Raw genomic sequence first — 59428 nt, forward strand, 5'->3', positions numbered from 1 at the left:
TTATTTCTTTATTTATTTTTATATTATGAAAAAAGTATGTGATTCGAGTTTGAGATTACAATGACCTCAAACGAGTGATCGGTTGTTGAAACTATCAAAATTAATTATTGTTTCTAAAACTGTAACAGTTTGGAATCAAGTTGAATCTTTAAAAAATTATTAATTCATTTCTCAATCTCAGATGTAATAACTGAAGTTGGGGGGTGGGTTGCGAATTAACTACTGATTCATAAAAACTAAGTACAAAGCATAAATAAATCAATAGAGAAAGATTTCGATCCAAATGAGTGTTTCACCCAATCGAAAAAGAGAATTAGTTACACATCAAGTATGTAGAAAAATATAAACCAAAAAGAAAGGAAAAGAAGAAAGATGACTTAGACTAAGAGAGTAATAAAATATGGAATTGGTTCATGCCCCTTTTATAGCACAAAAAACATCATCTCTCTTGCCTTCCAACTTGCAGTCTGGAAAATGAAACATATCGCAGTAACAAATTTTTTCAAATTGCCTACTTTTGTGCAAATAGGCTCGAGCACTCAATAAGGCAGGCATGATCACTCCTTATTAAGTGTTCAAGTCTATCTTTATCCCCTGTTCTCTTTATCACTTTTCGAGTACAATTGCACTAATTTGCCTTTCTATTCATCAAACTTGTCATAATAACTCTTACGTTCGAAATATATACTTCAAAAATCTATGTAATAAAATCATTTTAAAATTCTCAAAATAGACATGTATAGGCGCGTTAAATTATTTCTTATCAACGAGCAAACGTTATGTTTTTTGGGAGGTCTCCAACTTAAATGCACCAACTTTTAAGTAAGTCGGATGCGAGATTGAGGAGAAAATATATAGAATATTATGCGAATAAATAGTGTACATAGTGTTATCGATTATTTTACATGGCTCTATATATATATAGCCAAGAGTATTCGTTTTTGTACGAATATACATGTCATGATCTTAATATTTTTTTCAAGAGTAGAGTGATCGATAGCGACGATCCAAAGTCAGATCTGGTGTGATTCGACAACACAAAAAGAAAATACGGGAACTTTGAACCTATTTAAAATCCTATGAAGGTATTTTTAACATTTTTAAAACCCTTTCTTTTAGTCCCCATCCGTATTAAAAAATTTATATTATTATGTGAACTCAATAATACAAAAAGAACTAATGAAACTAAGGCTAATTATCAATTATAATAGTTGGATTTAATATATATATATATGTATATATTACTATAACAAACATAAATTTTAACAAATGGCCTATTTTTGTCTCCTACTTACCACAAATATTTCTTTTTTAGTAATTAATTGTCTTTGGTATAATTGAAACCAATATTGGTGAAGTATTGACAGGGGACCTAACTTTCCCGACTTTTTAACACTAGCTACACTGAGTAATTTTTTAAAATATTTGTGCATTATATGGTACACCTTATCCCTCATTTCACATAACTTTATGATTTTAACATTAATTTGTACAATTTGATTAGATGTTGAAATCTTGGTTCCATAACTTTATTTTAAAAAACTTCAAACAATTTCAAATCGCCAAACTACTATTTGTGTCAAGTGCTCAAAACTCAATAAGAAAAATATTGAATAAATCTCAATTATAACCCTCTAATTTTTAAATTAGTGGGTAAGTATGAAAATAACTCGAATACTAATAAATACTGCAAACAAAAATATTCTTAACATCTTAAGCTATTTATATATCATTTATGAAGTTATGAACATACTTAAATGTCGCCCACACACCACCGGGCGTACTACTCTACAACTTCAAATTCTTTTAAATACAAATTGAATTTTCTATTGTAAACTCTGTTTGATCTTTTATTCTATTTAATATATACACATAACGTGTATAAAAATGAAATCATGTATTTTCTCCAAAATTATTATTGCTTAAAACTATAGATATGTTATAATTAAGAATGAAAATAAATAATCAAATAAATCTCATTGCTTCAACCATGCCATTTTATATTTGTTATAATTTGAATTAATTGCTTATTTTATTAAACTTGAATTGTTTTTTAAAGAAATAATACATTAACTTCACATTTTGCCAAGAGTATGAAAACAAGATGTGAACCAAAAAATATATTGCATTACTCAACTTATCGTCCCATTTTGGTAAAAAGAACAAGACGTGATATGTTTAGAAGCGAGGGAGTTACTTTCTCAATGGACTTTCAAATAGAACATAAAAATATCATGACTATAAAGATAAATTACAACAAACTCTTTTGAAATTTGATATAGCTACAAATATCTTCTAATTATTATAGAAATTACCCGTACCCTTTAGTTTTGATGGTCATCTCTAGTACATTTTTATTTATTTTTTGTATTGAACAGACCAAAATGCCATTGTGAACTATAAATTATATTTTTATTTTTTTAAAATTACTTATTATGGACTAAGTGGATAACTTTATAATTTTTAAAACTTTCCATTCATTTCGTTAGATTTTTTTTTAAATCTTTAATTTATTTTTAAAATATACAATAAGAGCAAAGTTGAAAATCAAATGATGCATAATTTCATCTGGATTATTTGTCATTGTTCCAATAAAAAAAATATTTATAATTATACCAAATTTAAAAAAAAATATTATAATTTACGTCAAATATAATTATAAAATTTATTTTCATCTATGGTATTTCAATTCAACTCCAAAATGATTTGTACCTTTTCAATTCACTATAAATGAGTCCGTTGGGGCCGCGGGCGGCGGGAACAGAACAGTCTATGATAGATACAGTAATCCTCGGCAAGTCTTCCTCGTCAAAGGTGCTCGTCTGAAGCAAAGCAAAGTGCGCTCTGATTTCTCAATAAACTACCCATAAAGTGATTGATATTCACACAAACACACACACACACAATCTCACTGTAGCAGCAAAAGCGTCCCATTTTCTTCACAACATCCAAACAATTACTCACACACTAAAAAGCAAAGCAAACACCAAAAAGCGCTCATCAGCAATCAGACAGCAGATGAAGATTTTTCAATTCTCAGAACCCACATTCTTTTCTTCCTCCCAGAGAAACCAAAAGGAAAAAGAAGGGGGGAAAAAATAAAGATTTGCCCCACTTCTTCATCAAAGTATCTTCCTTATGTATCTTTATCTTTATATATACATATATATATAGTCTGATAACGATGTTCATTTACGCTTTCCCAAGTGAAACTCTGCTGGGAAACCTTCGGAAGGAAAAGGGTTTTGGTGGTTGTGGCGATTTTTTGTGTTTCAGGGAAACAAGAAAAGGAGGAAAGATCAGGGTGTGGTGTGGCTGTAGTGGAAGGAGAGTGGTGTTAGCATGGCGAGTTCGAGTGGGACCAAGGATGGAGTGGGCCCACCAAGATCGTTGTCGAGGAGGATGACGAGGGCGCCGACAATGTTGGACCCAGCCGACGACAGCGCCGCCGTGGACAGTGAGCTGGTGCCATCGTCGTTGGCTTCCATTGCTCCCATCCTCCGTGTGGCCAATGAAGTTGAGAAGGAAAACCCGCGGGTTGCTTATTTATGTAAGATACAGTGCTGTTAGTGTTTATTGATCATGCATGAACTCTGTTTTCATGCTTTCATTTTCACTTTTTTGCTTTGAATGAAGTGTGGTTTGATATTTTTGATTTGTAGTTTTTGGTTGAACAAGAAATAGTCATGATTTGTCGAATAGTTTGAACCTTCTCTGCTGTTAGATGCATTGGTTCTTTGTGGTTACATGATATCATTTAGAGGTCTTTATTGATCTCTTTCGTCAAAGAAGCATGCCACTAAGACTTTTGGCATGGACACTTAAGTTTGTCGACAGTTACATGATTGTGAAACTTTGTTTGTTTGAGTAAATGAAAAGTATTATTTCAAAGTATGGATTGATATTATCTTTTGTTCTTCACTTTTGACATGGAGGAAGTGTTTGGTTGATTCCCTACTGGTTCTTTATCAGATAAAAAAAAGATGATCATTGATTTAGGAACACACACCATGTTAGAGAGTTTACCGTCCAGTAGAGAAAGCCTTCTTTTGGGGATGTACAATTTACGAACAATATTAAATATTTTCTGTTGTATATATACTTTGACGATGATTTCAGGCTTCCATTGGTGCAAATTGTCAAGAATTGCTCAGCCCCTAATGGAACTCATAATTCCTTCTGAAATAATTCCAGCATCATCGAGACATTGATAATCAATAATGAATATGATCTCTCATCATATTCACAAAGAGTAGCGTTCTGTCTCCAAGGCATTATCCCATAAATCCAATGCAGTATGTCATATCAAATGCTAGTGGTGAAAGGAAATTCGGAGAGGATAATCCTCCTCAGAGTTGCATTTGGTTCACACTTATATCCAGAACTCTCCATTGTTGGAATCCCCATAGACAGTAAAATATGAACATTGAAGATCAGGGTTAGCAAAATGAATCAAGATATACATTCCATGCGGATGCCACTTGAAACTTTTTAGGCAGTTGGGATCCAATTGAATATGTCTTCAGAATTCAGACAGACATTAGGCATTAAACAAGCAGGGTAGTATTTCAAGCTCCATAACCTTGGTTTTATCATACCTAAGTCATTTTTACTCTCTCCATTAATCATATTCTCCCTCAACTTTGAATATATCAACTCATATCAGGTTTAAGTGCATAAGAAGGCTGCATGTGTGCAATTTATGGTCTTTAGTATTTGATTTTTATACAAGATTTTTGATCAACTATCGTCATTTCAACAAACCCTGTAATAAGAGATGGTTTCTTGTTACCATGCTTAAGAGTTAACTAGTTCTTCATGTCTTTTTATTTCTTAATTCCTGGATTAGGTCGCTTCCACGCATTTGAGAAAGCGCATCGGATGGATCCGACATCAAGTGGACGGGGTGTTCGGCAGTTTAAGACGTATTTACTACACAGACTTGAAAGGGTAGACCTGACAATGTTGAATTTAGTTTTATATTCATTTTATCAATGTATTTATTTTGCAGGAAATATGATCCTGATATTTTGGTATTTAGCCCTTTGCTTTGTGGACCACTTTATGTTTTGATTCCTAATATTTTATGTCTTCCTACTCTGTGCTTGTCTCTGAATTATTGCTAGATTTGGTATTTTCACTGGTTGGCTATGATGGAAGTTAGATTAACTCATAGATACACTGTGGACTAGCACTTGTTATAAGTAATTTAGTGGGCATCTGCTAAGATCCATTGTTTAGTTTAAGAACACAAAGCCATACGTAAGGACATTTAGAGAAGATTCCAAGTATATATTTTTAGATGGTGGAATAATGGTGAGAAGAAAACACTTCAGAAAAGGATAAAAGTTTGGCCATTACAAACCAGAATCGTTGCAAATGCAACCCCTGTCAAGTTCCGTATCTTCATAAGTACAGATCAGAAGTAGAAAGTCATCCTCCAATTTTTACAATACAAGTTGATGGTTGTTTCAAAAGATTATTTAGATTGTCCCAGTCAAAAAGGTCGAATTTTCATAGACAAATTAGTATATATCATCATCAATTGGCATGCAAGAATACTCTCTTGAATTCTAGTTAAGTGCTGTGAGTACAAACACGTACCAGTTGTATTTTTCAATCTTCTTTTCAGTTGCTTTTGTAAGTGCATAGTAATAAACAAGTTCTGCTAAGACCATGAAACTAATCTAGTCTCTTCCAGGTAAGAAATCTCATATAATTTTTTAGATATCTACAGCACTAAAAGATTGACAGAGACTCAATACTATGCTCTATGTGAAAATTTAACATAATCGATCTATTTTTTTCCCCTCCAATTATTTCAGCACATGAACCGTACTTTATAATTTATATGGTTGTGGAAATTTACTTCTAATGATGGATGACAAAGATAACAATGACTTACTAATAAGCAACATCAATCTATGTTAGACTTAACACAACCCATAATGGAGTAGTTTTTTGTAAATATCTTGCGTGTTTCTTTGATTGCTTAACTTTTAGATTCATTCATCAAATTTAATGGTTACAGGAAGAAGAAGAAACCAAACCCATTCTTGCAAAAAATGATCCTAGAGAAATCCAGAAATATTATCAGATGTTCTATGAGAAAAACATCAGAGAGGGGCAATATACCAAAAAACCGTGAGGCTATATCTTGAGCTAATGTCATTCTTTTCAAAAGTTTTGGAGTATTTCACTTTACTTTTTATCTCACCTTAATGTATTTTTTATTCTCATCTAAAGGGAGGAGATGGCTAAGATCTATCAGATTGCAACTGTGTTGTATGATGTGCTGAGGACGGTAGTACCTTCATCAAAAGTAGATGATGAGGTTTGAATTAAGTCGCCTCTGTGGTACTTTCAATTTTATATTGGTGGTCCACTTGGAACCTGGGAAAATTAATTGAGTTCCATTAATTTGCTAAATGCAGACGCAAAGATATGCCAAAGATGTTGAGGAGAAAAAGGAACAATATGAGCATTACAACATTCTCCCCTTATATGCCATTGGTGTTAAACCAGCAATCATGGAACTCCCTGAGGTTATTTATGAAGATGTTATCTGAACTTTTGGTCTTGCTGACTCCTATAGATGAATATGTGATTCGCAATTATTGTATGTAATGTGTCTTATAGTGCATTTCCTTCATTCATGATCAGATAAAAGCAGCACTTCGAGCTATTCGTAATGTAGATAATCTTCCCTCATTTCATATGCCTGAAGGAAAGGAGAGACCAGTTAATGATATTCTTGAATGGCTAGCTTTGCGCTTTGGTTTCCAGGTAGACTTTAATACTCCTAAAGGCTACAATGTATTGTGAAGCATTACTCTTTAACTTTATTCTAGGGATTTCGAAGTCTTTCTCCAATCACATAGCGAAAATAACTTTGGCACTGTCAACTATCTGATTGTGATGAGGCTAGGGATCTGACTTGAATCCTTGAAGTTAGTAGTAGTTTCAACTCTATGGTGCTATCTTCTTGAATAAGTGTTGTCCTATAGAGGAGGCACCATGACCACAGACTACAACAGGGAAGATTCTGAATTGGTATATTTGTGACATCATATAACACATTAGTTTATCAGGAGAATGTTTACCTGATTTGAGAAGTTGGTAGTACTTATCTAATGAAAATGGGCTTAAGCATTTTAAATTAGTTAATAATATTTAATTTGTTGTTCAGGCTAGAGCCTTAACTTGAGTTGTTACACCTTTCATCCATCTTATTTAGTTTTGTTTTCTTTAAATTTTATACATCTTAGATTTCCTATTTTGGATATTCTTCTAAAGAACATTGTAGTATCGAACTTTCTCTCTCTAAAATATTCTTAAGGAATAATATTCTACATGGGCACACACTGATAATTCTGATATTATCAACTCTATGCCCACTATCGCAACCAACATACTGAATAGCTTTTATTGCCTACCTTGACACTTATGCACCATCAATGCTTTTATTTCTTCCTTTACGTACCTTTATTTTTCTGTAGAAACAAGGTAATTTATTATATATATGCTACTAATTTGATATTCCATAGCTTTGCTGAAATTGGACTCTAGATTTTAAACATTGTTGAAATGGATAGTTGAATAGAGCTGCTTTTTGAATGGGATAACTTGGCACCTTTTATATATGTGTGTGTATATATATAATATTCTTCTTGCACACCCCTATGTAACAATGCTTTTGCAAATATTTCTTTTTTGAATATCTTGTTAGACTTATGTGTATTGCACTTCTCATCACTAGTGCAAATTGGTGAAGAAGTGTATTTGGACTATTGATATATGTAGCTGAATATGGTACTTGAGGGCTACATAGTACTGCCTGCTAAGAATTTCGATCGATCTCTTTGGTCACTGCGGGTGCCAAGTTGGGTTGGTCCAAGAAGTAATCTTTAGGCCAAAGCATTAGAAGATTTCCACCCTTTCTGGCTCCATTTGGTAGGATGGAAGTGTGTGGTCTCCTAGAAGGAAGTATGCAAGGAAATGAAGGGAGCTTAATCTCCTTGTAAATATAACAGATGCTGGGAGTTAGGAAGTGCAATAATCATCTTGACTTATATCACAAATCTGTTAAGCTTTGGAGGAAGAGGACTACTTCATGAAACGGTCTGAAATAACTAAGAAAATGAACCTGCAATTTTGAAGTGGTAAAGTATATCAATTATTTTAGCATTCCTTCTTTGTGAAATACATACTGAAATCTATTCGAAACTCTTTTCTGGCACCTCTTGTGATGCTGTTAATTGAGCCAATTTACTGACCATATTGCAGCTTTTATTTTCTATTTTTTTCCCTCTCTTATTACTTTTGTTTCTTAAGACTGTTCACCTTCTTATTAGTTTTTGCTTCTTAAATTGGCCTCACTTCGCTGACTACGTACTTTTGTTTTTGTATTGGTTGTTGAAGAAAGGAAATGTAGCGAATCAGCGGGAGCACTTGATTTTGCTTCTTGCTAATATGGATGTAAGGAAAAAGAATCTTCAGGAGTATGAGCATGTAAGAGTTTCATTTAATTCCTTATTAGCAATAATCAAAGATAAATGGAACACGTGTAAAAACCTTAGGTTATGCTCACCCCTTCTTCCAAGAGCCACTTATTTCTCGTTTTCCTTATGAATGAATTATGTTGATGATAAATGTCACTGCAGTTGGATAGCAATACTGTTCAGAAACTGATGGACAAAATTTTCAAAAATTATCAGTCATGGTGTAAATACTTGCATTGTACACCAAATCTGGAGTAAGTTGGCTGCTTTATGGCTATATTCTGGTTCATGTTAGTGCATCTTATAACCATTTGATAATCATATATATGTTCCTTCATTGTCGGCTTCCAGGTGTCCATGGGGTGATAGGAGGCAACAGTCGCAGCTTCTTTACATTGCACTTTATCTCCTTATATGGGGTGAAGCTTCAAACATTCGATTTATGCCAGAGTGCCTATGCTATATTTTTCACCATGTGTGTTCCCTTCTCTAACTATTATATTTCCTAGATATTTTCCTTAATATGACAATTATATTATCCTTGATATATAATTACTGGTGTAACTAGTGCTAAGAAAATTTTCTTTTCTTTTTGCTTGTTTGATTGAGAGTATATTGTACTTATTAAGTTGCTGCCACTCAGTCTAAATCTGCAAATATATGTCCTTGGAAAAGGAATTCACTTTTCATGTCAGAGAGCATGTAGTGAGAGTGTGAACTTATGCTTCTCAATGCGGCGGTGATTCCATTCAGTACTTTATGCATTATATGTATTTGATAACAGGTTTACTGGTTTAGATTTGAGTTTGTTGATAGCTGCTTTCAGCTTGCAGTCTCTCCTGGCTTAAAACTTCTATGGATTCGTAGAAAGTGATGCATTTTTTACAATAATGGAATAAAGTCATGATTTTATGCTTATATGATGTTTAATTCTTGTTCTTGATAGTCAGTTAAAATAGTTACGTCTATCTTCACTTTATTTCTGTGTCCTTTGTGCAAAAGTAATGTTTTCTCTTTTCCAAATACAAGATGGCAAATGAGATGTATGGAACTTTGTTTGGGAATGTCCAATATGTTACTGGAGGTACATATCAAACAGAACCACGAGAGGAATCCTTTCTGAAGGATGTTGTGACACCAATTTATGAGGTTATGCAAAAGGTAAGTCATATCATTCCACTTTTGGTTGTTTAATTTGTTCTTGATTTCTAATTTAGTCATCTTTATCCTTAAAGGAAGCCAGAAGAAACAAAAGCGGGAAAGCAAGCCATTCCGCATGGAGAAACTATGATGATCTTAATGAATACTTTTGGTAATTCAATCGATTATCAGAACCTGTCTTATCTTCTTGCTGTTGTCCTTCTTATGAATAATTTTATCTATTTTCTTTTCTTGACTTTCCCTTTTCTTCATTCTCAGGAATGAGAAGTGTTTTAAGTTGGGGTGGCCTATGGATCGGAAAGCTGATTTTTTCGTGCATTCAGATGTCATAAAGCCAGCAAATAAGGTAACTAGCAGTCATTTACATGCAATCAATGTGCAAATAGACAAGCTTTCTTATTCCTTAACTTTTTTTTTTTCTCGGCAGTGTATTCAACAAATCTCTAGTCATATCCTATCCTATACTAACTTAGGATTGACTTTTGTTTTTCTTAACAACTACACTCAAATGGTAAACCATATAGAAGAGGAAAACATAATAAGTAAGCTGGTTTCTAAGCGTTCTATATGGAGGAAGTAGTTTGAAAATAAGGTCCTGTTAGATGTATTCTGATGCATGTTATGTTATGGTAAGAGCTGTTATTGAAACAAAATCTTGTGACAGTTTATTAACTGATTAATATATCTATAATGTTCTATCAAGTGTTTCATTCAATCTATGAAAATACATAATTTCATGATTGAAATTATGGTAGTGCATTTAATTGTCCATTGTTTTCGCTTCATTTTACCAAGGAAGTATCGTTATGAGATGAACAGGGATGTTATGTGCATCCTTGTATTCTTCTCTAAGTATTAGGCATATTGGACATTAGAATTACCATTCTGATTTTTTTTTATTGGTTAAAAGGAATGATCTATTATTTATTTGGCTAACGAGGCCAACAAACAATTAGTTTTTGAAAAACGTATACAAGGAATACTAAATGATGGAATCAATTGAGAAATTCCTTTCTCTCGTCAGAGTATGCTTGGAATGGATTTCACTGAAATTATGTCAGCAATTAGAGTTTCATGACTCACTAAGAATTTTCTCATGCTATTGCCATTTCCATGGAATTGCTCTTTATGTATAAGGAACGGTGACAGGGGTAATACTTGAGAGTGTTTTGAGGTACCATATATAACAATTGTTACTTCACATGAACAAAGGTCCAGAGATCTTGATCACTGTGAAGTGTTGTTGAAGTTATTAAGTGATATCTTTTCCCAATGTTGGACTAATACCACCGTAACTATACTGGATGAGCCATTTCAGATTTCTGATGAAAGCGGTGCTTCACTTGTAAATAGAATAGTCTGTGTATCAGATTTTGATAGTCTTTCATGTTTTCACCAGTTCTTTTTCTAAGTTCAACAAATATTGGTACTAATTCACATGAGTTCACAGGGAAACAACCAGGCCGTAGGAAACAGAAAACCAAAGACAAATTTCGTCGAAGTGCGTACGTTTTTGCACCTTTATAGGGATTTCGACAGAATGTGGATCTTTTTTATATTGGCTCTCCAGGTACTCTAAATTGCTAATATATTTTTCTTATTTTCCCTTATATAGTATTTTCCTTAAATCACTTGAACTCTTCTCTCTCGGTTTATGTTCATCATCATTTAATTTTCTGACTAATAATTAGTGTTGAAGTACATAGAGAACAATTGGTGAAGAAAATCTCAGAAAGAACACAAAACATAGAGATACGGGATTTAGATGCTCAAATTCAAAATGGTAATGAACTTTTCCGCTGTAGGTATAAGGACTTGTACCAAATAATTTAATTCTGAACACATGAACTTAAACACCATAATTATACTTATATCTATATCCATACTCTTAAGTGTTTTTGCTTATTGACAAATAACATTAGTTACTGAAAACAAAATTCTATTAGAAATTGAAACAATTTCGCAAAAAGAAATTGTTTACATTCCTAATTTGTATAAAATACGCAGACATTATCCAACAATGTCCCAGCTACAAGATTGGAGTAGGTAAATAACATTTCAACAAGATTTTAGATTAATGTTGTATATGTAGGCTGGCGATAGAGTAATTGCAAGTATATAATTATATTTATAGATTACTAAAGTGAATAGGTTTGGGAGTGAATTATAATGCATAGTAAATAGAAAATGGCAAATGTGTTGAAAATTTCGAAAATAAAAATATACTGATTAAGAAAGTACTGAAAAATGAAATTAATTCGATCGGAATAATGCCACAAAAATAACCCTGATAAAAAGAATCCGCATTAGAAACTTGCAAATGAAAAATCACCATTCTATTATACAAAAAGGAAAAAGGAAAAAGAAAAATTACATTTGCTATTAAATTAAAATTGCCTATCGAAATTCAAAACGACTGAAATCTATTACCAATATACTTTATTTATCATTTTGACAAATCTTTGTGTATAAACATTCTTCCATGACATTGCTTTTTAATATGATATCATAGAGGTTGAAAAAAGAGACAAAGAACTTCCATGGACACCATAAGCAAATAATGATAAATAAAAGAAAGAAAAGAGACAATGCTAAGCCCAAAGATTATGCATCCGTAAGGAGAGGACTGTGAGATATCCAAATTATTTCATCTAGCAACTGTTGATATTGAATTATCTTTTCCGGTCAGCAGGAGTAACAACTTGCATTTTCTGCATCTGTATCATCTCAAGGAAAATCAAATTGATTTAACTCACCTGTTTCATAGGAAGCCAATCTACAAACAAGTTATTAAGTCTGTTATACATATGCATCATGTATTGAAAAGAAAACTTCCGCAATAGAGAAATGTTCCAGAAGACAAAGTCAAACTCTGGAAGCTGCACTAAATGAAGAAGAGCAAGAGATAGAAATTTTGAACCTTGGTGATGGTAACTGTCAAAACTACTGAACGATGATGTTGCTTCACTCTAAGTATGCCAAGAATTGTCATCATATGAATACAAATGCATTTCAAGGAACAATTACAGAGAAAATGAATTTCTCAGGTTGGCAATGTGTGCCTGAGAGGAAAAGATAGGTGGGACATAATCACAAAGAGAAGGAATTTGTTTCTTTCAAACTGGGATATGTTAAGACCATCTATTTGGACCTAGAACACTATTTTGCGCCTCTAGTACAATGCTGCTTCCACATGCTAGAACTATGTTCTTATGTATTATACTTAGGCTTAGAGTTGTGATGACTGGATTTTTAGTTTGTCATGGTTTACAAATAGAAAAAAGTATGAGCTCAGCATGCAAAGGACCTGAGTTGGTGTCTGGAGGTTGTACCTAGGTGTTCGTATGGAGATTTTTGCATTTTAGTAGAGGAGTTTTGGTAGCAAGAGGGTTGGCTATGACATTAAGAGAAACACATGTAATTTTCTAGTATTGTCTTTAATGGTGAGCATGAGCTTTCTAGACCAACCCGCTAAAGCTTGTATTTGTTTGATCTATCTTGCCTTCTATGGTTTCTTAATTCAGTTACTCTTTATCTTTCAGGCTATGATAATCATTGCATGGCATCAACGTGTGTACCCAAATGTTCCTTTTGATGACGATTTAGTTCGAAGTGTATTGAGCATCTTCATCACAGCTGCCATTTTGAATTTTTGCCGAGGTACTTAAGTAGCTTTTCATCATGCCTCTCTCTCTGCCCCCTTTGCCTGTCGTACCATTTTCAGTTTAGTAGCAGTCCTGTTAAATGAGTTATCTCCACCTCCTCCATATCAGCTGTACAGATTCATACTATTTCTCCCACCTTTCTGCAGCTTTCTTGGATATAGTTCTAAGTTTTAATGCCTGGAGGAGCCTGAAGTTTGGCCAGATACTCCGGTATCTCCTGAAATTTGCAGCTGCTGCATTTTGGCTTGTAGTCATGCCAGTGACATATTCCAGATCTTTTCAGAATCCAAGTGGGATATTGAGATTCTTCAATAGTTTGGGGGCAGATTGGCAGACACAATCATTGTATAATTACTTAGTTGCAATTTATTTGGTACCTAATGTATTAGCTGCCCTGCTATTTCTGTTCCCTTTCCTGCGGAGAACCATGGAACGTTCAAATTGGCGTATTATAACCATTCTAATGTGGTGGGCTCAGGTACGTCCATGTAATTTGTGTTCCTGATGAATATGATCTTGTATTTAACGGATTAATGTGTCCTTGAATTCCAGCCAAAGTTGTATGTTGGAAGAGGAATGCATGAAGATATGTTCTCCCTTCTAAAGTAAGATAGAAGATGTTCTTTTTTAGCCCTATACAGACATTCATGTCTCGAGTGTGCATGTTGTTCTGTAAATATGGTGTTAGTTTCCTTCCTGTTGCCTCTTCGCTTCTTGTTTCTTTGGCACTCCTTATATTTTGTTTTTTCAGTTCCAGTTCATTTTAAAAATATTAGTGCATATATGCAATTGTGTGCATTTGAACAAATCGTTCTTATATTTGGTATCTAGTCAGTGCTGGCACTCCCAGTTTTACCTCCCCTTGACAGCAATCTTATTTTTCACTCAGGTACACACTCTTTTGGCTTACTCTGCTAATAAGCAAGCTAGCATTCAGCTATTATGTTGAGGTAATCTTTTCTGATCAATGACAACTTGTTTTTAATGGTAGGAACTTTGAGCAAGGCAATCGATGTATATGTTGTAACTATTCATCTATCTAAACTGTTGACAGCTATTATGTGCAAGCTTTCTTCTTCAAACTATAGGATTCTAGACAATTTATTCCCCTCAGTTTTTCTGGACATTTCTTTATAACTACGGAAATTATGTTTTGCATTATTTTGTGAAGACATACTTGTAAATGGAAAGAATAAATAGTAAAAGCTACTGATTGTTAGTTTGAGGATGAAAGAGATGAAGTGTGTTACAAGTATAAAAGGATCTGAGTACAGTTATAGAATACTGTATCTATTTGCCAGAACTATCCTCCATTGTAACCTTCATGTATAGATGAACTAATGGAGGAGATGACCCAGGATTTAAATTGTTATGTATGTTCTTTGATTTTTTGTTTTCTTTTTTTGTATTGAAGAATTCAGATACCAATTCTTATCAGGTTGCTTCTATGATGCATCACACTTTTTCTTGCTTTTGGATAATTTCTTCATCCAGATTAGGTTTACATGCATCTAAAGCTTGGGAAGAGAACTTTTGAACCAAAATCGATAGGTGAACAGCAGGATGATATATGTATAGTTCATCTAATAGAATAAAAAGCATTCGGCATGTCCCTGAGTCCAGGCATGGTAATGGACAATGTCAAATAAAGTTTTCTCCGTCCAAATAAAGTTAAAAAAATTCCATAGAGGTGCATAAATAAAACTTCCAAATATGTATCTTGACAGTCATATTGAGTGGCAAAATCATCTGAAATGCTGGGTAGCATGAATTAGTATAATGAGATCTATACTCAAAAGTTACACAATATAGGTGGTTCTATACACCGGATTAACATTGTGTTTTATGGTATTAAAACTATGAATACAGCAAGATACTCTATTATCAAAATTCTATGTTCTGTTTGCCTAATATATCTGGACGAGCCTTAGAAAGGGTAAAACAACAAATATTTGAACAGTAGTATTATATTCTTCATCTTTCCACTTGCCAAGATATTTATTCTTTTGTCTGACTCATTTTTGTCTTGATTAGATATTACCATTAATTGACCCAACAAGGTCAATCATGAGTCTCACTGTCAGTGGCTATGATTGGCATGAACTCTTTCCACAAGGTAACATCTTCTTCACGATAACAATTTATGCTGAGTCTTACTTTAAGGTTGTGACCTAATCAGTGCACATGGCTTGATGCAGTTCCCCATAACATTCCTCTTGTTATTGCTATATGGAGTCCAATTGTGCTGGTATGTAAACATAATACAAATCAGTATGAAACTTTCTACTATAATCTCTCCTCGACTCCTATTAAAATATTTAATTGCATTTAGGTCTATTTCATGGATACACAAATATGGTATGCTATCTTCTCAACTGTTGTTGGTGGGATCTATGGAGCATTCAGCCACCTTGGAGAGGTCAGTGTTTCTTTTACTGTCATATGGTCGGATAAGTTCATAAACTTTTGTGGCGTCACCATAAAATTTTTCCTTGATATTTTCTGTCCCATTTTCATGATTATAGATAAGAACGCTTGGCATGTTAAGGGCGAGATTTGAATCTGTTCCTTCAGCTTTCAGTAAGCGTCTTGTTCCATATTCCAAAGATGAAAACAGACGGCATCAGCGGGTAATACACTTGTTCTTCTTTCTGATCATTTTGGCCCTCTGGAATATATTTAATAGGAGTGAGATATCTCATGGAAATTTTAGTGATTACTAAAAATATGTTATAAGTCTTATTGACTATGAGTTATAAGCATTTAGATGCCGGCTTCTTTTCTGACCTGAAACTGCCATGGCAGGATGATACATTGGAAAGAATAAACATTGCAAAGTTCTCTCAGATGTGGAATGAGTTCATATTGTCTATGAGAAATGAAGATCTAATAAACCATTGGTAATGGTTCCTCTGAGATCTGAAAGAAATGACACTATTATTTGCCTGTATATTGACATGATTTAAACAGATGGATTGATGCTTATGTATCATTGATTTTCCAGGGAGAAAAATCTGCTTCTTGTGCCATATTCATCAGGTGATGTCTCTGTTGTCCAGTGGCCTCCTTTCTTACTCGCTAGTAAGGTAAAATATGTCTAGTTCGTACTTCTTGGATTTTCGCATGTGTTCCACTATGGGCTTATTATCTTATACTTGATATTAGATTCCAATAGCATTGGATATGGCAAAAGATTTCAAGGAGAGGGATGACGCTGATCTATTCAGGAAAATTAAGAATGATGATTTCATGCATTTTGCTATAATTGAATGCTATGAGACACTGAGAGATGTGCTACTGGGCCTTCTGTTAGATGATGGGGACAAGAAGTAAGGCATATTATTAGTAGCTTTCCTTTCTATTACAATTCTGATCACCTGGAAATTATGTTTGTTTTCTGCCTTTTTAGAATTATTTGGCAAATATGCTATGAAGTGGAGAACAGCATCCAGCAACGAAGATTCTTGAGGGATTTTAAGATGAGTGGGCTGCCTCTGTTAAGTGATAAATTAGACAAATTTCTTAACCTTCTCGTGAGTACTATCTTTTGATGCTAGTTGACGAATTAAGTTCATTTGCTAATACATTCTAGTGAATTAATGCCTCTCTATCAAGTGATATATGGATTATTTTTATATCCGCAGATGGCTGATTACGAGGATGCTCAGTTATATCGATCTCAGATCATAAACAAACTTCAGGATATTATAGAGATTATTATTCAAGATGTAATGACTAATGGCCATGAGTATGTCTCCAAGAAAATTTATGTTGGCAGCTGTTGTTAATTGTTATTCTGGCATGTTCTGATTAGATTTCCTTCTTTCTTAGGGTTTTGGAAAAAACCCATACATTCCATCAAGATGACAAAAGAGAGCAGAAGTTTGAAAGGGTAAACATTGATCTCTCACAAAGCAGGTCCTGGATGGAAAAGGTACTGGGGACTTGGGATTTTGTTAGATTTTACAGGTCTTCTCTGCCTTCATTTTATATTAGTTTCCCCTCTTTCTTGTGTTTTCTTACTTTTCTATGTTACATTCTATTATACAGGTTGTCCGGCTTCATTTGCTTTTGACTGTAAAAGAATCAGCAATCAATGTGCCCACAAATTTAGAAGCTCGTCGGCGCATTACTTTCTTTGCAAACTCTTTGTTTATGACCATGCCTAGTGCTCCCAAAGTTCGGAACATGATTTCCTTTAGGTAAGTCTCATCTCAAAATCCTCACAATCACTTGAATGCTGACTCATATTTCTCTTAATTTCATTATTGTTGTTGCGCATGTAACATATGGGGTAAATCCAAAATAAAAAAAAAGATCCAAATAAAGAAACATTTGGGGTTGCTTATTACTGAGTAAATGTTTGTATTCAGATGACAGGGAATAGAAAAGAATATTTATACACATGAAAAAGAAAGACATTCTTGAAGTAAGTGATCAAAAAAGGGAGGGAGATCATTAGCAGGGCATTGGGAAGTAATGGGACTTTTATGCCTGTCTTTGAGAAGCAAAATGGATTATAATAACCCACTATTCCTCTCAACAGATGCCCTTAGAGATTGTAATTGCCGTACTCTGTCTCAGGATTTACCATCTGAATATTGCTAAATCTCATAAATTCTCCTCAATGTCATCAAACAACAAAAGCTTATATAGTACAAGGAAGCAACATAAAGTAATGAAGATGAGGAAAAGAAATTAACACTTGTGTATGTGGTTCAGCTCGAAAGTCCACAGGTGAAGATGATGCATCCACTAGAATCTTGAGATTAAGAAGATTTATTGTAGTCTTGCCTAGATACTTACGGTGCTGGAACTCTTTTAATGTTTAAACTTTCTCACAAAGAGTCACTGGGATTAAGTCTCTGCTTTGCCAACTTTATACCATGCTCCTGTTTAGAACTCCGTAGACTTAAATTGATCAGGATCTTAATTTGGGCAAACTAAAAGAAATTTCAACACACAAGATGTTGTTATTTCTACTTATTGCTGTAAGGAATTGGTTCTCTTCTTTTTAGGATTAGACAATAGCACATAAGGAATGTATTATAAGATAAGATTACAGAAAATATTATTGATTGAATAAGGTGGAACCCTGGATTATATTTGTAGATGAAAGTTGAGAACAAATTCATGCAGACAATAAAACCCAAGTGCGGAATATATTAGTGCCAAAGGCCGACACAAATGACAAAGAGCCTGCTTTCTTTTTGCCATTTTTACATTGTTAACCTAGTTGCCCACTTATTTCTTCCTTTATATTATTGTTGTTTTTTCATGTATCTGATCTCAAGATGGAATTATTCTATGCATCCATAGGCTAGAGTCATAATTTGGGTATTAATCTTGAGCGATAGTGCTGTCAATGTTCTTTTAAATTATCATTTCTGATAACATGTTAGTATATCTGTTTGTTTTCTTTTTTTTTTTTTTAGATGACCTTTTCAATATCTCTTGATTTCCTGTTTCACTGTGTTACATCAGTGTCAATTGTTTTGGCTCTCTAACAATTAAGACATAATTATTGTTTTGGCTCTCTATCAAATCTAGTTGAAATAATACAATGTTTTATTATGTTCAGTGTTTTGACACCATACTATAGAGAACCCGTTCTTTATTCAACGGAGGAGCTTAACAAAGAAAATGAGGATGGTATCACAACCCTATTCTATCTTCAGAAGATATATCCTGGTGAGTTTAAAATTCTTTGTTTCTGTACCGTAACTCTTGCCAGATATTGACCTCTACAACTTTATTATCCATCACAAAGATGAATGGAAAAATTACGAAGAGCGGATCCGAGATCCCAAACTCGGTTATGCTAACAAAGATCGGTCAGAATTAGATCGCCAATGGGTGTCTTACAGGGGTCAGACACTTGCTCGGACAGGTCAGATACAGGCAATTTATTAAATGATATATGTTTTTCTGTGGCCTTTGTTTTTATGGTTTCTTGCTGAACCACCAGTGAGAGGCATGATGTACTACCGGGAGACTTTGGAACTCCAATGCTTTTTGGATTTTGCTGATGATAATGGTTGGTAGCTATCTCCCAATCACATTTTTGATATTTCTGCACTTTTTCTAGTCTGTTTCTGCTATTAGTTAAATCTTTATTTTCTGGTATGGAGCCATTTATTAATTAAACCTTCATGTTTTGCATGCAGCTATATTTGGTGGATATCGTGCTATTGACATAAATCATAGAGACTACAGAACTCTCAAGGAACAGGCACAAGCGCTAGCAGATCTGAAGTTCACTTATGTTGTGTCCTGTCAGCTTTATGGTGCTCAGAAGAAGTCTAGTGATGCGCAAGACAGGAGTTGTTATGTTAATATTCTGAATCTTATGTTGACGTAAGTTCCAATGTGAAGAGTAAAACTCTTAATCTTATAGATTGATCTGGTTTGTTGACAAATTTTAAATTTCAATGTATCTTCAAGGTATCCATCTCTACGTGTTGCTTATATCGATGAAAGGGAGGAGACAGTTAATGGAAAAGCCGAGAAGGTTTATTATTCTGTTTTGGTCAAGGGAGGGGAGAAGTTGGATGAGGTATGAGAATAACCATAATGGAAGTGCAGCAAACAGATCTTTGGCTGTAACATTTCTGCAGAAAATCTATTGCATTTGATTTGATTGAGCTTTCTTTTACTTGCTATGATCATTGCTGCTTAACTACTGATGGTTATATATGGAAATGACAGGAAATATATCGTATCAAGCTTCCAGGTCCTCCAACAGAAATTGGTGAAGGGAAACCTGAGAATCAAAATCATGCTATCATTTTCACCCGTGGAGAAGCCTTGCAAACCATCGACATGAATCAGGTTGGTAACCTCTCTTTATTTGTCTGTATACGGTTTGCCTGCACCTTGGGTTTTTGCAAAGAAAGTACTAAGGGATGGTTCCTTCATTTGTTTTTGAACAAAAATAGGAAGGAAATCCTTGTGCAAATACAATAGTGGGAGTTACTTTCTATGTATATATAATTTCAACCTTTTTCATGCGAAACTACTTTCAGAAAGAGATACCTCAACTAACTTATTCTGTTCGAAAGGAAAATGTTTTGGAATTCAAAATTCAGCTATTTTGTTTTCTTTACCCACTTTCACTTCCCAAGATCCTGAAAAAATATCTCCACCATGGCTTGTGGTAATAAAGGGGTAACTCAAGTGGGGGAACCCTTTTCTTCAGTTTTATTGAACTAACTTCCCGTCTCGTCCTTGTGAACTTTCTCCTTCTCCCAGCATTCCTCCTCTGCCATTCCACGAAACAAGTAAGGAAAGAAAGGAGGATCATCCCCACTTCACTAAACATTAACCTATCACTGATTATTTTGCCGCAGGATAATTATTTTGAGGAAGCTTTCAAGATGCGCAATGTCTTGGAGGAATTTTTAAAAACTCATCATGGACAACGAACACCAACAATATTGGGACTAAGGGAGCACATTTTCACAGGAAGGTTTGAACTTTGATTTTGGGGCGCTAAAGTATATTAGTTTATACAGAGTAATGTATTTTACAAACTATTTTGCTTATGCTTACATATTTCCATTGGTCACAGTGTTTCTTCACTTGCTTGGTTCATGTCCAATCAAGAAACTAGTTTTGTGACAATTGGACAAAGAATTTTGGCAAATCCTTTAAGGTAAATGTGTTTCCTCTTACGGCCAACTACATAGTGTGCTCAGTTATTTGGTCAAACAGGTGTTGTATTATTATTCTTAAATTTGATGCTGCCATTGATTTTCAGATTTTGTAATAAACCTTTAATGCTCCTAAAGATTTGGCTTGAGTATATAAAAGTTCAAAAAACTTGATAATCAATATATGCAACTGAGGCTTATTGGATCAGTCATTTAGTTTCTAATCTAACCCTTGTTTTCATTCACATTAATTTAAGGGACAATTATATCGCCCTCCCCTAAAGTTTGGTGTAATTACGCGTAAACTTGTTGTTTGGGAAATTACGTATAGTGCCAGTGGCATATGTTTCCACTTACAAATATATTCGTCCGTTAGTCAAAATTTATTGAATTTGCTCATATTAGCGAAAAAATTGAATGAAAATCCATATTTATCTCTAATTGACTTATTGCTGGTCAAACAAGTTTTTTTTTACCAAAACACATATACCTTCTCACATGCATTAGCATGTGAAGATGTATAAGAGTACTTTGGTCAGAAAACTTTTTATCTGCATTGCAATAAGTTACTAACAACTCAAAAATTCAACCGGAGATAAATATGAGCTTTTATTCTATTTTTTGCTAAAATCAGCAAATTCAATGAATTGTGACTAACGGAGGGACCATTTGTAGATGGAATTGTAAGGGGTACTAGATGTGAATTTCCAATCCACAAGGGGCCTACGTATAATTACACCAAACCTCATGGGAAGACTGTGTATCCCTTAATTGTCATAGAGGTTGTGAAATTTGTTATGGTTACCTTTAACCATAAATTTGAGATAAATACTAGAGGCTGTTTGCGGATATTTATTCAAATTTCTATAATCAACTTGAATTCATATACAGATACTCTGCATTTGACAAGCTTCTTTTCATTGTATTTGTTTCTCTTCTCTGAATGTATTGGTCCTCCGTCGTGTCATTTGTTATGCAATGCGAATGTACTGGTGTGGCAGCATATTCTTTAGCTCTCAAGTATTTGCTTGCCATTCAAAACTTCAATACCCATTAATTGAAATTGTCTGGAGATGTGTTATCAGAGTTAATCTTGGTAGTCTGCATTTTTTCTCTGTAAGAATGATCATCTCATAATGACTATAGTGAGATTCATTTGAAGCTTCTCTATTACTAGTAATGTTTTACCTATTTTAAATTTTCTTCTATCAAATTCAGTGGTTGGTAATCCACATGCCATGGGTAGATAGCTTGAGCAAATTGATATTGCGCTATTCTGGTGTCAGCATGCTCCGTTTTTCAAATCATCACTTTCTCTCTGCAGGGTAAGGTTCCACTACGGCCATCCTGATATTTTTGATAGACTCTTTCATTTGACAAGAGGGGGTATAAGCAAAGCTTCAAAAACAATCAACTTGAGTGAAGACATCTTTTCTGGTATGTCTATTCAAAGCATTTTTCAAATGACACAATATCGTCTTTGATAACGTGTGGAGCTTTACTTAGTTACTACCTTCAGGTTACAATTCAACACTACGAGGGGGCTACGTAACACATCATGAATATATCCAAGTAGGCAAGGGAAGAGATGTTGGTATGAATCAGATATCTCTCTTTGAGGCAAAGGTTGCAAATGGCAATGGAGAACAGACGCTTAGCCGAGATGTCTATCGACTTGGACGTCGATTTGATTTCTACAGAATGTTGTCCTTCTACTTCACCACGGTTGGCTTTTACTTCAGTAGCATGGTATGTGCATTTACTAAAATGTCTGAAAGTCTTTTCTCAAAATGATACACATGACACAGTTTTATTATGTGGCTTCTATATGTATGTATCTGTATCTGTATCTGCTTTTGCTTCAGTAGCATTCTATGTGAGAATAGTATTATGTCTGATCTTCGTTTCTCAAACTGATACATATTTTTCCTGTTAACCATTGGTGAATATATATGTATATATGCTTAATTAAGCTTTTATGTTCAATTATTGAAAAGGTTAATTTCTGTCTTTGCTTTTATATGGAAGATTAGATATGGCCCTGACCAGGCTTAGTTGAGCTAAGTGGTGCATGCAAAATGTATCTCTCTATACTGGATGTTGATTGAGAATTTCTTTCAGGTTACTGTGCTTACTGTATACGTGTTCTTGTATGGACGACTATACATGGTCTTGAGTGGGTTGGAAAGACGAATTCTTGACGATCCATCTATCCGTCAGAGTAGAGCTCTTGAGGAAGCTTTGGCTACCCAGTCATTCTTTCAACTAGGCTTCTTACTTGTGCTACCCATGGTGATGGAGATTGGCCTCGAAAGAGGATTCCGCAGTGCTATCGGTGATTTTATTGTTATGCAGCTCCAATTGGCATCTGTGTTCTTTACATTTCAGCTGGGAACGAAAGCCCATTACTATGGTAGAACAATATTACACGGAGGTTCCAAATACCGAGCTACAGGTCGTGGTTTTGTTGTTTTTCATGCCAAGTTTGCCGATAATTACAGAATGTATTCTCGTAGTCATTTTGTAAAAGGGTTAGAGCTTTTCATGCTGTTGATTGTTTATGAGGTCTACGGCCACTCCTACCGTAGTTCGTCACTCTACTTCTTCATTACTTTTTCAATGTGGTTCCTCGTCGCTTCCTGGTTATTTGCTCCTTTTGTTTTCAATCCATCTGGATTCGAGTGGCAAAAAACAGTGGATGATTGGTCGGACTGGAAGAGGTGGATGGGGAACCGTGGCGGCATTGGGATTGCACATGATAAAAGTTGGGAATCCTGGTGGAATGAAGAACAGGAACACTTGAAACATACAAATGTAAGGGGTAGAGTGCTGGAAATTATCCTTGCATTTCGCTTTTTCATCTACCAATATGGGATTGTCTATCAACTTAAGATATCACATGGCCACAAAGAAATCCTGGTAAAGACTAATTCAACCTTCTCCGTCTTCATTTCTTTGCCTATTTTGGCTTCTCTTATTCGCTAATCGTTCCACTTGGAATCATCTTCCTAGGTTTACGGACTGTCTTGGTTTGTTATGGCAACCGTACTTCTCGTTTTAAAGGTATGTCCTTGTTTTGAAGTTCGACAAGATCTCCTATTAACTCAATTCGGTTGTCATCTAATTCACTTCTTTCAAATTCTCCTTTAATAGATTGAACTGTGCTAACCTACTATTCAAGATTCTTCTATTTGGATTGAGTTCCACCGTTTCTGATATATAACACATTTTCCCAACAGATGGTGTCGATGGGAAGACGAAAATTCGGTACCGACTTTCAGCTTATGTTCAGGATTCTAAAAGCACTGTTGTTCCTCGGATTTGTATCAGTCATGACGGTACTGTTTGTTGTCGGTGGTCTTGCTGTTAGTGATCTATTTGCTGCTATCTTGGCCTTCATGCCCACCGGATGGGCCCTTATTCTGGTAAAGTACATTTATTTCCACATTACGATTGCTATATATCAATTAACCTCGCCCCCGACATTATTTATGCAATCGTGCGTTCTCGTGACTACACAATGGCCCTGTTATGTATTGTTTGGCATATACCTTTTATGGTGATAAATAATTTATAATACACCTTCCTGGTTTTTTCAATATGTTGATGGTGATAATTATTCACTCGACTTCTACTCCCAAACACAGATTGCACAAGCATGCAGACCTTGTTTGAAGGGTATCGGAATCTGGGATTCAGTGATGGAGTTGTCAAGAGCGTACGAAGCCATAATGGGACTCATTGTGTTCATGCCCATTGTCGTGTTATCTTGGTTCCCGTTCGTCTCAGAATTCCAAACCCGACTGCTCTTTAACCAGGCATTCAGTAGGGGGCTCCAGATTTTCCAGAAATTCACAGTTGTCACCGCCCCAAAAGACCGATCGATGTTTAGGTGAAAATAGTAGATAGTCACACAATATTTATAGCAGATTGGCAAGATTTTTGGTTTTGTACATGCAGTTCACTTCTTCTATGTGTATGCCGGGAGGCCGGAGCTCTGTAGCGTTAAAACCGGCAGCAGCTGGAGCTCTTTTTACACACGGAATGATTCTCTTAACAAAATTAGTACATGATTAGGCTGCTTTTTGCCTTGCTTGTTTTCACTATTCCATGTTCGAAATTTTGCCTGAACCACGTTCGGTAAAAAACTCAAGCTTTATACGAAGCTGAGTGTATTACATTTGTCGTGTAGGGGTTAATTATACTAACACTAGTTTTTATGGTACGTCATTTCTATTTATATATAATAAATAATTATTTATGTTTTAACATATACTATAAATAAAAATAGAATATATTAATTAGGTAATAAGTTAATATAAAACTTGGGAAGTTGAATAAGTTAGTTATCCTATTAATTGAAGTGTATTTTTGAAATCATAAAAAATTAATGCAACGGTGTTGAAACCGTCATTTTGTGTTTATAATAGTATAGATCTAGTACATAAAAATAATATTTTATAAATTCAAATAATGATTTAAAAGTTTATGTTCTATAAGGAACATATATTTTAAAAGTTTTAATATTTTAAAGTCTAAAATATGCACATACAAATTTATAAAAAAAAAAATTTTGTCTCAAGTTTATAAAATTAGGCAATAATATTTCTAGAAAAAATATATACATATTTTCTAATTTTTTTAAAAGATTTCAACTTGGTCTAGTCGGTTTAACTTGTTAAATTCGAATTAAGTGCCCAGTCTAAAAATATGGTAGTGAAATCATGTGTTGGGTTTTTGATAAACTTAGACGGTTGAATTTTAACTACTGAAGATCAATAACTAACTATAATAAGAATATAAAGAATAATTTCTTAAAAAAATTAAAATAGTTAACAATAACTAACGAAAAGGGGAAGTGCATTATTTTAAAAAATAAAAGGAATTTGCCTATAAAATTATATAGGTATTTTTTTCCTTATAAATTTAATATAGGGGATCTTTTACTTATAAAATTGATACAGAGGATTTTTAGCTAAAAAAATAAAATAGAGAGTTTTACGCAGTTTATCGTTGGGCTAATTGTTTTAAATAATTATACGTACATATAAATTATAATTTTTTTATTAGAAACACTTTTTTAAATAAAGACTAGCATTTGCGTTTGGTGTTAAAACAAATACATTTCATATTGAATTAATTATTATAGCATAATTAGTTGAATATAACTATATTAATAATCAATATAATTATATTGTTTTTATTTTATTTTTAGCTATAGGATCCCTAACCATTGAATTTTCACCGTAGTCCCATATCTACCAACCAAACAGGATTATAAACTTTCTTGGGGTTGTACCATTACTGCTCTTGGTACGGATTTCTAGTGCTACAAGCAGCGAAGTTGGAGAACAACGGCAGACAGAGCTACCTCCCACACTGACACCATGGCTTCTCCGGCCATGTCCAGATCTCCGCTCCAGCGCCTTTCCACTTTCAAAAACACAGCCACCGCCACCCCAACCACAGCCACTCCACCTCCTCTCTCCCCTGTCCCATCTCACTTAGATAGCTTTTCTTCCGACCCAATCTTCTCTGCCTTTCTGTCCCCTGACTTCAACCCGACACAGTTCTCCTCCGCCGCCCTCTCCTCAGGATCCGCCGCCTCAAGAATTGAAAAACTCCAGGAGGGCTTGCGCCTCCTCGACACCCAGCTCCGCCACGAGGTCCTCTCCCGCCACCAGGAACTCCTCCACCAGCTCTCATCCGTTAAAGCCGCAGAATCTTCCCTCTCCTCTCTCCGCTCCTCCATTTCCTCTCTCCAGTCCGCAGTCCGTCATGCCCGCTCCGAGCTCTCCGATCCCCATCGTGTTATTTCCGCACATACCCACCAGCTTAACAACCTTCACTCCACTTCCTTATTACTTCAGAATACTCTCCGAACTCTCCGCCTCATCCACAAGCTAAGAAACCTTGTGGATTCACAGCCTGATGCTTCAAAATGGGATCTTTCCAAGGCAGCCCAGCTGCATTATGAGATTCTGATTCTTTATAACGAGTCCCATTTATCGGGAATTGATGTAGTGGACGCTGAATTGAAATGGGTTATTGAGATCGGCTCCAAAATAAGAGAGGAGGGGATGAAGGTATTGGAAAAGGGTCTTGAGAGTCTGAATCAACCGGAGGTGGGATTGGGTTTGCAAGTGTTCTATAACATGGGCGAGTTAAGGGGAACAGTGGATGGGTTGGTGAACAAGTATAAGCAAATGGGGGTGAAGAGTGTGAGTAATGCACTGGATATGAAGGCAATTTCAGGTGGGGGGTATGGTGGTGGAGGTCCAGGAGGGGTGCAGAGACATGGGACACCACAGATTGGTGGTGGGGCAAAGGCAAGGGAGGCTCTTTGGCAGAGGATGAGTGGTTGTATGGACCAATTACATTCAATAGTGCTTGCGGTTTGGCACTTGCAGAGGGTGTTGTCGAAGAAAAGGGATCCATTCACGCATGTGCTACTGTTGGATGAGGTCATGCAGGTAAGTGAAGTCAGTAACTTTATTTTTATTCTTGATTAACAAAAGAGTTCTTACATATGTATTTGCTCTTGTTATTTGAGTGATTTCTTGTGCTCATTTATTTGATACTGACGAGTTTTAACTTTAAAATTGATGTTATCCACCTCTACTTGATAATAGTGTTATCTTGGGGAGAGAAAAACGTTGGTGTGACAATGTTTATAGAAGGTTTCTTAGCTCCAGCCAAGATAAACCTTTTTACGATCTCTGAATCAATTTTGTACCTTTTAGGACTCTAGATTCTGTATATTTATGTTTCCTTTTTGGATCAAAATGAACAAAATTTTTCATGAAGGATTATGTAATGACTTTTTGATGGGAATGGAGATTGGACTCTGAACAGAGAGTGTTGTACATTATTGTTTTAGTTTACTTTTCAAAAGTTAACCTATACTGTCTAAATATTCTTTTGGTTTGTTTAAAAGGAACTTTTGAGTTTAAATATTCTCTTGGGGGATGGACTAATGAGTATTAGCATACTGTTTACTCCGGATAACTAGCTGTTGTTACCTATGAGCAATGTTTTTTGATACTATGCAAAATGTGGTTAGTAGAATGCTCTGTAGCTACAGAATGACTTAATTTTTAGTAGATCAAGAACCCTTTTGTGCTGTGGATAGATATCTAGTGAAGTATATTTGGTGAATATGATTAGAGATTTTCCATTAATTTATGTTTAATTCAGCATAATAATACTTGCGGTGTGGAATATGTAAATAAACATATCTGTTTGGAGATTAAACTCATTACACGACAATGTTGATCCTCTGTGAACATTAGAATGTTATTCCTATATTGCAGTGTGTAAACGTTGAACTTTGCATGTGCACATTACAGGTTAAAACCCAAAGTTATTACAGCATATGATCTGTCTCTACCATTATTGAGTCTCTAGTCTATTAGGGCTAGTGATTTTAAATCAGTATACTTCAGTTGTAAACTGCAATTTCTATCTTCTTGGAATTATTTGGTAAACTATGTGGGTTGATCTGTTGGCTGAAGGTCCTACTCTCTAATGCACCATCTAATATTTCTATTTTCTTATTTGATGTTCAAATTAGTGGCCTAATGCTATCTGTTTCACCATTGCATGGATGAAAATGTACCTTTCCAAGGGTTGGGTAGGTACATTTTGAGTGAACCCTACTTGTGATAAAATATGATGGCTCAAATACATTTTTGATGCTGACTTCTCTGTTTTGATTAACTAATCTCGTTTGTTCTTTGTATGTGATCATTTAGCATTATGAGCTGAATTACTGGAGTTGGGAATTCCTTTTTTTCAAGATTACGTTCGCCAGACATTTTTATATTATACTGTAATTTCCTTAACGTCATCTTAATAAAAAATTGGAGGGTAATTGGATGAGGGGAGGGGTTGGAGATCTTTCCTGCGTTTGGTAGGTAATGAATGGGCAAGGGGAGTGTAAAGAGGAGGGTGTATTTAATCCCTCCTACACAAATAAATTCATTAATTTGGAGATGGAGGAAGGATTGGGTTCATATGCTCAGAAATAAAAAGGCATAGGTCCCCTTCCCTTTCATTTATTGTTATACCAAAAACAAGGGGAAATTATTTCCTTCTCATCCCTTTTATGTTACCAAACATCTCTGACGGTTTGGCACACTACACCTAGGTGAAGGATTTGAATCTTGTGCCTTCCTCTTCCCCTCCATTCCACTCGTTTATCGCTAACATAGTCCAAAGCTGCTAAATGCCATCGCTGGGTGACAATTCAAGTGCTTTCTTGGATTTGATGCTTAATGAGATAATTCTAGAACTATATCAGTGTAACTACATTTTGAAATTAGATTCCTTATCAGCTGTAATATAATTTGTGTCTATTTCTTTTGAAATCATTGAGGTTGTATGATGCCACTATACCTCAGTTTGCTGCTTATTCTGTCTTAGGAAGGTGATCAAATGTTAACTGAACGTGTTTGGGATGCGTTAGTAAAATCCTTTGCAAGCCAAATGAAGTCTGGTTTCACTGCTTCAAGCTTTGTCAAGGAGATATTTACTGTTGGGTATCCAAAGTTGTTAACCATGATCGAGAACCTCCTTGAAAGAATTTCTCGTGATACAGATGTCAAAGGAATTCCACCAGCTCTCACTTCAGATGGCAAGGAACAAATGGTGGCTGCCATTGAGAATTTTCAGACAGCATTTTTAGCCCTATGCTTAAGCAGACTGACAGATCTTGTAAACTCTGTATTTCCAATGTCACGTGGGAGTGTCCCATCCAAAGAACATATCTCGAGGATTATATCACGCATTCAGGAAGAAATCGAAGCTGTGCAACTGGATGCGCATTTGACTCTTCGTGTCTTGCGGGAAATCAGCAAGGCTTTGCTTCTACTTGCAGAACGAGCTGAATACCAGGTAACGGGTAACCTTTAATTTAACCTGCAAATTCCCCCTGTTTGGCACTTGAAGTCTCTCCCTTCCAGGAATCCTGAGATTAACTATGCCATTTGCCAATTGTGGAGGTTACCTTTTCTAGTGTGCCAAACTTGACCAGATTTCTCATGTTCAGTTTAGTTGGACCCCTTTTGCATATGCCACCCCGATTTCTGGTTGCTCTCAACATTCCGCTCCACTGCTGAATCCCAGTGCTTTCATGAACAACATTTTGTATTTGAACTTTTAGAGCCAAAATCAGTGGGTTCAGGGTTTGTGGTCCAATACGCAAACATCAAGTGTAAGGGATCACAAATTTAAATCAGCAGTAGCGAATGACTTTATTGTTAACATGCTATTGTCATCAAGAATTGATGTCCATGTACTATTGGAAAATTTCCTTCTGTCAATTTAAAAATCTTGGCCGTCTGATCAGTTGATCTCTGCCAAATTGGAATGTTGGTGGTCACTTGATTATGATTTTACTATTGAATACTCACCTAAATCTGTCTGTTCTCACTTTGTGAAATTTGTTTGGTGTGCTTAGTGAAAAAACCCCTTGTCATGCTTATGAATTTGTGTGACTTCTCATCGAACTTCTAAATTAAAGTAATATTTTTCTGGCAGATATCAACAGGCCCTGAAGCACGCCAGATAACTGGTGCTGCGAATCCAGCACAGCTGAAGAACTTCATGTTGTGTCAACATCTGCAAGAAGTTCATACACGCATAACGTCCATGATAACCGGACTGCCCACTGTTGCTGCTGATGTTCTATCCGCAGCTCTTGGTACAATATATGGTGTTGCTGGTGATTCAGTTACATCTTTATTTCAAGCCATGCTCGATCGCCTTGAGTCCTGCATCTTGCAAATTCATGAGCAAAATTTCAGTACTCTTGGCTTGGATGCTGCTATGGATAATAATGCATCCCCGTATATGGAAGAATTGCAGAAAAGCATTCTTCACTTCCGGACTGAATTCTTATCCAGGCTTTTGCCTTCTTCAGGAGCTGTCTCTGTCGGAACAGAAACTATATGCTCAAGGCTAGTAAGGAGCATGGCTTCCAGGGTTTTGACATTCTTCATAAGACATGCGTCACTTGTCAGACCGTTATCAGAATCAGGAAAACTGAGAATGGCCAGGGACATGGCGGAACTTGAATTAGCAGTAGGCCAAAACTTGTTTCCAGTAGAACAGCTTGGTGCACCCTATCGGGCCCTTCGAGCATTCAGGCCCGTTATTTTCCTGGATACATCTCAACTGGGATCATCTCCACTTCTTCAAGATCTTCCCCCAAGCGTCATACTTCACCATCTCTATTCACGGGCACCTGATGATCTGCAGTCTCCTCTACAAAGAAACAAGCTTACACCTCTGCAGTATTCGTTGTGGATGGATTCACAAGGGGAAGATCAGATATGGAAAGGCATCAAGGTGACTTTAGACGATTATGCTGCAAAAGTAAGGGCCAGAGGAGACAAGGAGTTCAGTCCTGTTTATCCTTTGATGCTGAAAGTTGGTGAGTCTTTAACAGGGAATAAATCGTAATGTTGACGAATATCTTAGTTCAGGTAATTACAGTCTCTTGATAAATCTTGCCTCCAACAGATTCAGCTACAGACAGTATGCTCTCTCTCTCAATCTTCTTCTTTTTCTGTCATTTCCTTTTTCTTCCCCCTCCGGGCCCTTATGTCAATATTAAAGAATCACATGAGATGATATATGTAGATTAAATTCATGAAATATTTGTTTGTCGTCCGTGCTGCTCTACCCCACATGCATGTCAATAGTTGATTAGACTAGGAAAGCAAATAATGGGAAGCATCTGCACGGTCAAGCGTTTACGTTGTGGTTCCAATGCCATCTGATTAAGGGGGCATTATTAGCTAAAACCATGTCTGTGTTGCATCGTACACACGAAGATATTTATAAATTTGTTCCCAGATTATATCCGTAGTTTAATTCTTGCACACTCCAAAAAGCTGGACATTCACTTCTCTGGAAACACAACAATTTTGTGGCATATTACAGTATGTGATTTGACTAGACTCAAGTTCATCAGGTTCAGTCAATGGAGCTGGTTGATGACAAAAAGAAGTTCTATGGTCAAACCTAAAGCTAGACCAACATTTATCCTGTTGCTGGGATGTATTATGTGCAATTGGATGGATTTGCACAAGAAGGATTATATTCTGTTTAACATGTAAATGGATTTGTCGATGGTGTACTCGATGTTCCGGGCACACATACAACTGTGCATAAGATACCGGTTGCAGCGTCAAACTGAGTAGTCGTCAGGGTTTTTGTTTTTGTTGTCCAACACTCAACAGTGTGGATTATATGATGTTGGTCCGATATGGTATAATTCACATGCCTCAATGTTTTCAGTCTTAGTTCATATAACATAAAATTTGACTTGATTTTTCAACTTACTGGAATTCAACTACGTATTTTTATACGGTCGCAAGGCTGTTGTAAATTCATCCCAATTTTGCCACAAAATTAAATGGAAATAAAAAATTACAATCCCAACAAAATGCATATGATTATGTGTGAAAAGGATTAGCAAATGGTTTTATAATATTGTTATTATTATTACATTTTTCAAATAATTAAACGCCTAATGAAGTGGGAATATTAATTAAATGTTGATAGTGAAAAGGCTGAATAATTAAATAATAATAAAAAATAAAAAAAAAAAAAGGAAAAGACAGCCAGCGCCAAAACTCAAGATTCAGATATGCATTCAGCTGCTTGAAAATTGAAATCAACCCCAATTTAATTACTGGATATATATAATCTGATGTCATGTTTTCATCTTATAAATTCTTACACTGATATTGATATACATAAGAGACAGACCTAATTAAAATTGACTTTATCAATTAATTAATTAATATCTTGTCTTTGTTAGGTAGAGAAAATATTTTTTTTTCTTTCTTTAAAAAAAAGATATTTCTTATTGTGTCTTGGGGTCCTAACCTAATCGACTCACGTTCACACATGTTTTACGTCCAACACATGCAATTTGGATTCGATCTTCTGTTTCAAATTTTATTGTTATTTTTATTTTATTTAACATCTGCATGCTATACGTATAAATATTACATCATTTATTTTATTTATAAAGAAATAGAAAATGAAATCCCCTGACAGAACTGCATGTAGAAAAGAAATTTTGCATATATTGTATTGGCATCCTCTTATCTATTAATTTCCCATTTAAAAATTAATTTATTGCAATTTACCTCCTATGATATTGTAAATGAGAAAATTATCCCCGAATGAATAAAGAGTAGCAATTTATCCCCTTGTCTTATTTAAAATGAAGTAATTTACTCCCCCTGTTAGGGAGGTAAATTGCTGCAGGGGAATAATTCACTGTATTTTAAAAAAATACAAGGGAATAAATTGCTAAAAAAAAATTATAAAAGGATAATTTACTCATTTATAATATCACATGAGTGTTGCTTGCATTTTTTTCGTTTAAAAATGAACACATAGTTTGCGTCTTTGTTCACACACACAGACACACATGTGTATGTGTGTGGATGATGATGATGTTAAGAAAGATGGAAGAAGACAAGGTAGTGAATAGTTTATCAGCGTGCCCTCAATGCTGCTCTACCCCTCATCACAATATATATCTTAAATTAACTATTCTCCCACTCCCCCCCCCCCAATCATGTCATTTTCCCTAAACTTTACCTTCATAGATCCATCATACAAATCATATATATATATATATATATATATATATTTAATATGATTAATTATATTTAGATCTCTTTTAAAAATATAAAATTATATTTTTTCTGAAAGAAAATTTAAAATTATACTTATATTCCTTAAAAAAATTCATTGTTTATTAAAAACACTTACTAACTCCCATTTAACAACAAAATTTTAATAATATTAACCTATGTTACATTTATTTTATCCCTTATAAGAACAAAATATGCATGAGAATGTTAAATGATGAGGAAAATTGTATAATTATTGACGCTGTATTTTTTATTCAAATCCTAACAGAAGGACATCAAGTGTAAATGAAGAAATTTCGAAGGGGTATAAGTGTAATTTTAAAATCTTTTTAGGAAAAAAGTAATAATTTTGCATTGTCAGATAAGGTTTTGGTGCAATTAACCCTATTTAATATATATTTCATGTACGCATTTGTATATATTGGACCTATTCCAAATTTATGTCGTACTTCGTATTTTATTTAACATATGCACTTCACATGTATAAAATGCAATATGAGATATAATATGAATATTCAACTTGAATCTCAGAAGCTCTTATTTAGTAAGTATTGTCTGCTTTAAATAGAGTTGTAGCTCAAAGCCGTTCAAGTTTCTCGTCTCCATTTAGCATGGGAGATAACCGCAGGCTCTGATTAATTATCCTCCCAATTAATTCTCACAAAAGTCGTGTACCGACATCTACATAAGTACAAATCTTGGCATATTATTGACGTGCTTAACGTTCGATGAAACTAGTAAGTAGTCACGATGGTTAGGCAATTAGGATTCCAATTTATACATAATCATATTTTTTGTAGAATAAACATCGTTTTCGGCATCTTCCTGTCTGATTAATTACAAGCTAATTACATGGTAATTATATATTATAAGATTGTATACTAATACTCCCTCTTACCCTCTTAGTATATATATACATATCCCTCCGATACAAGCAAGGAGCGTTTGGGAGTGATTCTCAAGGCCAAACTGTTCCATTTCAGACAACAAACCTACAAACCCTAACCCTTCTTGCTCTTTTTCAGACAACATGGGCAAGAAATCCAGCCAACCATCCAAGAAACAAACAGTACCTAAGCAAGAAAAGAAGCAACACATCAACAGTTTGATCAAGATCCTACGGCCCAAAGTTTACATCACAGACTCCTCAAACTTCAAGAGGCTTGTCCAAGAACTCACCGGGAACGGGAACGGGAACTCGCCCGTCTCGTCCCCACCCGATAATTATTACCTTTCCAATTATGCTGCATCTCCACCGTCCGGCGTGCCCTTTATCGACGTTCAAGATCATGCGTATCATGACAACAGCTTGGACTTATCGTTCGATTCATCGTGTTTCAGCACCCCCTTGGACGGATCACCAGATTTGCAAGTACAGGATTCTTGCAACTATATGATGGAGAACTCAGTACTGCCTGATTATAATCAAACGTTTGATTTTTCCTCGTACAAGGATTTAGAGTCGCTACTGCTTATGGACAATGATCATCCGGTTTCGTATAATTGTTATGATGCTTCGTATGGGATGTTACAGCAAGAGGTCTGTGTTTATGATTATGATTTATCTAGTTTCATATGAGTGTACATGTACATGATGTGTGTATGTATATATACATATGTATATACATACGTATATTATTGTCGATTGATCAAATATAAGGGTATCTAGTATCCTGTTTATATTCAGAGGTATAGGAGATGAACTTATTATAGTACTTTGTGTATTGTAATTTTTGTACAGATTGGAGGTGATATATAATTGATTAGTGTATATTTCATGGTATATGTCGTAAAAGTTTACACTATTCTTTCTTTATTTTGGTTCTTGGCATATTTTGTGGTAGTCTAGTATACTCCGCTCAAGATTACGTACAGATATACGTAGAACGACTAGAGTTGTCTATTTATGTTGTGAATTGCCCTATTTAAAGAGGTGGCTTGGCTGACCACTTGATGTTTTTCGACAAGAAAATCAAAACTAGCCTAGGGTTTTACATCTCATACTCTCACAAATCATTCCATCCTCTACTACTTAGAGCGGAACTTTTATATTAAACACACAACATCAATACATTGTGTTCTTCATTTGGTTTCTTGGAGGAATCAAAGAGCAAAGATTTGGGATTGACTAGCATGGAATCCAGATGTCGGCAAGCAATCGAGGAGTGACGCTTGGAATAATATGAGACAATCATTTGTGGTTAGATAACGGTTGAAAGTATTTCTTTTGTTGTCTACACTACTTAGAGTGCGTAAGGAATGATATGATAATCCGTTTTATACTTGTTTGTGATTCACCATCTATTATTCGTAAGGATATAGGTTATGCATAACCTTATTGTGCATGCTAGATTAATTGTTTAAATTTTAAATTTCGTTGCGCCTTCTTGCCCTTTTACTCGAATGTGGCAAGGCTAATTTTGCATAAAGAAAAATAAAAATATGGAATTAAAATTGAATTTTTTTTTATGGGAAGAGACTAGCAAATTAAGGACCTCATAGTTTAGAACTAATAATGCAATTTACCCCCTCCCCCCAAATCGTTTGCTGACAATCCCTTTCAACAGGTCATACTGACGATTACGTGCTAAGCATGTGGTATTTTTGTTAAAGATTAATGATGGAACCAAATTTGCATAAGAAATATAAGTGTGAGACTAAAATGAATTTTTTTTAAAAGCATGCATATATGAGACAATTAAATAAGAATTGATATTAACAAATGTCAACTACGACTTCATGGCCCAATGGATAAGGCGCTGGTCTACGGAACCAGAGATTCTGGGTTCGATTCCCAGTGAAGTCGTTTCTGCCCTTTTGGCATTTTTCATAATTTTCTCGACTCCTGCAATTTTATTTTATTTCTTAACAAAAAAATCATCTCCAACTTCCCTCACAAAAAGGTTAAAAAAAAAAGGAAGAAGGTGACTTAGAATTGTTAAAATAATGACATAATTAGAATTAATGAAATAAGATACTTACATTTGATTTGTGGTCTATTCACACAAATCATTCTACTTTTTAAAAAATTACGCATACACTTATAAAAAGCATCAATATTATTCATACAAATCACCTTTTTTTTTAAAAAATTACATATACACCCCTAAAAAAAATATCAACAGTCCTTCATATTCCGCCGTTTTACCGAAAAATTTCAACTCCACCACACTTTTTCTAACACATAATATGTTTGCCTTCCCACCAGAAAATCAATTAACAATTTGTAGAAACAACCAGCAGAATTATTTAATTAATGCAATAATTATGAACACATAAAATTAAGCAGGTATATTTTTGAACTGCTTGTTGAGAAATTGTCGCAATGCGACACAATACACAGAGAGAGCAACAATTCATAGAAAAAATGAACAAATCAAGAGCCTCATACAGCAGCATGGGCTTCCCCTTCTTTCTATTTCCTGTTCCTTTTGAGGAATCTGTATTAGTAGTCAATTCTTTGAAACACAAAAGACTAGAGCCAACTTTACGTTATCGACACTTGGCCGGCGATTGTTCTTGAGGCGGGAGGCTGTACAGTGACTTCAGCTGCCGGCCGATCAACTTACTATTGTTCAGAGCCATTTGCAGTTCCAATTCATCCGACCACCATTGCTCCAAACCGTGCGCCTCGAGAAACTTTTGCTTCCCTTTTGAGAAAACAAAGAGCTTGGCAGCACACGGTGTGTTGGTCGCTGGTTTGGCATTCTCCTTATCAGCATCGTTGTTCTCCGTCCCGACTGGATCAGTGTAGTAGCAGCATATGTAGTCGCTGTTGTTCACGTACAAATGAGGTACCCACTGTTTGGATCCCAGTGTTGTTGATTTGGCTCTGTCATTGATGTTGGTTTGAGATTCTGTGGTTGATGCTGGAAGCATGGATTTCACCCTCTTCCACATCGTCCCGGCTTTTTCCCCCACGTTTCTTAGACTTGAAGCTAGTGAAACAGAGGGTGGATTGAACAAATGTGCCTCCACGAATATTCCTTCTTTGGCTAGTGCTTTTCCAACTTGGAGAGCAAAGCCAGCTCCTAAAGAATGGCCGGCTATGCACACATTGCTGCTGCCGTACTTTTCAGAGAGTGATTTCAAAGTCTTGAATGCACAACTGAATCTGACTGATCCTTTTAGACTTTCCCAAGCTAGGAAACGTAAGTCATCCTCAATGTCCCGTCTAATTGTTGGGCTCTTAAGCAGCGTTCCTCTGAGCGCCAAAACGGCCCTTGGCGCTCCACTGGGTCTCATAAGCACAAAATCCGCCAATGCAGCTGCTCGATCCCATTCTAGTATCGCCCCAAATACTGATCCATCTCTTTCATCTATCAGGGTCTCAACCAGTTTGTACTTGAATGGTATCCACCATTTAGGGGCCAGAGCATTCTCGCTGGTTCGGTTTTCTTGTCTGTCGAGTTCGAGCAAGTAAACTGCTTGTATAAAGCAGGCAATTACCGTCCTTTTGTAATTTCCGTCCTTCCTGTTTATTCCATTCAATGAAATTGTGTTAGTTCTTGAAATTGCAAAAGGAAAACAAAATCAACTCCAATCCAAACTGCCAAGTAAATGAACTTGAATTTCTAGATGAGAACTTGATACTGAACAAGTAAGAACGTCTAGTTCTGCTATTTAGACTCACCAATTAGAACGATCAAGAAAGTGGACACAAATATCGCAATACGTCTCCCAATTCAAGTATCTAAAAATGATCTTCGAAGTATTATCTAAAGATGGATACTATCACTTCTTTCTCAACGTATTTTGCAGCCATCATCTTGATGTTTTAAGCAAGAAAAGGCGATATCTAACAAACTCATACACTCTTAGCAGATGATCACCTAGAATCGAAACCGTAACTCGCATTTGAAGATAAACATTTCGATCTGCAGAGGACAATGAAAATCCATATAATCATCCAAGTTCACTAGCAATTGATCTGATCTTGAATACACATATGACCTTGCCATTCTTTTAAACATTACTTCTACAGTGTTGTGTTTTAGCACAAAATACAAGTTTCAATTACAACTAAGACAATTCAAGACCAAAAACCTATCTCAACCAACACAAAAACCCCATCACCCATATCTTAATTTCATCAAACCAACTGCAGAAAAAGATCCTGGCTTTTCAAAACAACTCAAACTCAACCAAGAAACAAGAACTCTCTCCAAGACACTGAATCAGCAGCAGAAACAACAGCAAATAAACACTCCCACACCCAAAAAAAAACCTCTACAATCCCACATTCAAGAACACGCCCAACACACAGAAAAACACATAGTGCCACTGAAATCACAAAACAAAAACAAAAAAGGAGAAGATGAGCACTGACCAAGTGGAATTGATGAGGTCCCTCCAGTTAATAGAAGGAACATTTCTCGGCCCAGAAACATGAAACGCGTAAGGATGTTGGGTCTCAGTCTCCAACTCCGTTTCAACACTCTGATTCTCACAATCTTGATTCCTCCCCGGTCTCTCCACCACCTGCAAGACTTCGTTTTTCATCTCATCTCCGACCCTCTTCGCCATTTCCTCACTTCGCATAAAAAACCCACCTCCAAAACTCAGCTACTTGGATCAAACTCTTCGACAGAAGCAAAGACAAAAACGGTAAGAGAGCAGAGAGAAGTGAGAAGTGAAAGTTGGGGTCAGGGGTTTGCTGCCATTGCTGAAATTCTGGAGATTTTAAGGTGGTGGATTGAGTGTGATCTATTGGCAATAATGATTAGTGAATTTGAAGGCCTGGTATATGTTCTTGGCTTAGGAGGGGGCGGATCTATAACGGTCATATTTTCCTTGTGAAGGAGGAATTTTTGTTTACTTTTTCGTGCCAGCCCAGCTCCAGGTGCTAACGTTAGCCGTACGTTGGGCGCTGGATCTGTCTGGATGGATACCCGTTTTCCGACTCGGGGGACACGACACCTACCTTGCTAAGGAAAATACCCCAAGGCTAGTTCTGTCATTTCTCAATTTCCTGATGTGTGATTTATCAAGGGATAATTATATTTACTTTCCTAACTTAGGCACTATTTATACAAATTACCCTTATATTTTAAAAAATTACACATATATTTATAAAAAATATTGATGTCAAATTATCCCAATATTTCACGAACTACTCATGTTTTTTGCTATCATGGATGATTTTTGTAATAACGCAAAATATATGGGTGATTTGGTGTAAATAGACCATAGATCAAAAAATATAAATGTAATTATCTATTTTTTATTAATTCATGATAAAGGAGATTTGACGATAAATGGTTGGACGAGGCCCAATTTAATTAGTGAAATTGAAATTCTGTAATTTTCATATTCCATCAATGTGGTTATTATTCTACTTTAGTGTATTTATGTTTTCCAAAAAAACAAAATTGAATATTTGTCTATAATTTGATAAGACCGTTCTCTTCAGTGTGTTTTGATTTATGTTTGTTTATTTCGCACTAATATAAGATACAAAATCAGACATATTAAAAGTTATAAAATATACATAATTGTGTTAAAAATATCCTAAAAACCCAAAAAAAAAAAAAACAAAAACCAAACAACGGCTTATAATTCAATTTGAATTTTAGGTGTTTGGATGAGATTTGTAGCTTTTTCGAATATTTTATAAGATGGTCGAGAATTTATAAGAAATTAAAAGTGTTTAGTAATATCTTATAAGATTAAAAAATAAAATATGATGAGTTTATAAACTCTTTTTAAAAAGGGGAAGAGTTTTTAACTTAATTTAAAATTTTAAATAAATTCTCTCAATTTTAATTATATTAATTACAAAAGTATTATTACTATTATCTTATTTTATTCAAATATTTATTAATTTATTTTTAAAATAAGATCTAAAACCTTATAAGTTATATTATCTTATTATGTCCAAACCTAACATCTTATTATAAACTTAAAAAACATGAATTTAAAATATTTTAATTAGGTTAGTCACACATCCTCTTAAGTTTTGGTATCTTTAATGTATTGAATATCGTAGTATGTAAAGACAGGTGTAATATGTACCTTTATTTAATTGAAAAGCATCTTATTTGGTGTTTAATTTGATGGTATGTCAATTTTTTTTAATTGTGTTAAATTATACTTTCCTTCCATGAGATTTGATGTAATTACACGTAGACCCTTTGTAATTTAAGAAATTATATATAGCACTCCTGAGATCTGTCTTTATCTAACAAATATGTCCCTCTATTAGTCAAGATTCACTGAATTTGCTGATATTAACAAAAAAAAAATTAAATAAAAATTGATATTTATATTCGAATGACTAATTACTGACTTATGAAGGTAAAAAAAAAAAAAATTCGGACTAAACTATCCTTATAATGGTGAAAATATACCTCCTCATATGCGTTAATGCGTGAAGATATATAAGCATAATTTGATCACAAAAATATTTATTTGACCTGTAATAAGTCAATCAGGGATTAGTATAATTTTTTTTTAATATCAGCATATTCAGTGAATTTTGACTAACGGGGGGATCTATTTGTTAGATGGAAGCAAATTTCAGGGGTGTCAGATGTAATTCTTCAAATCGTAGGGAATCTATGTGTAATTACACCAAATTGTAGGGGAGAAAAGTGTAATTATCCCTTTTTTAATATTATGTTTTTTTCTATCTTCTCAACTTCCACATCCCAATTTTTCCTCAAAATTTTCAACATTTTCTCATAGTTTTTTATTTTTCTTAATATTTTATTTATCTAATGAATGTACTTTAAAATAATAATTATTTTAATAATTTGAAATAATTGTATACACATATTTAAGTTTGCCACCTGTAATTATAACCTACTATACGTTTGTCCGGATGGATTTGTATTTTTTAATATCAATTTTAAAAATCATTCTTAAGATAAGTGGCTAATAGCAAAAGGGGAAAATATTTCAAGAGTTGAGTAGCAAAATAGTTAAATGGTGAAAATCAATTATTTTATGGAAAAATAACTCATGCTTGGAACTATTAAAAAATAGACGTAAATAACTATAAAATTATTTATTTTTTATTTTTACGTTAAATGCAATTTATCGCCTAAAAAAAAGACGATAATAGGTAAAAAATAACGTCCATTTTGTTGGAAATTAATTTTAATGTTTTTTATTTTACAATATTTGATAATCCTCACTAATGACCTCGTTTGATTGCGAGTTATTATGTCATTATTATACGACGGTTGGACTTTAAACATTCATTTTATAGTCCCTCTTATTGTGACTTATGATTTGATTTATAATTATATTTATTCTTAATTTATAATATGATTTAATATGATCATTATTTCAGGTAACAATCATATTTTTTCATCAATAAATAGGTATTTTCATGACAATAAATTGAGAAATACTTTATACTCCCACAAGTTTTTGTAGAATTTTGGCAACACGATTGTAGATTGGTTCCTAATATCCTCATAGTCGTGCGTATGAAACGAGATACTGATGAGAGCTGATGGAGTTTTATCCTAAAATCATAGTCAGGCACTAATACTTATACATAAGAAGAAAATCGTAACTTTAAAACAACAATAAATATTTTATATACAAAATTATTTTAAAATATAATTATAAACATAAAATATACAATATCCAACAACATAGTTATCTCCAAATTTCTTCCTTTTTAAGCCTTTGTCCGCGCACTCCACACAATAATAAATCAGAGCACTCTCGACTTTCACGGTTGTATAATTACAACTTTTTTTAAATTTATTTTCATTACAAAAATAGAAACTATTATAAACACAAACACGCCTTAATAAATCAGAACTTATTTTGCTTATTCATCTAAATAAGTGCCATGAAGTTCCAATAATTGGTGATGGACGCTCCCACTTTCGTTATTTTTATTAGCTCTTTAAAGAGTTAAAAGGAAAAAAAATTCCTCCAATTAGACTCAAGTCCAAAGATTTATTCAAGTACTTGTGAGCTTATATTACTTTAGGTCATGTTCATAGGAGTGATTAGGTCAGATATTTTATGCATATAAGTCAATGAAAGGTATACATAAATTTTTATTTATTTTAATTTTTTTTGGTTAATATCAATGAATTTGATGAACTTTGATTAATAAAAAATTTTCTTTGTTAGATAAAAAAAATATTAAAAGAACTTAATATAATTTCTTAAATTACAAATTGATGGGTATGGCTAAAAAATGATTGGCCCCAAAAAGAGACACTAGGCCCACGAGCCTAGGAGAGAAGCCGCCCAGAATTATTGTGTTTAGCCCAAAAAGGAGGCCTGCTTCCTCAAGAACAACTCAAGAGGAAGGCCCACTAGACTTGGCCCAAGGAGGAGCCTCCCACTCTAGAAGCTGTCCAAGGATAGAACTCATGAGCTTGGCCCAAGTAGAAAGCCCAACTTAAAGGTCTGCTGCTCCTTTCGAGTCTAAGGAAAGAAGGTGTCCTCCAGCAGTCGGATTCCTCACCCTAAGAGGACTCTTTGCGGGGCAGGAGTCCTTACAAAGCAGGAATCCCCCCTTACCTGAAGATTTGCTGCTGAAGAAACAGACACAGAGGCAGCCTTATCCCGCCTTCCTCGTCAGATGCACCTCCTACGACTCTTGCCATAGAGGGACTTATCCTCTATAAATACAAGGGGTTCCTCTCAGCAGACCCTCCTGCCACTTTTCAGAGGATCATTCTATTGCTACATTGCTATCATGAGATTCATATTCTCGCTCAGGGAATTTTTATTTCTTTCACGATTTTTCATTATAATTTATTTTTATATTTATTTATTGTTAAATTTGGGACTAACTTAAGTATTGGAGTATTAAACCTTTATTTTGCAGATCCTCTTTCTCAAGAGCTTTTATTTAATTAGTCTAAATCTAATATCAAGATCCAAAAATTTCGAACACATATTAAAATCATACACATCACAAAAAATCTATGTATAATAATGATGATCTAATTCAAAAGATTTTATATTTAAAAAATGGAGCTATGAAGAAAAGAAGTTGATTGGAAAAAGTTATATTGATTGGATGGTGGAGACATCAAACAAGATATGTGGTTGGGTCATGGATGGGGGTGGGGTTAGCCCTATACCAAACTTCGTCCCTTTTCTTTTGTTCATGTTTCTCTCCTCATTGGGAAAAGCTCTTTTTTGATTCCATTTTCAAACACTCTTTTTCATATTTTGATTATCATAGACAAGTCATCTTTCTTATTGTCTTGACTTAAGAATACCTTCAATATCTCTCCATGTTGGATCTTACTTCAAATATTATGAAAATAAAAAATATATCTTGCTTGCCTTTGTGAATATCTATCAAAGTAATCCACTCGTTTACACACTTCAAATTTATGGAGTTTATGGTAATGATAAAAAAGAATACATAAAGAGAAATATATAGAAAAAAGTATTTTGAGAGGGTATATTAGGAGAGTGTTGTCATACATTTGAAATAATACAGATCTTATCTCAAATACGATTTATCTCAATATATATTTAGAAGACTATCAATTTTATCAAATAGAATTTATCCTAAAAAAGTCGTAATCTCAACATTAAGTTTGAAGATTTCAAACTTTACATCAAATGTGAATGCATATTGGGTCATGGCTCCACAAATCTGACCTAATGTCCAACAAATTCAAATTTAAGTATATCATAATAGTATTGATTAATTATTGAATTACACTCAGTGTAATTCAAATTTTTATTATGTTTTATATAATCATATGAAATAGGATACAAATAAAATATAGAACCAATCAGCTTAAAATATTTTTTTATTAATTTCAAATATACGTAAATAAATAATTATTAATATATATATTTTAAAAAATATCATTTTCTAATATAATTTACCAACTAAAAGTAACTATTCTAATTCTCTACAGTTAAGTAGTAGTATATATAGTAGATAAACAGTTAGTATAATAATGTCTTAGTTAAGTAGTAATCGTGCAACTGTATGATTACAAGTCGCGTTTCCGCTAAACTCTCTGCTTCAATCTTACCCCCAACTCCTTTCCCCTTCGTCTTTCCTCTCTTTCCCACTGCAATGCCTGCAGATCCCAATGAACCTAAATTAAATTAACAGCCTGAAAATTTTCAGTTTTACCGAAGAAAACAAAAATTGATATATTATTCTGGTCGAGATGGCGGGAGTTGCGGTGGCGGCGGAGTGGCAACTCCTCTATAACCGGTACTACCGGAAGCCGGAGCTCTACCAGATGCAGTGGAAGAACGTTGACCTCACCCGCAACAAGATCGCCTGCGCTCCATTCGGCGGCCCCATCGCTGTCATCCGCGACGACGCGAAGATCGTCCAGCTGTATGCTGAGTCCGCTCTCCGGAAGCTTCGTATCTTCACCTCCTCCGGCCGCCTTATCTCCGAAACTGTGTGGAAGAATCCCGGCGGCCGCTTAATTGGCATGTCGTGGACCGATGACCTAACCCTAATCTGTATCACGCAGGACGGCACCGTTTATTCATACAATATCCACGCCGAGTTAATCAGTACCTTTTCCTTGGGCAAAGAATGCTTTGACAACAGCGTTGTGGAGTGCGTCTTCTGGGGGAATGGCGTCGTGTGTATCAACGAGGCCTTTGAGATTTTTGCCGTGCCGGATTTTAAGGTTCCAAAGACGGTTAAATTGGCGGATTGTAATTTGGAGGAGCTTCCTCATTGTATTGCGGTGATCGAGCCCCAGTATACGAAATCAGGTGACGTGGAGGTGCTGTTAGGGGTTGGCGACCATGTGTTGTTGGTGGAAGAGGATTTAGTACAACCTCTTGCTGAGGGGATGGGGCCGTTTCAGAAGATGGTAGTCTCGAGGAAAGGGGAGTTTGTTGCCTCATTCACCCATGATGGAAGGCTTCTGGTCATGTCTACTGATTTTTCCGATGTTATCATTGAGTATGCGTGTGAGGTATAGCTGATTATTTGCTTCCTATTAAAGATTTTAATCTGATTCTATTTTTATTATTTAAAATGACATTAGTGGAGTTAACTTGATTCCTCGTACATAATGTCATGGGTCTGAATGTACGACAGTGTTGGCTAATCTAAAACTTCCATGTGTGAGTAAGTTGGTAACTGGTGAACTTGTTTGGGATGATTGCTGCATCATGATTAAAATGCTTCCAACAAATTTCCATTGAGGACTGGCCAACTGTGGATGAGCTATGGTTTTCTTTTGTTCTACATTGCCATTTATCCTCGCAGAAATAGAGAAAATACTTGACATGATTTTTTCAATGTTTTCAGCTTAAAATATATCAAGAAGACATTGATCTCTGCTTACTGTTGGGGAAGCCAGGCTACACTGATCACAATTCTGTGCTTATTTTGGCATAAAAATATAACTTGTTACACTGTTCTCAAGTTCTTTTTTTTGTTCAATTCTGGCCACATGTTGTAGTCTATCTAATGTTTTCTGGTATTCTGTGTACAGTCGGCTCTTCCTCCTGAGCAACTAGCTTGGTGTGGGTTGGATAGTGTCTTACTTTACTGGGATGACATGCTACTGATGGTGGGCCCATATGGTGATCCAGTACGTTACATTTATGATGAACCAATTATTCTTATCCCAGAATGTGATGGGGTGCGGATACTATCTAACACAAACATGGAGTTTCTGCACCGGGTTCCAGACTCTACAGTATCTATATTTCAGATAGGAAGCACCTTACCTGCTGCTTTATTGTATGATGCCCTGGAGCATTTTGATAGGCGAAGTGCTAAGGTAGTCAACCTCCATCTATTTAAATTTAAATATTCTTACTCCTGATGTCATCATGATAGATCTTCCGTGATGTTGTGCTGACACGATGGCCATCCAATCGCATATTCTTTAACGCCTTTTTGTGTTCAGTCTGCGCATTGCCTGATATTAAGTTTGATCTGTTATCTTGTTTTCTAAGGGGACCTCACTTAACATTACTGTGTATCACTGTAGTGATTTTTCATTGCAGAAGCTATCATATGTAAAAGCTACTGATCTTAAAGTCAAAACCGAGCTTGAAGATTTGTATGTAATTTAATAGATATGTAAGACTTAGTCAAATGTTTATTGCAGAAAGGTGTGAGATTATGGTGGTAGGCTGATTAACAGTGGTTGTTAACTTTCCTGTAGAAATGGTTTATAAACTATTTTCTTAGAATCGTTACTTAGGGAAAACTAATTTCCCATAATCTGCCAGGCTGATGAAAATCTTAGATTGATCCGCTCGTCACTGCCTGAAGCTGTTGAGGCTTGCATTGATGCTGCTGGTTATGAATTTGATATTTCACAGCAAAGGACACTACTGAGAGCTGCAAGCTATGGACAAACCTTTTCTAGGTTGGTTGATACTCAAATTTGATTCATGTGCATGTATGAATCATTTGCACGAATTATTCTTAGCTTTCTTGTTCTTCAAGTAATGAAACATATGCCTCTACTGATGTTATTAGCTATTGTATATTTAATTATTAACTGTGATTGAGATGTTGCCAATTTAAAAATTTTCAGTGTCTTCTTCGCCATTATATGATTTCATGTGTCTGTTCAAATTTCCTTTGAAATCTTGGGCGATATCAGTCCACTTCCTATTAAAAATTCTACCTTTTTACTATGTAACATTCTTTGCAAGGTAACAAATATCTCTGCTACCACTTTCTGCAAATGTGGTGATCCTCATTGTAAGTAACAACATATACAGTGCTGTATTAGTAAACTTAAGGCATAATTATCTGATTTCTTACCTAAACAGACTTTTAGTGGAAAAATGATTCTCACGTAAGTTCTGTAGCTCTGTCGTATGTTTGCTGTTCATGCTCCTAAAAGAACATTATGTTCTGATTTTTTTCTTGGTAATGATATCCAGTTGGCTTTGGCAGCCTATTTCAACGTGACAGCATACAAGAGATGTGTAAAACGCTGCGTGTCTTAAATGCTGTACGGCATGTCGAGATCGGTAGTCCTCTAAGCATTCAGCAGTACAAGGTCTTAGTTCTTACTACTTTATGCTTGAAATTTAAAATGTTGATTTTGCCATATTGGAAATGATTTCTTCGTTCCTCCTTATGTTTCTTGCAGTTACTTACTCCCTCTGTTCTCATTAACCGTCTGATTAATGCTCACAAACACCTTTTAGCTTTGCGAATATCAGAATACCTTGGTATGAACCAAGTAAGTCACTTAACTTGGCTTTGGCTCTTTTCTCATTAGCATCGTATTAGTTTTATTCTGCAGGATGATGATGTTTGCTTTCAGTGAACTAAGAAGCTAATATGTAGCTTTTAAATGTTAACTATTACAAATAACTAGATTTTATTAGCAATGAGTGCATTTATGAATTAATTGAAATTACTTTTATCAATGTAAATGAAGGCTGAACTGAATTGATTGACCTCAACGAGGTTTACCAAGGCTTGACTATTTCTTTTCAGTTCTGTTGGGGGAGTGATAAAGCTTTCCTAGGAATTGGTTGAGACTAGAGATTAAGAAGAACTTGGTTGATCAATAGAATTTCACTACCATCAGTGTTGCATGTTGTGCATGTGTACTTTTGAGTTTTGAGAAGTTTCATGTTCTGAGTACAGGAATCAACTGATTTTCAAGTTATCTTGCTTCACCACTCTTTCTTTGTGGGTATCTGTGGGTATGCTTATAGTTGTGCGTACGGTTTCTGTTATTATAGAAGTCAGGAATGTTTCCATATCTCATTTTGCTACATACTCTTTTCTGTCCTTGGTTTTGTTCAGTATTTCTTAGGTTGTATTATATATGTGCCCATAAGTGGAAAACAAAATGCCTGGGTGGTCCGCCTTCTAAAATAGTTTTCAGTTTTCACCTTCTGTTCAGCATGCCTTCTTGGTGAAGGATACTCACTGAAGCTTATTTGGATTTCTGTAGATGCAAGAAGTCATATCAGTTTAATGCTTTTAATTAAATCTGTATGTTACACTAATTACTTTTACATGTCCAGATTAATGGTAGCTTGTCTAGTTTCCCCAAAAAAGGATAATATTGACAGGGTACTAATGAAGTCTCTACTATTTTGATAGAGTAATTCACTGCACTTGTGCTGAAGTTATTTTTACTTTGTCTCTTTGAATAGGAAGTCGTGTTAATGCACTGGACTTGTACAAAGATATCAGCATCCGCAGCGATTCCTGATGCGAGTCTTCTTGATATCTTACTCGACAAGGTTAGAATCTTCTTACTAGCCATTATGTTTGTTGATTCTATCTCTATGTAGGCGTCTATGTGTATGTAAACCCTGCTCGAAGCTTGCCCATCAACTGTTCTAACCCTTATGAAGCCTGTCGGATTTTATTTTGTCGTAGGTAGTGTTGATATTAGAACCCAAGACTTTTCATTCTGATGACAGGTTGTGATCCACTCTCATCGATGTACATGTGTGTGTGTGTGTTGCATGCGAATATTGTTGGGGTTTCTTTTTACATTTATTCTTTATCAACAGTTGAGTCCAATTCTCAAATCCCAGGTTGAGATGGAGTTCTCAATCTCAATTATGTCTCTCATATTCAGCATTTCGTTTTTGTTTGATGACCTGGACAGCAAATCCGCATGCTCGGTTGGCACCCATTTATCCATTCGCTTTTTGTTCCTTGCTTTTTGTTTGAGATGCAGCTACAAATGGGTTGTGATTTGTTCTGGCATATAAGGGAACAGATCCAGTGGAGTCCATGTTTTGATGATCATGCCATCAAAATTTATGATGCCTTGCCATTCAAAAAACTGAGATAGCAGCTGTACTGTTTATATAGTCAATAGTCTCAGCTGATGGTGGTTAGTTCTAGTTCTATATTACGTATGATTGAAATGAGATAAAATAAATAATGTGGCAAACATTCAAAATCTGCCCAATGCCCAGCAAGCAGCTTGAAGGCCACATAATTAAACACAACCAACCTGATTATCATAGGTTTGAAAGGATCTTGGTGCTGCTGCAGCTTAGTTTACCAACCTGACCATGTTTAGTTGGGTTGAAGACTTAAAGTATTACCATCGAACGTACTGAACTCTACTGCATGGACGTGTACTTCAACTCTTAACTGCACTTTTTTAATGACAAAAAATTATTCTGAACCCTCAGCTCAAGCTATGCAAAGGAATATCTTATGCCGCTGTTGCTGCTCATGCTGACAAGAGTGGGCGTAGAAAATTAGCTGCTATGCTAGTTGAACATGAGCCGCGATCGTCCAAACAGGTAGAGTTGGGTTTGCCTTCCCATTCTTGATTCATTTTCTATACAGAATTGATTGTTTGTTCTTCGTCAATGTTTATAAGATCTTATGGATCATGATTAGCTTTTATCCTTGAATCAGTGTCATCCAATTTTTATGCAATACAAGTTGGAGATATTAAAGACTCTTTATGTAATATAATTGCCATCTTTCAGATTCCTCTCTTGCTGAGCATTGGAGAAGAAGATACTGCTCTTATGAAGGCTACTGAAAGCGGTGATACTGATCTTATGTATCTTGTGCTGTTTCATATCTGGCGTAAGGTGTGTTGGGAAATTTAAAATAAATGTGGTTAGAAATTTTGTAAGCTGAGCAACCGTTATTTAGAATTAAAGAGGATGGTTCTTGATTATAGTCCATTGAGTGCAAAGTGTAATATTGCAGAGAGCGCCATTGGAGTTTTTTTCAACAATACAGGCCAGACCACTTGCACGCGATCTTTTTGTTACCTATGCACGGTAAGAACTATTGATCCTTCCAAACTACCTTGAAATGCAATTGGAGGAAAACCCTCCTTCTGTGACGTGGTGTATGTTTCTAATCTTTTGATCTTCCTCCAGGTCTTATAAGCATGAATTCTTAAAGGACTTCTTTCTGTCCACTGGGCAACTTCAGGTTAATTCATGTTTATTTGATTCATGGGGTCTCTTCTCCCGCCTTTGGTAATCTACTCGTTAAAAAGTCAGTATGATGCTTCGTGGTGATACGTATTCCTCGATCAACAAGAATGCCTTATGGCTAGCTGAGACTTGATAGGACTAAAATTAATGGGTTGTGGTCTCTCTCTTCAGAAGGAAATTTTTATCTTCCTTACATCCTGGTCCTTTTGTAATTTTGCTTTTACTAATCTAGAAGGGACTGATGGAGTTGAAATAGACTTTTGAGAAATTTTTAAGTGACTCACCCTTGCACAGTTTTTCTGTATTCCAGCATACTTTTCCATGTTGAAGTTCAAATAAGCTCTTCCTGATATCTTATCTTGCATCTGATTCTAATTCACTTTTGCATTAGCTACTCTCCAATCCCAAGATGCATGATTATTCATATTAATGTCTGCTTTGCCTTTTCACTTCTACAGTTTCTATTGTAATAAAGGTTTTATTATTTTTCAGGAAGTAGCTTTTCTGTTGTGGAAAGAGTCATGGGAACTAGCAAGGAATCCAATGGCGAGCAAAGGGTCCCCTCTTCATGGCCCACGCATAAAACTAATTGAGAAGGCCCATAATCTTTTTACAGAAACAAAAGAGCACATGTTTGAATCTAAGGCAGCTGAGGAACATGCAAAATTGTTAAGGTGATCATTGTGATTGGCACTTTTGGGCATTCAAATAACTCCATGAATCATTTCCAGTTTTAACCCCCTACTCCTGAAGGTTCCTGCATCATTCTATCTACTGCGTCACGCTTCTCATATGTCTCTTGGTCTTGTGGATCCCTGCACTAACTGCCAATATAAGAACCTTCTCCCTTCCTAAATCAATCAGTCTCTGATATTGGACGAGTCGCTGCTCCACTAGTGCCATTTTCTTGTTGCATGACAGAGTGATCTGAAATGTGATAGAAATTTTGCATTTTGTCATGAAAATAAACCCAATCTAGTTGAACTATATGGATTTAGTTGTGCAGTTGAGAGGCTTGAGGACTTTGATGTCCTATAAGAAAGGATCTTTTCTTGCCACATTTAGGGATGAACCCTGGAACAATGACAGTTAAGGAGATGTTTTTCCCGTTGTCATGACTTGCTTACTCCACAGCAGCATGGTTTTGTGTTCTCCTGTTAACCTCTGGAATCTGTTCTACTATCTCTATCTCTCTCAATTTCGCAGCTTTTGGTTGTCCCTTTCCTTTTTTAATGAGATGCTGAACACTGACCCTTTGCAACTGCAGAATCCAACATGAGTTAGAGGTGACAACAAAACAGGCAATTTTTGTGGATTCAAGTATCAGTGACACCATTCGCACGTGTATTGTCTTGGGAAATCATCGAGCTGCTAATAAAGTTAAAACTGAATTTAAGGTTTGTAAAATCCAGATATCGCTCCTACTAAACAGTAAAGTAACAAATATATGCGAAAAATATTTTTAAGCTTTGTCTTTCTTTTTCATACTTAGATGTGTATATGCAATTTATTTTCATCACATCTTCTGAAATACCATCAACATGGTTCAGGTTTCAGAGAAGCGGTGGTATTGGCTTAAAGTCTTTGCTCTGGCAACAATCCGAGACTGGGATGCACTGGAAAAATTTTCAAAAGAGAAGAGACCGCCAATTGGTAAGTGTTTTATGTGGAGTTAGTTTAATAATTGAACATTTCTGTTTCCTTGTTTGTTGCTTCTTTTGTGCTTCCATGACTTAAACATCGTTCTTGCACAGGATGAGTATATGTCTATATCTATATGTATGTAATATATTTATATATCCCCTTGCAAGCTTGAAAGATACACAAGTATGCTTGGAATATAATCCACATGAGATAAACCTAGTCTTCTGTTATGATTGCTGCAGTCAGAGCTTTTTTTAATTGTTTTTTCTAATCTTGTCTTACGTGACAATATGTTGGCCTTAAATAATAAAATCTTATTCATCTAGAGGAAAAGAACTTGAAAGAGCGATCTAACATCCATTGGCTCTATGAGTATTGCCAGGATCATATCTCAAGTTCTGTTTCTTGACAGTTTGTTTCACGGACTTGTTGGGTAAAGAATCTGAGGCACATGAAAGTGCTGTTTGCTTGAACTTCTTTTGTTGAAACAAACTCCTACATGTGAGATGAAGCAATGTGAGGAGTAAATTTCAATGTTTTATGTTGTTGAGAAGACAGATTCTCTCTTTTTGGGCCTCCTCTTGGCTGAATAACTGCCCTCCTTTTGTGATCTTTGGGCTAGTGCCTGTTCCATGTGCCATAAACCAACAAGAGATGCCACCTGCTTGAAGTTAAAAATGGGCATCTGCTGCTGGAATTTTGAATCTGTTGATCATCTTACTATAGATACTGTTTTAGCCGGTAGCATACAGCTACGACCTTTCTGCCTTGCTTTTCTGCTTAGGGTGGTTGTGTTGCAGTTGTTTTCCAGTTAAACCCCAAGGAGAAATAAATAATGTGAATTTTTCAGCCATTAGTTACAAGTTGTAGGTTATTATGGGTGAGATTGGATCATGCTTTTGACATGTGTCTGTGCTGTAACTTTCGACCGTTCTTGGTGGTGTGAGAATGATTGAGTTCTAATTTCTCCCCCCTCTTTATCATGTTTTTCACCATTTATATTCGTGTTTTCTGTAGGTTACCGTCCATTTGTAGAAGCTTGTGTCGATGCAGGTGAGAAAGATCAAGCCCTTAAATATATTCCAAAACTTGCTGATCCAAGAGAGAGAGCTGAGGTCAGTGACGACATTATGAGTCAACATTTACATGCTAATTTGAATAGTTTGTCTAATCTCTTTTACTAGCAAAATGTGCTGCTTTATTTGTGGAAGTGAGTGGATGACATTCTGTAATTCAACAACAGGCTTATGCTAAAATTGGAATGGCGAAGGAAGCTGCAGATGCTGCATCTCAAGCGAAAGATGGTGAACTGCTTGGGCGGTTAAAACTTACTTTTGCACAAAATGCTGCTGCTGCATCAATTTTTGATACTCTGCGAGACCGGTTGTCCTTCCAAGGCGTTTCTTAGTCTTACTTTGATCGTCTCGTTGGTGATCATTCTTTGAGTTTGTTTGTGGTTTGCTGTTGAGATTTGGCGTTGCATGTAAAACTGGATGGTGGGGCTTCTTGTGCATTTTGCCATGATATGGAAAAGGTAACCTGATTAACCTCTCCTTCTCCATCACATCTTTTTCTTGCCGGTCAGTTGCTGTACCTTGCAACGGTTGTTTCCTGGCATGCATGGGAGATAGTACTATATTTGTCATTTACTTAAGTTACACTCAGCTACGAATTCTTACCTTTTTTCTTTCTCATTCATGGTTTGTGCTTAGCCATGATGTATTATGTAAGGCGAGTTTGTTGATAAGACTGGTTCTGGGAGAGAATTCAATGTCTCATCTGTAATTTTTTTCCCCTTTTGGGTGAGTACTTTGATTAATTTAATGAGGTTGCAGCGTTGTTCCGACTTACTGCATCCTCCCATATCTTCCTATACAGCACGTGGAGAGGCATTGCATGTTCTTTTATACATTCTTAAAAATCCTAATGTAAACCAAATTTCTTGGTATTGCATTTATATTTTAATTATAAAATAAAGTAATTGCAAATGTGAATTTGATGTCTGATTAGAGTGTCTACTGACAAACTGATTAGTATTGGCATAATGGCCAAATTGGGTTGGACTAGGATCTGCGTGCCTTGTGAAAAAATCTTTCTAGACCTCAGGTCTTTTTCTCACTTCCAGGCTATAGTTTGTATCTTGGATTCCGGGGAAAAAAGTACCAAGGAAATTATTTTCTTCCCTTCAAAAGGAGGATTGCTTTGTGCTTCAAATTCTTCCACTTAAAAAATCCAAGGGTACTCTTTTAAGTTTACTTGTGCAAGAAATTATGACTTTCACACATTGGCCTTGCTGCAAAATAAGGTCGAGTTGGTAAACCAAGTACCTGCCTGCGTATTTTTGTGATGTTTTTAGCTACATACCTACTTAGGATTGGACGGGAAAGGAGTAAGAATTGACTTTGTTCGTAATAAGCTCGTGAATAATACATAATAACTCCACGTTTCGTATATTTGATTATTGATATGACAAACCATTAAGTCGAAACATCTGTTCTTCACTGGCATTGATTAAGACCTCTTGCAAGTTGTGCCAGGCAATCGTCCGCACTCTCCCTTACCTCTTAGATAGTGTGTTTTGTATATAAATATGTGGTTCTTCACTCACTTAGAAGTTGCATATGGTGAATCTTCATATTTTCCTTCCCACCTGGTAAAACAGTTTGAATAGAATTGTGAAAACAATCAATTAAGTTGAAGCAATATTGCGAAAAATCATGAGGTAACATCTCAGGTTCAAGGAACACTAACCTAGAATCATCTCCTGTTGGAATGTTGAGCTCAAATTCTTGTTCAAACGGCCGAAATACCTGTTTGACTTTTTCTGCATCCACGCTCTCGAGACTCGGGGGATCCCACTGAAATGATTTCGATAAAGAAGAAATGAGGGGTTGGGGAAGAGACGCTAAGTCAGAGCATGTTGTGTATAGAATGGAAGTCCTCTTGATGCACTTGACACCAATTAAGTTTTTGTTCTTTTGGATTTCTAATTTTCTTTCTTCACTCTCCGAACATACCAACATTCTATTAGTATTTTTAGTCAATGGAACATTAGAATGCTACTCATCTAAGTTGTTCCCATCACCTCTCCACCAGTTTAACTTACTTCAAAACAACAAAACAAACACAGGACGTACCTTTGGGGCGTTATCCTTGTCGATTGTAACAGCTCTAATACCCTTGTTGATAATAAGGGGAAAGGCCAGTTAGATAAAGGAATATAATTGGAAAATGGACCATGTATCAGATATAGAGAAGTAGAAATATCCATAATACCTCGTAAACATCAGGGGATATTACAGAACGAAGGATATTCATTGTGATGCGGAACTCTTTCCTCAGGCATTCGGACAGCGTCTGCTTCCTTCCCTCACGAATCTAAAGACAATCAAGATCACCATCAGGAGCAAGATAAATTCAAGCACACTTCAAATAATGTAAAGATGACGTGAGGATTCATGTGGGCTAACAGCTTATTATGTATAATATCAGAAGAAATAGAAAACACCTACTCTATGCTCAGTCATTTCCAACAGCAAGAAGCAGCAAGATTATTTCATTGGAAAATTTAACATTTAAACGTTACAGGATAATTCGTTTGATGAGTAAAAATTTTCCGAATAACATAATACAAGCTGCAGAAGATGTTTGCAAGCTCTTGCTAGGACTATTTCAGAGATTTGTAGGGTTGATGGGAACTTTTTTTTGAATTTATGATTCGTCATCGGAAAACAAAAAGAGAATGTAAATGAGATAAAATGCCTGAGATCGAATAGCACTTGTGAGTGGCCAATTGTTGTATGCAAGAGAGGAGGCTTGAAAGCATTTCATGAAATTAACGGGAAGGACTTATGACTGCTGTGGGAAAGGAGGGCATAAAGAACTGTAGCTGAGGCATATTTAGAAGTGACGCTTGATATTATGAGGAATGGAGCCAGAAGATGAGCATCGGAAAGTATTGAGGTACTGCAGGAAAAAGAACCCCAAAAAGGAGAGACACACGCATGCACGCACCCACACACATAGAAAGGGAAAAGAATTCCTCCATGACAGAGATCCAAGTTTTCTCACCCAAATAGTTAATTACTGGATGCATGGATTGCAAATTCTTTCCAGTATACGAATTCATATTTTTGTAGCAATCTTGATTGATATCAGGGAGAAATATTACCGACTGCAGTGTTATCTTTAATGCTGTTGGCGATGACCTCTTTAGGCCTTTAAGGAATGTAAGTATCCATCCATTTCCTTCCTTGCTCGCCTCAGCTTCCTGAAAATGGAAATATAGTTCACCTGGATAATCTATGAAATACAAAGATTACGAGGTTCCTCGAACCACTCACAAATGATGTTATGATCTCCTCCACAGAATCCTTGGAGAAGCACTCATCGATGATTGTTTTCCTGCATGTAAACCAGACACATGAAAGACAACAAATTTGCTTTCCTAACGAATTCGAACAATTTTAGCAACATTACTTGTTCAGGACACTGTTTTCATCAATCTGAACATTAACAGAGAATTCCTGGATGGCAGAGTTGACAGCATTGTCTTCACCACTGTTTAAACTTATCAATCGCTTCTCTAGCTCTGCCAATTTCTAAGCAAAGAAAATTGTACAGATGGAATCAGTCAGTTGATGGTGTGAAAAATACAGCAAAGCTATCTTCATGAGTTCAGACCATGTTTCAAGATCCACTGGAACAAGTATTTGGCTTCAAGTCTGATTGCTAACATTTAACATTAAACCTATGTTTGCATCTGAACTTCACTACTAGAGACAGAGAAAAAGGGATAACATACTCAAAGACACTCATCTATGGAACTCATGCAAAATCAGCCTTTTTTCTCAACGAGCATGTGCTAAGATCAGGCCTGTCATGGCAATAGAGAAATGTACATACTCACGGAAGACTCACAAAGGTACCGGTAACACCTATTGTAGGAACCTCTGGAGTAATCTACTTTAAGTGCTATCGAGGAGATAAGAAACACCAGGGTTGAGATCAAGAAGAGCATTCAATATGCCACAAGCCAAGTTATACATTCCCCACCAGAAATAATCTGTTCCATGGATTGCATTAGGGACATTCTTCATTCTTTTCTTCCTCTTCACATTTAACCAAGATAATGTTTAAATGATTGGAGGCGAACACTAATTTGTAGTTTTTGAGGAGAAAATGGAAACACGAGCCTAAACAACCATAAGAAGGTCGAACATTTGAAGTTCTGATGTCACTTTAATTATGGACAAATACAGAAGCACCTTGAGGGCGTTTCTAGCTGCAAGGTTTGTCCGTAAATAAATTCAGCATCTTTTGGATTATTTTACCCTCATAATAATTTTAATTTATTTCATAATTGCACATCTAAAGTTGATATTATAATTTTTAAATAATTTGAATAATTTAACACTGATAAAATGTATGCTTTCACATATTTAACATTTTAGAATTTTTATATTTTATTTTCTACATTATCTGATACTATTCATATGTGTTATAGAATTATAAATTAAATTGCTATGATTAATTAATAATAGACTATATTTTTGGAAATCGTGGAAGATTATTTATTGTGTATGAATGAACAATTATATTACTTAATTGAAGCATTATTGAATTAGATGTTTAGTTTTTCTATTAATATTCAATATTTTAATAATATAAATGACAAATTTATTGTGTATGAATAAATAATTATATTACTTAGTTGAAGCATTATTGAATTAGACGTTCAGTTTTTCTATTAATATTCAATATAAACGGCCCTGCAGCAATAATCTCCACAAAATCATAGCTCCTTAAAATATTATCAACGGGGAGATACTGATGTTTTGCCTCTTCCACAAACTCACGGTCACATTGAGAACAGAATTCTTAGGTTTTATTTTCTGTTGCAAATAGCCTCGAAAATCACGTTTGATATTTTACTTCACTGTTAGAAACCTGAAGTACCATGCTATTGGTAGAATTTCATCTAACCTCGGAAGGGACAAAATGAGTGGCAAGCCCTGCTGCAACCAGTTCTGCACCATTCAGCCTTGCCCCAGTTAAGCCCAAAAATTCCCCTAATGAAGCACTTAATGAAATCAGCCACACTTCGAGAAAGAAGAAATCTTCATGAAGCAAAAGGTGGGGAATTCCTCAATGGTACTTCTTTCTGGCTTACCTAGATGCCCGGGGAGGCGGGAGAGCATGTATGAAAAACCGCAGTCAGTATGAAACCCAATGCTTGCCTCTGGAGTTGCAAAAACCTAGTAAACATTGATTGCATATTACAAGTGAAACCACTAAGATCCAAATTACCAAAATATGGATTATGAAAGGAAGGAATATCCGTCTAACAGTTTTTTCTGTGACAACAGAAAACTTCATTGGGGCCATTAAGGATGCACCTCCTCCCATAGAAATTCCATGAACTAGAGCAACCTGACAAGGTCAACAATGACTCGAGTCTTATTATGGACTTCACAAACTGATTGAAAAATAAAGACCTTTTACTTTTACAGATGACTGATACCTCTGGTTTCTTGTATGTATGGATGTGGTAACAAAGCCAATACATTCTATAAACCACTTCAAGATTTGAATCCTCTGAAATAATAAGGAAAAAGTTTATGCAAACTTCCGCTAACCTCAAAGAGATGCATGCTATAATCAAATCTCCTATGAAATCCACTTACTTGATGTCCTTCCATCATAAAACATTTTCAGATCCCCTCCCGCTGAGAAAGCACGCCCAGATCCCTAAGACAACATGAGAAACTTTGAGCTAAACTGTGTGGAAGTTATGGACCTAAGTCAGAGAATCCTTTGAGATACAATTGCATAAAAGCCACTCTACATGGCCATTTTATAAATCTAACCAGTATATAAGAGCTTTTGCTGTTAACCGACCTTGATGAGTATAAGTTCTGCTTCATCATCTTTTTCCCACTTTTCCAGAAGCTTTGCCAGCAAAGCAACCTAGTCCGAGATTTTGAGAAGGTTCTCAATAAAATCTTAAAAAAGATGAGAACATGCAATCTGAAAAGGAATTGAATTTGGGAAAAATTTCCTCAAGATACCACGTCAGATGATATAACATTCAGTCGTCGAGGCTGGTTCAAAGTAATCACTCTTGCATGGCCTATTTCCTCACCAAGAACAACCTAAGCAAGAAATGCAGATAATTAGCAATATCAGAAGCAAATCATTATAGGTATTTACTAAAAGAAGTGCACCTAACATGTAAAAGTATGGAGAGCAAATCAATTTTGTTTCCTTCTGCACTATGA

The 59428-nt window shown here is 35.4% G+C and overlaps 5 protein-coding genes and 1 non-coding gene across 7 annotated transcripts in view; 4 read left to right on the forward strand and 2 right to left on the reverse strand.

Moving 5' to 3' along the window:
- Positions 1 to 2722: 2722 nt before the first annotated feature.
- Positions 2723 to 25085, forward strand: CALS7 (glucan synthase-like 7). The gene is made up of 42 exons (XM_011084600.3): positions 2723 to 3550; positions 4850 to 4950; positions 6032 to 6144; positions 6247 to 6334; positions 6435 to 6545; positions 6664 to 6786; positions 8422 to 8511; positions 8664 to 8755; positions 8853 to 8976; positions 9531 to 9662; positions 9737 to 9813; positions 9921 to 10008; positions 11113 to 11232; positions 13205 to 13322; positions 13474 to 13805; positions 13880 to 13932; positions 14217 to 14277; positions 15362 to 15443; positions 15526 to 15575; positions 15660 to 15746; positions 15853 to 15957; positions 16133 to 16227; positions 16332 to 16413; positions 16493 to 16656; positions 16737 to 16860; positions 16972 to 17075; positions 17159 to 17261; positions 17378 to 17529; positions 18909 to 19018; positions 19098 to 19217; positions 19296 to 19364; positions 19495 to 19684; positions 19772 to 19883; positions 20036 to 20158; positions 20677 to 20795; positions 20898 to 20981; positions 22304 to 22416; positions 22499 to 22728; positions 23101 to 23898; positions 23992 to 24042; positions 24219 to 24404; positions 24627 to 25085. The coding sequence occupies exons 1-42, from the start codon at positions 3343 to 3345 to the stop codon at positions 24873 to 24875; spliced, it is 5733 nt and encodes a 1910-aa protein (XP_011082902.1). The 5' UTR covers positions 2723 to 3342; the 3' UTR covers positions 24876 to 25085.
- Positions 25086 to 26244: 1159 nt separating this feature from the next.
- Positions 26245 to 31653, forward strand: LOC105165546 (conserved oligomeric Golgi complex subunit 5). Its single transcript, XM_011084599.3, has 3 exons — positions 26245 to 27452; positions 29404 to 29874; positions 30520 to 31653. The coding sequence occupies exons 1-3, from the start codon at positions 26367 to 26369 to the stop codon at positions 31441 to 31443; spliced, it is 2481 nt and encodes an 826-aa protein (XP_011082901.2). The 5' UTR covers positions 26245 to 26366; the 3' UTR covers positions 31444 to 31653.
- Positions 31654 to 36392: 4739 nt separating this feature from the next.
- On the forward strand, positions 36393 to 36465 carry TRNAR-ACG (transfer RNA arginine (anticodon ACG)). Its single transcript has one exon. It is a non-coding gene; the product is annotated as a tRNA-Arg (tRNA).
- A 475-nt stretch (positions 36466 to 36940) lies between these two features.
- Positions 36941 to 39535, reverse strand: LOC105165545 (GDSL esterase/lipase At4g10955). Its single transcript, XM_011084598.3, has 2 exons — positions 38989 to 39535; positions 36941 to 38133 (listed from the first exon to the last, which is right to left on the reverse strand). Exons 1-2 carry the CDS (start codon positions 39198 to 39200, stop codon positions 37152 to 37154), a joined length of 1194 nt encoding a protein of 397 aa, XP_011082900.1. The 5' UTR covers positions 39201 to 39535; the 3' UTR covers positions 36941 to 37151.
- Positions 39536 to 44576: 5041 nt separating this feature from the next.
- VCL1 (vacuoleless1 (VCL1)) lies at positions 44577 to 54023 on the forward strand. Its single transcript, XM_011084597.3, has 15 exons — positions 44577 to 45556; positions 46082 to 46372; positions 46830 to 46969; positions 47509 to 47614; positions 47708 to 47800; positions 48732 to 48821; positions 49734 to 49847; positions 50040 to 50147; positions 50269 to 50342; positions 50445 to 50499; positions 50997 to 51178; positions 51772 to 51901; positions 52055 to 52157; positions 53166 to 53263; positions 53392 to 54023. The coding sequence occupies exons 1-15, from the start codon at positions 44783 to 44785 to the stop codon at positions 53554 to 53556; spliced, it is 2523 nt and encodes an 840-aa protein (XP_011082899.1). The 5' UTR covers positions 44577 to 44782; the 3' UTR covers positions 53557 to 54023.
- A 511-nt stretch (positions 54024 to 54534) lies between these two features.
- LOC105165543 (ATP-dependent caseinolytic (Clp) protease/crotonase family protein) overlaps positions 54535 to 59428 on the reverse strand; it is a 6992-nt gene continuing 2098 nt past the window's right edge. For both annotated transcript variants that reach the window (XM_011084596.3, XM_020695070.2), the window contains exons 3-16: positions 59219 to 59302; positions 59049 to 59117; positions 58835 to 58898; positions 58672 to 58745; positions 58497 to 58580; positions 58321 to 58405; positions 58134 to 58219; positions 56628 to 56749; positions 56492 to 56552; positions 56320 to 56418; positions 55425 to 55526; positions 55286 to 55327; positions 54900 to 55006; positions 54535 to 54798 (exon numbers count right to left, since the gene is read on the reverse strand). In XM_011084596.3, coding sequence (XP_011082898.1) covers positions 54753 to 54798; positions 54900 to 55006; positions 55286 to 55327; positions 55425 to 55526; positions 56320 to 56418; positions 56492 to 56552; positions 56628 to 56749; positions 58134 to 58219; positions 58321 to 58405; positions 58497 to 58580; positions 58672 to 58745; positions 58835 to 58898; positions 59049 to 59117; positions 59219 to 59302 — 1125 coding nt within the window. In that variant the 3' untranslated portion in view covers positions 54535 to 54752. The remainder of the gene's footprint in view (positions 54799 to 54899; positions 55007 to 55285; positions 55328 to 55424; positions 55527 to 56319; positions 56419 to 56491; positions 56553 to 56627; positions 56750 to 58133; positions 58220 to 58320; positions 58406 to 58496; positions 58581 to 58671; positions 58746 to 58834; positions 58899 to 59048; positions 59118 to 59218; positions 59303 to 59428) is intronic.

The sequence above is a fragment of the Sesamum indicum genome, linkage group LG12 (assembly GCF_026168435.1).
Source record: "Sesamum indicum cultivar Baizhima isolate 11 linkage group LG12, ASM2616843v1, whole genome shotgun sequence".
Taxonomy (NCBI): domain Eukaryota; kingdom Viridiplantae; phylum Streptophyta; class Magnoliopsida; order Lamiales; family Pedaliaceae; genus Sesamum; species Sesamum indicum.

Bases quoted from the DNA above. Each gene is read 5' to 3' on its own strand.
- CALS7 (XM_011084600.3), top strand. From the start codon at position 3,343: ATGGCGAGTTCGAGTGGGACCAAGGATGGAGTGGGCCCACCAAGATCG. The intron at 13,933-14,216 runs GTAAGATAGAAG...TTTTTCACTCAG, and splicing joins GATATGTTCTCCCTTCTAAA to GTACACACTCTTTTGGCTTA. The intron at 22,417-22,498 runs GTATGTCTATTC...TACTACCTTCAG, and splicing joins GAGTGAAGACATCTTTTCTG to GTTACAATTCAACACTACGA.
- LOC105165546 (XM_011084599.3), top strand. From the start codon at position 26,367: ATGGCTTCTCCGGCCATGTCCAGATCTCCGCTCCAGCGCCTTTCCACT. The intron at 27,453-29,403 runs GTAAGTGAAGTC...ATTCTGTCTTAG, and splicing joins TGTTGGATGAGGTCATGCAG to GAAGGTGATCAAATGTTAAC. The intron at 29,875-30,519 runs GTAACGGGTAAC...TTTTTCTGGCAG, and splicing joins CAGAACGAGCTGAATACCAG to ATATCAACAGGCCCTGAAGC.
- LOC105165545 (XM_011084598.3), bottom strand. From the start codon at position 39,200: ATGCGAAGTGAGGAAATGGCGAAGAGGGTCGGAGATGAGATGAAAAAC. The intron at 38,134-38,988 runs GTCAGTGCTCAT...TGGAATAAACAG, and splicing joins GACCTCATCAATTCCACTTG to GAAGGACGGAAATTACAAAA.
- VCL1 (XM_011084597.3), top strand. From the start codon at position 44,783: ATGGCGGGAGTTGCGGTGGCGGCGGAGTGGCAACTCCTCTATAACCGG. The intron at 46,970-47,508 runs GTTGGTTGATAC...TGGCTTTGGCAG, and splicing joins TATGGACAAACCTTTTCTAG to CCTATTTCAACGTGACAGCA. The intron at 52,158-53,165 runs GTAAGTGTTTTA...TGTTTTCTGTAG, and splicing joins AGAGAAGAGACCGCCAATTG to GTTACCGTCCATTTGTAGAA.